Source organism: Adiantum capillus-veneris, chromosome 9 (assembly GCF_014529385.1).
Source record: "Adiantum capillus-veneris isolate H3 chromosome 9, ASM1452938v2, whole genome shotgun sequence".
NCBI classification, from domain to species: domain Eukaryota; kingdom Viridiplantae; phylum Streptophyta; class Polypodiopsida; order Polypodiales; family Pteridaceae; genus Adiantum; species Adiantum capillus-veneris.
In genome coordinates, this window is record NC_140939.1 from 96,541,653 (window position 1) to 96,613,741 (window position 72,089).

The following is a 72,089-nucleotide window of genomic DNA, read 5'->3' on the forward strand; positions in this document are numbered from 1 at the left end:
ACAAGAGCACGAAAAAGGGCTATAGAGCTGGGGGCTCGTGACTTTCAGTTAATTGGGAACCAACTCTATAAGCGAGGAAAGGACAATCAACTTAGAATCTGTGCAAGTGAAAGTGAATACCTGTTGATTCTAGAACACGCACATGGAGGCATAAGTGGAGGCCATTTTTCGGGCAATAAGACGGCAAAAATTGTCTTAACCGCAGGAATATGGTGGCCTACATTGCATATGGATGCTGACGAGTTTGTAAAGCATTGTGACGCATGTCAGCGCACCAAGGTGCCGATAAAGAGAGATGAAATGCCACTACGGCCAATGATCGGGCATTGATTTTGTGGGACCTATTTCACCCCCTGCATATCGCACCCATACCCAATATATCATTGTGGCTACGGACTATCTCACGAAATGGGTGGAAGCCAAGGCAACACAAAAAGCAGATTCATGAACCACTGCACAATTTTTGTATGAGAATGTCTTTGTACAATACAGTTTACCAATAGAAATTGTTAGTGATCGAGGAACACATTTTCTTAATGAAGTCATTGAATATCTGCTAGAGGAATTCATGGTCATACATAGAAAATCCGCTCCATATCATCCACAGGCAAATGGACAAGTTGAGGCCACAAATAAAACACTATGCACGGTTCTCACTAAAATTGTATCAGAATCTAGGACAGGCTGGGATCAGCAGCTACACTCAACACTATGGGCATACAGGGTAGCTTACAAAACATTGATAGGAACGACACCGTACAACATGGTGTTTGGCCTAAATGCTATATTACCCATAGAGTTTTTAATCCCAACTCTACGAGTAGAGAAACGCTGAGAATGGACAGGGCATGAGCTATCTTCAAGAATAGATGATTTTGAAAAGCTAGATGAACTTCGCTTGAGAGCTGTAGCTTCGATCTATGCTAAAAAGAGAAGACAAAAGGAGTTTTTTGACAAGCATGTGCGCACAAAAGAGTTCAAAAAGGTGATTATGTACTTGTTTATACCTTCAAGCAGCATGCCAAGAAACTTTAAAAGCGAGGGATGGGACCCTTTGTGATTAGTGACCTATCACAAAGCGGAGTTTTCAAGCTTGCTACATTAGCAAGTGAAGAAATGCCAAATTGGATTAGTGGGTGTTGATTGAAGAAATATCATTTACCACTAACACAGGATATGCTTCAACAAATCCATCAAGAAAAACAACGAATGAAGGATAAACAGAGGGTACGAGAAGAAGCTCAAGAAGAAGCAAAAGAACGCATTGCAAAAAGAAGACTTCTACGACAACAACAACAATGTGGATCACCGTTGAGAATCAATGCCATTCGACTAACGAATTTTGATGAAGACACAGTGGAGCCAATGATTGCAGTCAAAGTGGGTAGCAATCAAGTTGCATCGACGGCATTGCTTGATTCTGGAGCTCAATCAAATTTGATCTCTTACAGATTATACAAACAGCTCAAGCCCACAGGTCAACTTCATCTTACTCCACAAGTGCTGGAAAGTAGTACATCACATTCACTGAAAACATTGGACTGGACTATATTGCATGTACAAGTACATATTTACCCACACAAATTTTATGTGGTCGAGGATGAAAGCACACAACACCCCATGTTGTTGGGACAACCTTGGCAAAAAGAGTATAATGTGCAGATAGATTGGAATGAGAATGCAGTCAAAATTTAGCATGCACAAGAACAACAGGTGGTAGCCTTTGCTCAGCAACCCCTGAAGAATCAACTGCCAGCAATGCAATCACTGGATAAAGAGCCAAAAGGGAGGATTCCACTAAAGAACAACACGATACCCAGGGTAAACAAACAGGTAACTGCCAACATTGTTCACTACAAGTATAAAAAGTCACCGACCGCAGTGACAAGATCAGAAACAGTATGGGTGCGGAAGGATAGAAATGACACGGCAGACCAACCACAATACAACAGAAGAATTCAACCGAAACAGATAGTTCAACCAAAAACCAAGGGAATAAAAAAGATATGGATCCCAAAGAAAATGCTCGGCAACAACTCAAATACGACTCGGATCTGGATCCTGAAAACGAAGCAAAAGGAATTCCCTTCAGTACAAGCAAAAAGGAACTCCCTTCAGTACAAGCAACATCGAAAGGCAGACAACTGCATATGAAACCAACAAACCGACTTATGAGGATGCCCATCAGCAGCAAAACACTGACAACCGTGGAAGTAGCAATAAACCTACAAAAACTGTCAAGGCAAAGCTACAAATGGAAAGCAAAAGAGACAAGGTCTATGGCCAATTCCGCCATGAAAATTCTCTCCAAGGAGACCACTATGGCCATATCAACAGTAGCAGCAAAGCAAGCAACTTTTGCAAGAAATACAATCAAACAAAGAGCGGTAGAGTTACAACTTTTGCTTGCAAAGAAAATCTGCCCACCAAATAAACAACAAACAGAAAACCTCGACGGCGAATGCCAATAAGCATCTTGCTTATACCCTTCTCTTGCACATCATTAATTTTTCCATGCATTGACCGAGTATGCATAAAATAGGGCCACATTACACGGCCAAGCATTAGCACAAATTTTTTCAACCCATGCACGGCACATACTCCAAGCCGATACCTTGTCGTCCGGGAGGACTCCGGCTAGGAGGGGGGGAGGCATTCTCAGATGCGGACCCAATGGCAGAAAGAGAAAAAAAAGGACATGTTTTTCGACTATTTTTTAGGGTTGTTGTTTGATTGCGAAATTTTCTGGACTAACCCAAGTACATATGCCCTTATACAGCATGAATCTACAGGTATGTAGGGCCAAATGCCAAATCAAGCCCCTAGGTGTGTGTATATAAGTAAAAAGAGCCATTTTTCGAGCAAAATATTGGTAAAACGGAGAAATCCGGCCATAAAAATTGCATGTGAGTGTATATAATGTTTTGCGGTGATGTTTTTTATTTATTATGATTTTTGGAGATTTTTTGGGTTTGATTTGCTATTTTCCTTTCAATTTTGCTACTTTTCGGTAGAAATACAAAAGGCAGGTGAAAAATGGTCGTAATGAAAAAAAAAATATGGGGATGATCAGTGACTATAGGACAACCTATGGTACAGTGGGGGTGCAATTATGAGACTAGAGCGGAAAGAGTGATTTGGCCAGATTTTGATCGAAACGTCAAATTTCTTGTAAATTGGGCAAATGGAGTCCAAATCAAGAAATTTTTGAGCCTAAACCGCATCTCGCAAGAAGTTGGGAGCACATGGAAAATTTCATGAAAAGTGGTTCGGGGACCCCCATTATAAGAATTTTTCACTTCATTTTAAGCTCATTTCCACTATTGATCTTTGAGAGAGAGCTCCTGTCACCTAGAGCGAACGGAACTTCCAGCAGCTTCTACGACGCGCACGACTACCCGACGGGCTTCAGACATGAGAGGTAGGCTCACCACCTTGAGCTTTTCGCGCATGTTTGTCGTTTTGTCGTGAAAACTAGCGTAGGGTTCACACAGAAAGCGGGCAGTAGAGACCTACAAGTAGAAGTGGCCACCTAACGGCTAACCCAAGAGCAATGAGACTTCATCGGCAGCTTACCCTAGCATAGGAGACCAGTCTTGGATGCCCAAAGGCAGTAGAAAACCATCAGGAAAAACCCTATTTCCTAGATCCCCGCAAGAGGCCACCAAATGGAAAATCGGCGGAGAGGCACCCAAATGCTATCAAAATTCATGGGTAGGAGCATCTCGACATGATCGACAAGTCTATGTAGCCCACATGGCCAAAAGGTGACCCGAAGCGGCACTAAACTTCAGAAACGGCATCAGACACACAAAGCGTCAAATAGCTCTCGCGACAAAACCACATGTCCGTTTGCCACCAAACTTCACGAGCGGCTTTCCTAGACCATCAGCCACCAAGTCCTATGGTGGTAGACCATCACAAGTCATCGAAGACATGTAAACGCAACCACGGGTGCTTCTAGAGCGACAAATCGCCAAACGGAGCTCCGGTGAAGCCAAAGTCGACAAAAACCATACAGCAAGGATCCCCAAGGGATCGGGAAGCTATGGAGACCAACATCAAGAAATTTCATCGCCGAAAAGCACTCCAAAAGTCAGAAAACGGCTCGGAGGCTCTGAAATCCACACAGGGAGTTACTTTCTATCTATTTGACTTTTTTGTTGAAATAAGGCTTAAAAGGGACTCAGGGGGACTAAGGGCAGGCACAAGTAGCACCTTCAGTAAAAATTTCACCAGGAGACATCCTACGCGCGTACGATGTCTCAAGGCCATTTTTGGGCACAAAACCCAACATTTCTCATCACACACATTTTTTGAATAGCCTTTACATGCTAGCCACCAAGTTTCATCACATTTGGACAAAAACTGACCTCATATGTATGAAAAAAAACGCAAAGTCAGGGCATAGAGGCAATAATGGGCCAAAATGTTGAAATAGACATCCTACACGTAGGATGTCTAAATGACAATTTTGGCCTACAGAGAGTGTTTTTCAATTCCAGATCTATTCATATCACCTTCAAGAGCTCATATATCAAGTTTCAAGCCATTCTAATCATTTTTGACCCCAAACACCTCCAAGATACACTTTTTGAGCCCAAAAACACTACACATGGTCTTACCAACATCAATTCTTGTCCAAATCAAAATCCAAGGGCAGGTGCAGTACGTGTGCGGTATGTCTGGTGGTGTATGGACTTACACGGGAGCAGGACAGTCGGATGCACACGATCACAGCCAGCCAGTGGGCATCGGTTGAGAGCGGTTTTCTCTCGCCTTTTGTAGTCTTTAGACTAGGTTCTCTTGCTTAAAGGCACAGTCGCCTTTAAGTGGGAGGTTTTTGGGGTATAGGCGTTTGTGCCTTGCCCGACCGCCCAGAGTCTGGGCGCCCACTGACTTGTATACCTTATACATAGCATAAGTGTATAGGGGGCTGCTCACTCTTGGAGTCTCCCCACCCACATCGCATGTGTGTCTCCTTCTCTCTCTATCACTCTCCGTCTGTGGTGCTCCTCGATCCCCTTCAGGGGAAGCATTTTCTTCCTTGAAAACAAGAGTGGTGATACATTAATTTTTTCCACAGTCGCATCCTTCATGGATCCAGCTCTTTGCTTGACCGGAACACGGTTCAGTAGGAGGTTCAATGAAACCGAGAGTAGCATCTTGATTTTTCACATTGTTGTCCATTTGCAACCATCTTGTGTTATCGGCTTTGATCCAACATAACATGTAGACTCCATTTAGAACGCACATGAGTATGCTAAACGAGTTATCACAACTAAGATGTACCCAAAAGAGTACCTCTTCTCACTGTCCATGAAAGTAACTTATTGGCGTAACTCATCAGCCAAGTTTAAGTCCTTGACTTGTTATCTTCTCGTATCAATAAACAACCTCACCATAACCAGTGGTCAAGGTTGAGAACCTAAATTATACTTGAAGAGACTAAACCTAGTCACAAACTTGCTTTATCTGAGACTAGGCAAATTCCAACTAGAGCAATAAATGCATACTTATTGGATTGCTTGGTGTTAACGTACGCACTTTGTATATCCTTTAGCACAAGATTACACTTTGTAATTTGCCTAATCTGCCTGTCCCCTTGGATACTAACAGTAGCATAACTTTTGTAACCTACATATCCCCTTAGATACTAACAGTAGTGAGAACTGTGGGATTCCCCATGGTTTACAGACAGTCTTCCAAAAGACTGGTAAACAAAAATCACAATGTTGTACAACATTGCTAAGAATATAACAATGTCTTGAATAACCATCTTGGTTAATTTGAAAGATCCATAAGCACCCAAATCGAGCCATGACCTCTATTGGTGATTGGTAGATCCAAACATAATCTCATAGAGATACTACACATAGAGTGCAAAATGTTTCATAAGCAACAATGTTATGAATACGCATGCTGCTCCAAATCAGCCTTTTCTAAACACTAGGACCCATAACACCTAGTGTGCATGTATTTAGCAAAAACAGACATGAACCTGTATATCCATGATCATACTTCTCAATACCTATAGCGAATGTGATGCTCCTAGTACACATGAAAAAGGAGTGTAAATAGTTCTTAAAAGAAATGAAATACTTTCTACTGCAATCATTTGCAAGCCTTGCTACAAACAATAAAACATTTCCATTAACAGCACATACCCTTTCTATATGCATAAACAACCATCTGTTAATGTTGTTTAGTAACACTTGTAACCTTAACAGGTCGTTCTAAGTACCCGACAATTCCTGGCCATTGAAATTGTTCATGAGGATTTGACCAGCACCTAGGGACTTTGTCGTGACAACATAATTGGAATAGCCACTCCAGTGTCAGTCCCAGAGACTCATATTCTCCACATGTGGAATATGTCTCAGGTAAGGGAGTCTGAAAAAAGAACATCCTGCAAGTACTTGGGTGTGGAGGTAACTGTAAACACGCATGCGACATGCGTGAGAAAGAACCTCATTATCCATGCCCCACATTGGCTAAACCAAACTCCTTGAGTTCCTAGACCATGTTGTATCCCATGTGACAACATGTGCCAAATCAAATCCTACAAGTGGGTTCGTAACTGCGTAATGCAGAAAACTTATTTTGGACACTACAACCCAGATTGCTTGGCTTTTACATGACCTTGTCATTTATTAAGAAAAAAAATGGTTGACAACATAGTTTTTGCATCCTACATGGAAAAACAAACAAAAAGAAACAAAAACAAATCAAGTGCGTACCTGGAGGTTGAACATAGTGTTCACTTATTCGTAGTAGTGAAAGGCACTTGCCCAAATTTCCCGTCGCCAAAGGCCTGGGAGCACTAATTTGAAAATTAGTAAAATGAAAGTAATATTGCACATGTAACCTTGGGTATTGATGTTGCAATCCAAACCCCTCGGTAAAAATCGACATTATCAAACCCCTTGGTTAGACTTTTGTATGGAAACTGTTGAACTAGCAGCCAGTAGTATCTGAATTGAACTTTGAAAGTTGAAATTATCCACTAGACCTTGGCAGCTTATGGACTTCTTTCCTTGAAAGTGCAAGTGTGAAGATTCCAAGAATTGACCATCACACGTAATAAGTGATTTAGTAATCACAACCTGGGTCTTACTCCCAAACTGTATGTATATAGACACTCTCAGTGCTATAGATGAAATACGAGATTCATTGAAGGTGGAATCGTATTCACCAGCAGGTCTTTCCAAACCTAAAAAATCAGTAATCTTGGGTTTTTGTGAACAGCCGTGCTATATGAAATGATGGCTGTATCTATACACCTTAGTAGAGATAAGCCCTTACAAGTTTAAGACATTCAAAAATTCTTCTTGATCCTCACACTTAAGGCGTGTAGTGCTACAATCATGCACAAAAAATTGCTAATGGTAGGACGCTTGGGTGTCCATTATAAGCGATGGGTACTCCATCGAATATAATTGTTCAAGCTTGAAAGAAATCACTGATGGATTACAAATAGATGGCTCTTAGCCATTCCAAAATAGGTGGTGATAGACGGCTCTTAGCCCCATATTGACATAAAATCATGCCTAGTTTCACCTTTTCCGCATAGATGGTGGAGAGAGAGAGAGAGAGAGAGAGAGAGAGAGAGAGAGAGAGAGAGAGAGAGAGAGAGAGAGAGAGAGAATTTTGGGATGAGAAAAACTCCTTATGTGAATGTGTTGTATGCCCCTTGCATATGATCCAGTGCATACCATGTCTATGTCTTAGCTTATCCTAAAAGAGTACAACCGTGTACATGTACCACTCCCTTGTAGAGAGAGGTACCATAAGTCACATCTTGACCCACTTACCTTGTATGTGATAGTGATCAGGATGCATATGTATCGAACTTTGGCTGTGAATAAACATAAATACAAAATGTTTTAAAATATCAATAACTGAGCTCGTCCTTGACAAAGTAGCTAGTGCTATAGCGGAAGCGTATGCAATGATGAATGTTGTACGTCCATCATACTAGTATTCCATGCATACAAAGCAGAAAATAGAATAATAAGCTTGTGGATTCAATGACAGTCTCAACCATGTGAGACCTTGTTATACGTGTCTTGCACGATGACACGACTATGAATACATCATAGTGCACCGTTGCATTGTCGGGATGTGTGCGGTCTAGCTGGGAAGGTGTAGAACCTATGGCTGTGAGAGTTCGTGATGAGAGTCACAAACACTTTATGAAAAATCATTTATGGAGAATCACCAACCCTCTTCCTAAATATGGTTTTAACTCTAAGAGCGTTCGTGACAAAAATGTCACAAACCCTCTTTGCTATTGTGCTTGGAACGTGCTTGTTTTGGTAGTCAAGATTATGATGAAAGGACCATCAAATCACATCCAATTTTACTTTAAAAGAGAAATTAAGAACACTAAATGTTCAGCCATAAAACCCCAATGCTCATACAAGCACAATTCTCAATCAAAACCCAAACCTCTTTGGTGGTATCATGTAGCCTCGCCCCCAATTACATAGTCGTAGCATCAAACAATTGAAACGAATACACAAGCTTCCACCTTCACGGCGACCATTTTCTGAGTTTGCAGAGATTTAATAGCTTCTAAATTGAATCCCACACACCATTTTGATAAGGGGAAACCCTAATTCACTCCCTCACAAGCTCAGATACAAGATTGCAAAGGGGCGGGACTGCAGCACACATAGATTGGGCAACCATGGAAGCTATTGAACAGTAGAGCAAAATTTCTGGTTTTTTCTGTAAAAATCCCCCTTCTCTCTCTTCCCCACGGCAATATGAGCTGATGTGTCAATTTTTGGACCATTTTGCTACTTTGGACCAAAACTAGGCCATTTTCAGCTCATTTTTGACCCAAAAAATATCATTTTTGATGCGAAAAATCCCAAACGGAGTCAGAAAAATCCCTAAATTTGTGGGATCACTTGCATAGGCATAAAGAGCATATATAAGCATCATTTTTCATCAACATACCATTTTGGGTCACTCTCCATGCAATTCCGCAACGGCGCCTGTTAGCTGCTATTTTTGGCAATTTGTACCCGAATCAATCTTTGTAGGCGAGATGAGTGTGCCACCATGAAACACTTGGACTATGTACATTGTCAAAAAAAATTAAGCATCTTATCAAGATGCAAATGAGTCACATCCAGGGCCACGACTCCCCGGATAGGTATGTGCATGATAGCGACCGTAGTAGCCGCTTTAGCATATATCACGATATGTACATTATTGCTTTTCCTTCCATGCATCGAGAAGTGTCAAAAGTGAGGTGAATGTTTTTATTTCACACTATGTACGTGCCACGGCACGACATCCACCCCCTCTGAACCTGCACATCCTCCGGCATGTGCCAACATTTTCCCTATATAGGTTTAATCTTCATTAAGATCCACAAATATTTGGATGTCATTTTCATCTTCTGCAAAGTTTGGAAAATCATCCTCTGCTTCTTCATCCTCATCTGTAGCAATGTCATTAGGTTCTTCATCATCATCTTGTTGTGAATCAAAAGGATCATTATCATGTCTCCTCTTGAATATCTTGATTCTTTTGCCGCTATGGGAATTTTAAGCTCTGTTCCATCGAGCTCCCTCAAAGTATATGTAGCATTTCCATGCACATGTTTGACAACATAGGGACCAAACCACCTTTTTGCAAGTTTTCTTTGTGTGGTGTGTTGGTTGTCAAGGCTACTATCATACATTAGGACCCAATCGCCCTCTTCAATAGGCTTTGGTCGAAGCCTATGTCTTTTATCAAACCTATCTTTATTCTTTACTCTTGCATCCTTCAATCAAGCTTTAGCAATGTCTATGTCTTCCTGTCTTCTTTCCAATTGCCTTATGCACAAAGCAAGTAGATTTTCCCTACTTACACCATCTTCCCAAGGTAACATGTTCCAAGTAGGAACTACATCCTCAATTGGCATGACTGGCTTCTGACCATACATCAATTCAGTAGGCATGTAACCAGTCATTGAGCTATGAGTTGTACGATCAGCCCACAAAGCATATGGTAGCAACCTTGGCCACTCACGCGTTCTACTTTTGCATGCCTTAGCCAAAGCTTTGATAATAGGAGGATGTCCTCTTTCACTTTTCCCAGTTCCCTCTGGATTATAAGCACAAGTCAGGGCTAGCTTGATACCAATTCTTGTAAAGAAATCCCTTGCTTCATCTGCGTCTAACTCACCTCTATCAGCAACTATCTTTCCCCCACAGCCATAGCGGAAAATTACATCTTCAAGCAAAAATGTACAAACAGCTTCTGTATTTTTTGTCCTCAATGCACGCCCTTCCACTTGGTTTGTCAAGTCTTCTCGTGCAAGTACCAAGTATCTCATTTGCCAAAGTCCTAAAGGCATTGTGAGTAGATCAACAACCCATTTATAGTGCATGGCTAATGGGTATGTAGGATGCAATCCATCACGATGACGTACATTGGAATACTTTTGCATGTGACACAAGACTCCACAAAATCCGCTACATCCTTATACATGCCTTTCCACCAATATCTCTTTCACTTTGAAAAAAGTAGCCCATACACCTCGATGTCCAGCATATAGGCTTTCATGAAGCTCTTTCATAACTTTGAGTTGAGTAGGCTTATCACATACTACTCGTAGTGGAGTCCCATCTCTCCTTTTAGGATGTTTCCATAAGTAGCCATCCCTCAAGAAGAATCCATATGCTTTCTTTCTAATCCTTACTCACTCCAATCATCTTGCTTTTGTAAAGTACTTAGGTAGCGACCTATGAGCAACCATTCAACCTCATAGAACTCCTCTGAAAAGGATTTAGTGAAGATACAATGCATATATCATCACACTTTGCATGAGAAATTGTGTAGAATTTTGTGCCCACATCTTCTTCCTCGTCAATCATATCATCCTCATCTTCATACCTTGCCTTTGAAAGCATATCTGCCATTGCATTATCTTTTCCTACAATGTGATTCAATTTTGGGTTCAAGGACTTTATATAAGAAATCCACCTAAGCATAGCAATATCAAGAGTAGAGCAGCTTGCAATCATCCCCAGAAGTGGTAAGCAATCAGTCTCCACAACTACAGATGCTCCAATGAAGTACTCTTTGTCACACTTTAATGTTGTAACCACCCCCCATAACTCCCTTTTTACCTGTGGATATGCTCTTTGGCGAGAGCTTAGAACCCCGGTCCCAAACCTCACCACATACCTGTGTTTCTCTTCATCGTCTTGTCCTACTGCCCATCCAAGTCCCGTTGGACTAGAGTCCACTGTCACAATCACCGGTCTTCCACACTCATAGTCAATCTTCCTCAAAGTTGGTGAAGACAGCAACAATTGCTTCAACTTCCTCATAGCTTTTACATGTACATCATTCCATTGAAACCTTTGATTCTACCTTAGCAATTGATAAAGAGGATCTGCAACATGTGCATAATGTGGAATCCATATGAGATAGAAGACACATGCACCTAGAAACCTTCTCACCTCTGTGATATTTACTCATACTTCCTTCATCCTCTGTATTGCATCCACTTTAGTTGGACTTGCTAGCTGTAATTTCAGCTTGTGTATGCCCTTCACAAGTTCTTCAAGCATAGACCCATCATCCTTAGAAGCTATAATAGCAGGTTTTGGCTACTTCTCAGTAATAGAAGGAACTGGAGCCCCATTGTTCACCACCATCTTGTCTCTTCTGCGTTGTCTTTTTGCCAACAGGGAGACTTCATCCTGTACATCATTCCACCTTGTCTTCAAACCTTTCTCTGTATCTTTGTCTTCCAAGAGAAGCTCTAAATTTTCTTCAATTTCTTTGCCCACTACTTGTAGGAAAAGTTCTACCTTCTCCCTATCCAAGGAAGCTTGTTCAGATTGTGATAGTTGAGCATAGCGTCGCTCAAACTCTCTGAGAAGCTCTGTAGCAAAAATCCCTTCTTTAGGCTTTGCAACCCAATCTAAGAAAGTTCTTTTGGTCACCCTCTCAGAGTCCTCCATAAAGCAGTCTTCTTTTAGAGCAAGCTTAAATTCCTCCCAATTTCTTCCATGAGCATTTTGAATTGCCCTAATACGGTCTCTGATCTCTGGGACCATGTCTTCCTCACACACTCAGTTCAACTCCATTTCCTTCATATAATCTCGTAGATACTTTGTGATGTCCTTGCCATCAAACTAGTCAATTCTCTTCACAATGGACTGTAGTGCTTTTGTGGTTGAAATCTGGCTTCTTTCTGCTGCTTGTTGTTGCTGCATGTACATGGCAAATGCTTAAAACATCTGCATGACTGCAGGATCAAAATGCATCCCATGTGTCTCTTGATTTCCATCCATAGCTAACAAAGTGTCTAAATCAATTCACAAACTCCCACCCCAGCAACTTCGTGTCGGGTTCACCAGAAATGTCGGGATGTGTGCGGTCTAGCTGGGAAGGTGCGGAACCTATGGCTGTGAGAGTTCGTGATGAGAGTCACAAAAACTTTATGGAAAAGAGTTTATGGAGAATCACCAACCCTCTTCCTAAATATGGTTCTAACTCTAACAGCGTTCGTGACAAAAATGTCACAAACCCTCTTTGCTATTGTGCTTGGAATGTGCTTGTTTTGGTAGTCGAGATTATGATGTATGGACCATCAAATCACATCCAATTTTACTTTAAAAGAGCAATTAGGAACATTAAATGTTCAGCCATAAAACCTCAATGCTCATACAAGCACAATTCTCAATCAAAACCCAAACCTCTTTGGTGGTATCATGTAGCCTCGCCCCCAATTGCATAGTCGTAGCATCAAACATTTGAAACGAATACATAAGCTTCCACCTTCACGGTGATCATTTGCTGAGTTTGCAGAGATTTAAGAGCTTCTAAATTGAAGCCCACACACCATTTTGATAAGGGGAACCCTAATTCACTCCCTCACAGCTTAGATACAAGATTGCAAAGAGGCGGGACTGCAGCACACATAGATTGGGCAACCATGGAAGCTATTGAATAGTAGAGAAAAATTGCTGGTTTTTTTTTTTTAAGCCCCCTTCTCTCTCTTCCCCACGGCAATATGAGCTGATGTGTCAAATTTTGGGCCATTTTGCCACTTTGGACCAAAACTAGGCCATTTTCAACTCATTTTTAACCCAACTTAAAATGTCATTTTTTATACAAAAAATCCCAAACGGAGTCAAGAAAATCCCTAAATTTGTGAGATCACTTGCATAAGCATAAAAAGCATAGATAAGCATCATTTTTCATCAATATACCATTTTGGGTCACTTTCCATGCAATTCTGCAACGGCGCCTGTTAATTGCTATTTTTGGCAATTTTTGCCCGCATCAGTCTTTGTAGGCGAGATGAGTGTTCCACCATGAAACACTTGGACTATGTACATTGTCAAACCAAATTAAGCATCTTATCAAGTGAAAAAGCACGCAAATGAGCCACATCCAGGGCCACGACTCCCCGGATAGGTATGTACATGATAGCGACCACAGTAGCCGCTTTAGCATATATCATGATATGTACATTATTTCTTTTCCTTCCATGCATCGAGAAGTGTCAAAAGTGAGGTGAATTTTTTTATTTCACACTATGTACGTGCCACGGCACGACAACGTAAACCGTGAGCTTATATCTACATAGTGCCAAAGATATGTATCATTATCATTGATCTAAAGTCAAATTCAATCAATAATACTTTGGCACGTAAGAGAAGCCTTGCTTTACATAAATTCTAGCAAATCACTTTGCATTGCACTGTAAAGATAGATTTTTGAAATGGAAGGTAAATTGTAGACAAAACAAGCATAACTTGAAATTTACTAACCTTGTTGCCCCTCTAAGACGAGTGGGTATCGTGTGAATGTGGCTCCTAGCCATGTATACTGATACATTTAGAGATGTTGAATGTCTCTTGCATACCCTCTTGGCTTGGTTCATTGTGATCTATATTGAAGAAAACATGCAAACATGTTGCAAAGTTTCCCCAAGTTCGTATGTTGATGGCATATTCCAAACTTTGGGAACTACAATGCAATATATCTTAAGATGAAGCCTTGCTTCCTAGAAGGCCATTAGAAAGATGAGACATAACTCTCTTGAGTGCTTATAGCAAACCGATGCTTCTATTGACGCACAAATGTCAAAGAGAGTCGACCTTGTCGAGCTTGCATAGAAAAATGGCCTTGCCAAATCATGCATCGTGTTGAGAATCATGCGATTGCTCAATATTGAAAGAGATACCGGTTAAAAGCTAGCCATCAAATGTCAAACTCAATTTGTGTACCCACTGCTCTTGGCACTAGAAGGCATAGCATATCTGCTGATGGCAATGTGCTTCATGTATGGTTTTTGCCCGTATTGTGGCAAGCTATAAATGTTATGGAGTGACCATGCACCCAATGCATATACATAGGTATAGAGCCTTGCTCCTGAAAGCCTTGCTTTTCCATAGTTTTGAGTGGCTTGTCGCTTCCTCGACACTAGGCCAAAGATACAAGCTTCAAATGTTTTGACAACTATAAGACAATAGTTGTTTACATAAGCCGTGCTCGTGGGTAGCTGCATACAGAGTCTTACTCCATAGGCAAAACATGCTTTATGTACCTTGTGTCCAAACTCAAATTCAAGATAGGATTGATAGAAAAGTGTGTGTACCGTTCCCCAACCGTGTCAAGGAGAACAATTTTTGACAAACTAGCTTAATTTTATGAATAAAGTGTACCTGTACTCGTTACAATTCTCTTTGGAAATGCGTTGGATGCAGCATGCGGATACTTAGTTGAATGAAAACAACTAATCAGCCACGCCAAGCATCTTTGCTCTACATGTCACAGGCCTTGCCTGTATTTTCATGCTCCAGGCCTTGCTTGACCTGAAGGTCCTGTTGTTATTCAAGTACACAGCAAAATGCCTTGCATATCGTCGTGGTTCCGATTATGAAGCCTTGCTTCACATTTAATCTGTGTGCATCTTGCATGATGGCTCACAATTTCCATATTCTTGGATTACTCCTCGTGTGTGAATGCATAATCCTCTTGGGAGCTTTGAGAAAAATCCCCTTTGGTAGCTGGCTCGATGACAGCTACTGGTGACGAGGCGGTCCTTGCATGCGGCTCTTTGCTTGCTCTAATTCCCGATTTTGAGAAGAATATACGATGACCCCTTTGAATCAGTCAATACCCGCATGAAACTCAAACTGCTGAATAGAATCAAATTGACTCGAAATATCATAAAAATATGATGCCCTCAATCCGTAGCTGTTGATTGATGTTACCCTGTCTGCCTGGCTTCGATGGCCCAAGGCAAGCAGAAGAAGAATAAGAGAAGGGATTTTCTCCCATGGGCACCTGCCCTTAGCACCGTTAATTGCCCTAGGGCCCTTGTCCTTGGGTGTTCCAATGGGAAACGAGGGGGTCGACAACAGCAGACACCGATGGCGATAGTCGTGGAAGACGATACAGGCCTCTACAAGCCGCGAGAGAGAGAGACAGAGAAATGAAAGATGTATCCCTGCCCAACATGAGCTCATCGAACTCAAGATCTTCTGATTCAATGCTGGTCGATCTGCACCCTCCCTGGCTAAGTAGGCTTGCACGTGGCTCGGATCATCGTCTTGTTCGTTCTTGTTGGTAGCCACTCCCACACCCAACACAGTCGACTTTTCCATGACCTTAACTTCGCCCTCTTCATCTCCATAGAACCGCCATGCCCTTGCATGGGGGGGGGGGGGGGGGGGGGGGGAGAGAGAGAGAGAGAGAGAGAGAGAGAGAATCCATGCAAAGACTCGCCATCCACGCAAAGACTCGCACCCTTCTCCTTCCCCCCTCCATAGCTCTCCTCCCCTGAGCTCTGATACCAATGTGAGATAGAGGGGACTAGAACATACTAATCTCCACCCTGCCATTCTCTATATAGGCCCTTTGCCTGCTAAACATAGAGACCCCCTTGACTGCATGTCCGTCCTGGCCCTTGGCCATGCTCGTTCCTACCCTTGGCATGACAAATTATATAGTCACTATATATCATTTTTATTATGCAGATCTTATCTAAATAATGCTATGGTTGAGAACGAATGCTCAACTAGGGGGTGGGCAATGTTGGTGCAACCAAACTTGGTCCACCTATAAACAGGTCAAAAGCCGGTACGTAGAGGTTCCGAACCAGATAACAAGGTGCTTGGGCAGCTGCTTGATGTCGAATGGAGCAAGCATTATCACGATGTGTATGCCAAATATGGCTTTTATCAAACAAAAGGTGCTTTTCAAGCTCGACTGGTCAAGATACCTAGAAGTGTTAACGATGGAGCCATGATGTACGCATAATGGTTGCTCAAGCTTGACGAGCTCAAATTTTTCTATGTGCTTGAAGTTGAGTATGATGTATCTCATCCATCGGAGGCTATTGCAAGTTGGTGCAACTCAAAATATATGGCAGTTGTAATAATCTTGACGAGCGCTCAAGGCAGGCATGGACGCAAGTGTTGTGAAAGGAAGCTAAGGAGGGTTTTCTTAAAGTATAGGAGATTGGGGATAGAGGCTACACCATGGGTATGGAGGAGGTAAAGCTGGAGAAAGTTCTCTTGGCAAATATGAGGGTTGGAGTCCATGACGTGGGATAGGCAGCCAAGAAAATTATTTTTTAACCAAAGATTATGAAAAAAAAAAAAAAAACGAGCATCACTGCTTGAAATGGTGGCGTTTTTGAAGTCTGTTGCAGTTTGCATGGAAAGGCTCACAAATTGTGAGAAAAGCAGGTCTACACTATCTGTATTCCAGTTGGAGAGACGAGAGAGGAAGAAGAAGGTGAAGCGCCAAGTTTCTAAAAGGAGTTGGCGGCAATAGATAAGAGGAGCTCCATCGGGGATTCGGGGCCACTGAAAAGAGGTGTTGAAGGGTCGCCAAGGCCCGGCACGGTAGGACTTCATGGAACGAGCTGTGACAAGGACGCTGTTATGAAAAATGACAAGAGAAGCTGTCACTTATGCATGGAGGACGGGTATTGATCAATTGAAGTGAGGCTGCACTGTTGAGGAGGGCCAAGAGCAGCAGGTAGGAGATCTTTTTGATATTGCAGGAAGCTCCAGGAGTGTTTGCAATGATATATGTAGGTTGGGGTTTCCATATCAGAGGAAACGGGACGATCGTGGCTGGCAAGGGCAAGAGGACGAGGAGAGAACTCATCTCACTAGACGAAGCCGGAGAATCACCGTGAAGTTCCTGGGGAGGTCACTGTGGAAGGCCACAACCTAAAGGGCGTTACGCAAAAAGGGGGTCCGAGTGCTCTCAATTAGAGGATACCACACAGGGGGTAAAAAATATACAACAGCCATACGGAAAGATGACGATGATGCTTGTGGCAATTTGAAGGGCATAAGAGGCATGAAGCAGGGATAGATCGAAGCGAGAGTTGAAGCAAGGCCGCGATATTACAGGGGGCCGTGACTTGCAGAGAACAAGTTGGAGAGTCTTTGATTGAAACAGGTCGAGAGTAGAGCTGGTCACTAAGGAAGGTCCCTTGCAGAGGCTACAATGCAGAAAAATGATGGCTTGAAGGTCCGCCAATTGCATGTCAGGGCGCTAATTGGCACATGAGGAGGGCATCGTAGCCATGAAGTAAAAGGAGAACATCTTCTTCTTGATCACTTTCTCTCTCACTCTTGTGTCAGATTGGGTGTCGGGTGTGCAAATGATATGTGTACCGGCATCATGTGTGCCCTGGGAGAGTATTCGTATGTCAAAGATTTGGTAAGTTGAGCGTGTCCGACTCATAATGAATTGCTTATATACAGTATATAATGCTTTGAAGGGTCAAAGGGTGAGACAATTGATTGCATGCTAGGTGACCGGGTATAGGTGGCTGGGATGTTCGGGTCTCAGCACAAGCAATAGTTATTTGCAAATTGGGAGTCTGGGAGTGTGATTATTAGGGGATAGGGGTGCTATGGAATCACTGGGCAGTTGAGAGGCAATCATATTGTGTGCTGGGTGTTTTCCCTTCTCCCCCTTTCCATCTTGTGGTGCCCCCACTGAGGAGCACACTGATTGATGGAATGATGGCATGGATTGATCAGTTGGTTCCAGATGATGGGCTATTGTTCATAGGTGAAGTGGATACTAAATATTGGATATCAGATGTGGAACTATGCATGATGTCAATGCAAATAGTATCCAACAAAACTAAGCCGAGGATTGTGCAAGTGATGATGCGAGGGAAAGCCAAAGCTTGGTTTGAAGGGTTGGAAGTAGTCGATCGACAGTCATGGTAGATGGTTCAGGATCACTTTATACAGGACTTCAAGAAGAAGATTTCACCTTCAAATTTTGGATACAAAGCTCAAGGTATTGAAGTAGGATGTATATGAAGAACTTAGTGTGTTTCTAAACAGGTTTGAAGATATTTGGTGACAACTAGTGGTTGCTACTCAGTTGAAGAATGGAGATGCTTTCAAGTTGGAGAAGTTCATGGCATGTCTGCATTCAAAGATTTGAGAGAAGGTAGAGTATGATGATCCAAAGTGCTATGCCTATGCGATGGTCTTGTCAAAGATGAAGAGCAGGAAAGTGAAGTAAAATTTAGAGTTGGGGCTCCTCAATAATTCACAATATGTCCAAGACCCTGCAAAGAGAAGCTAAGGATAGCCCAAGCATGCGGAGATGCATCACATGTCATTAATCCCTAGGTAAGACTACCTATATGTTTTCCAAAAAATGAGCCTTATGTTTCCAATGCGTTCATGCAAGAGGTGGCTACTTCAACAAAGAGGTAAGGCTTAAAGAAGCAAGCCTTAAAGAAGTGTCAAGTATGGTTGTGCATGAAGGCCAGGTTGTAGCAGGTCTTAAAGATCCTAAAGTAAAGCAAGAGGTCAAGCTCGACATGAAAACAACGAAGCCAATTCAAGAAGCAGATGAAGGTATGGAAACCAAGATTGGAGATGGTGGCAAAGTGGTGGTCGTCGATGCACACAATGTAGATGCTTCAAAGGTTGGTGTACAGGCATGTTCAGTGTATAAAAAAGGTTTATGGATACAAGCTGACGAAGAACTATGCTATGCAAAGCTTCCTGAGTGGCTAAACTTTTGGCTTGCAGATGCAAAGGAGAGATTGAGTATGCATGCTTTACAGGTGGATGGCTATGGCTAATACCACCTATTTGATCCGGGTGGACTCCACACTATGCTTGGGGAAGCTCGAGGTTTTCCATTTTATTTCAGGGGATCGGATAGCCGCAAATTTCTCCCACTCTCTATCTCTATACTACTTATATAGTCACTATATATCATTATTATTATACAGATCTTATCTAAATAATGCTATAGTTGACAGTGAATGCTCAACTAGGGGGTGGGCAATGTTGGTGCAGCCAAACTTGGTTCGTCTATAAACAGGTCAAAAGCTGGTACATGGAGGTTTTGAACCAAATAGCAAGGTGCTTGGGCAACTGCTTGATGCAAAATGTAGCAGACATTTTCAAGATGTGTATGCGAAATGTGTCTTTTATTAGACCAAATGTGCTTTTCAAGCTGAACTTGTCAAGATACCTAGAAGTGTTAAAGATGGAGTCATGATATACACCAAATGGTTGCTCAAGCTCGGTGAGTTCAAAGTTTTTTATGTGCTTGAAGTTGAGTATGTTGTACAGCTCATCCATCGGGGGCTATTGCAAGTGGACGCAAGTCAAATTATATGGTGGTTGTAATAATCTTGACGAGCACTTGAGACATGCATGGATGCAAGTGTTGTGAAAGGAAGTTAAGAAGGGTTTCTAAAGTATAGGAGATTGGGGATAGAAGCTACACCGTGGGTCCATATGGAGGAGGTAAAGTTGGAGGAAGTTCTCTTGCCAAACATGAGGGTCGGAGTCCATGGCATGGGACATGTAGCCAAGAAAAAGCGTTTTTATTTAAATAAAGCTAGGATTATGAAAAAAAACGAGCACCACTGCTTGAAATGGTGGCGTTTTGAAGTCTAATGCAGTTTGCATAGGAAGTCTCGCCAGTTGTGAGAAAAGTAGACGCTATCTTTATGCCAGTTGGACGGTCAAGAGTGGAAAAAGAAGGTAATGTGTCTAGTGTCTGAAAGGAGTTGGAGGCAACCGATAAGAGAAGCTCCATCGGGGCCACTAAAAACAGGTATTGAAGGGTCTCCAAGGACCGGCAAGGTAGGATTTGCATGGCGACGAGCTTTGATAAGGACATTGTTATGAAAAATGACAAAAGAAGCTGCCAGTTGAACATGGAGGATGGGTATCCATTGGAATTGAGGCTGCGCTGTTGAGGGGGGCTAAGAGAAACACGTAGGGGAAACGGGAGGATCGAGTGGTTGGCAAGTGCAAGAGGACGAGGAGAGAACTTGTCTCACCAGAAGAAGTCGGAGAATTGTCGTGCAGTTGCAAGGGAGGCCATTGTGAAAAGCCGCAGTCTAAAGGGTGTTGTGTAGAAAGGGAGTCCGAGTGCTGTCACAACAAGTTTTAGACTTTTTCTCAACATGAGAAAAAGGGTACTTTTTCCACTTCTTTTTCTACTTCAAAGTGTGAAAAGCACGAGAAGTGTAAAAATGGTTTTGATAGAAAAAAAGAGATTTTTCATTTAAAATATTTATCATCTCAATGTAGTAATTTTATCAAAATCAAAATATTTGCACATATCATCATGTAAGAAGAAGTTCATATTTTTGCATACATGAATAATTTGTGTCAGTTTAGGTCTAAATTTTCTCATATTGAAATCACTAAATTTTAACAATGTTACGTATATTTTAATTTTAAAGGTGGCATTCTTGATTTCTTTTGCAATAAATTATTTTCACTTCAACACTATGATTTTTTTTGCACAATGTAGTTGCTTCTAAACCATTCAAATTTTGGCATTATACGATATATTCTCATCTTCTTGAGTAAGAAAATACATCCATGCCACTGTAAACTTTTCGTATGCTGAAAATTTTTCAATGCTTAAGACATTGAGAATTTTGTAGGGTAAGAGAAATTCTCACATCCTACCATAAGAAGCACTTTGCCTCTAGTGATAATAATTCTTACTTTGTAAAGATTTCACTTTTCCTAGAAAAATATTTAGCTTTTGAACCATACAAAATATTGCATTTAAATGATAGAAATTTTTGTGTCATGACAATAATTTTCACTCTCAAAAGTGAGAAAAGCTTGAGCTTTACTGTAAATTATTAGTATGATGTTATATTTTCACCTTTCTAGCAAGTATTCACTCTTAAATCATTAAAAAAAATGTACTATGACAAAGATTCTTGTCATTCAAAGTGCAAAAATCTTGGACTTCAATGTAGTGTTATTTTGGTAGGTTCTAACACAATTTATCTATTTAACCATCAAATATTTTTCATGATGACAAAAGTTTTTATCTCTTAAAGTGAGAAAGATTAAATTTTAATGTAGATTATTTTTATATTAAAGATTATCCACCTTTTGCAAACAAGATTGCTCTTATAAAATGATGAGAATTTTTGTATCATGTGAGAAATTCTCACCTTTTAAAGTCATAAAAGATTGAACTCCAATGTAGGTTATTCTCATATAGTAAAATTTTCACCATTTTTTAGCAAGACTAGCTACCTCTTGGACCATAAATCATGCTACCTCTTAAGCATCAATTAACTTGCTTACGTAGAATTTTTTGAAACACCTTAACGTACCACATGCAATCCTTCAAAATCAGTCTTTGCTCTTGTCTTATTCACGTAAATTATGCCTCGAGAAAAGAGTGCATTTGTTTAGTTATGAGAGAGAGAGAGAGAGAGAGAGAGAGAGAGAGAGAGAGAGATCACATTTAAGACATACTTAAAGACCTAGCACTCTAAACAAGGGATAGTGATAAAATTTTTGGCATCTCATAACAAATTGTTGGCCTCAAAAAATATATTTTACTATACATCAACAACCAAAATACTAAGGATATTTTCCAAAACAACCCAATGCAATAGTTGAGAGCTCCACCTTACAAAAAGTGATAGGTGGGAAGCTCTACTTTACAAAAAGTAATAGTTGTAGAGCTATATGTTTGCATGCTCGATACATATCTCAATAGTATTTGACATATAACAACGTTGGATTGTCATTATATGATGATACACATTTGCAATTGACGTTTCAAAAGAACTTTGCACTTACAAAAGCTCAAATTCATCTTGACCCATCTCCATTTCTTGATCCTCTCTAAGCTTCAACTTTTTGGTCCAAAGAGCTCAAGACACCAAAACATCCAATGCCTCTAACTCTTCACTTAATTTTTCAAAATCAAATGACTGTTTAGGAGTTGTCCGTTGCACACCCCTTAGAAAGTCATCAAGTTGTTTGTACATCAAGGCTACGTTGTTCTCCCCCACTAGCTTCATAGCAATAGATTCTTTTGTTGATTTTGGTAAGCTACAAGCCTAAATCATCACAAAAAACAAATGTGAATTGTCTAGAACAAAAACATCAAGTGTGAATTGTTTAGAACATAGTGTGTAAGGGAGTTGAAAAGAAACATAAGTATACATTACCAAGTACTCCCGCATGCTTATCCCAAGAAGTAAACTTTTGACTTTTAGATTTTTGAACCTGAAATAAAGATACAATAGACATCAACATTCTATTCAACTAAGTGCTACAACCTTCTAGAATCAAGAAATTTACTCGAGTGGAAGCATTCTCCTTAAATCTAGCTGGAACTTTTATGCTTCTCTTAGAGGTTTTGCTTGTTCTATCTATGCCCTGCAAAAACATTCCACTTGCTTCTACATATCTTGTGAAATAGGCATCACAACATATAGCTTAAGACATCACAAACCTGTACTGGTACCACATTCTCACTTTACACTTGATTATTAGAGATATCCCTAAGAGCCTACAAAACAGGTCAATGTGTGAAGCTCTTCATTACAACTATTCTACAAATAAATTGGAGCAATAAAAATATACCTTCTTTTTTGGAGGTACCTTTTTCTTTGTATGGGGTTTTCCCCTGTCAATACACATTGAATCCTTGAGTAGACAAAGGAACATTATATCTCTAAATTTGAGTTGTCTATAGCCCTTACCATCAATTATCTCATGCACACAACTTTTTCCCTCTTTGCTTGTGTGCTTCTTATAGTGGTATCATTATGGTCCTACACAACATAGTAGAGTTAAGTGATATATTAAAATTGGAATCCTTGGGATTAAGCAAGTATACCTTTTCCAGTATCTCATCTTCACTTTCCTCTTCGCTTTGTGATGGGTGGATGATTTGCAACCTATAAATCATCCTTTATTATTGCTAATGCATACCTACTTATCACATGAAAAAAGAAAATTGGATAGTATGAGCCTTACAAAGCCTTCAATCACTCCAATAGATGGGTCTTAAAAGGAGCCATCCAAGTTAAACATTTTCCATGTACACTGTAAGGATGAGAGAAATTTAAACAAAATAAACCATTTTGTACCCCATGTATCATAGAATAATCTACCTTGTTATTTTCTTCCACGGTACTATCCAAGTTATTGCACCGTTTTGCATTTAAATGAGAGTTACTTGCTACAAGCATGTGTTAAAGAAAAAGCCAAGTAGAAAGCATATATATACCACAAATTACTAATCAACTTGCAAGATAGAGGAGCCTTTTTAAGTACCTCTTCAAGTTGCTTGTTTGTTGGCTATGGATCCCCAAAACCAAGCAGTCCTTTGGACTTTTCCAACAAAAAATTTCTTTATTCTCAATGGAAGGAATATCGTTGATGCTTCAATACATGCAAACATATACCTGATCAAGAATCTTTGAGCAAGCAATCTTTTCTTTGTTAGAAGAAATGGATGCTTGAACATGTGAGGGTGAGCCATTTGCAATATTTGTAACCTAAACAATCAAAGAAGCAGAATTTGAAGGGTTTACAAAAAGATAAATACACAATCAACTCTTAACAAGAGTAGGCATACCTCTTCTTGCTGTCTTGAATGCTCAAAGTCACAAGCAAGAGATAGCCTTTTTTATTGAGTGTATGTGATCGAACCAGTAGGAGTATTCTCATCCTTTTAGAATAGAACATTGACATGTGAGAAAACACCAATGTTAATACGCAAAGGTATCTAATGAATTTACCTCTAATTGAGATTGAGACCACTTCTTTGTGTCTTCTATGGTTGAATTCACACTTGAATTTTGTTGCAAAGATAAGGGGCTTGTTTCTTTCCAAGGCTATAAGCAACTTGTAGTTAGCAAACATATTCAAAGACAAATAGTTGATCTTTACAAAGCAAAAATTGTTCATCGGTTGATCGAGGCTCAATCTTGATTAGAAACACAATTGGAACCTCTATTATTTGATTCTAAATTTGAAACATAAAAAGTGAGCTATCAAAAATCTTAAAAGTGAATGTCATTTAGATGTTTTACTAGAGGGGTACTTACAATATGCAATCTAGATCCTGGTAGAAGACTCTCAGGAATATAAAGACTCTTTGCATCATCTCTCAATGATTCAATCTCCACCTTCCGCCGCTCATAATCATGTTCACCATGTGACTTTGAAAAGACTATGCCTCTGCCAACTTCCTTTGTGTGCGAATCAAGGACGTGAATGAAGCAAAAATTGTTGTGGTGTACCTTTGGGAAACAATCCACATCTACATCTCACATTCTCTTCAGTTATATGATTGGATGCTCCCATGATTTTGACCTTTTCTTGCCCACTAGTAGGCACATAGCAAACCTCTTGTATATGATGTAGAGGGACGGAGAACTTTTCTATACCTTCAAATAAATCATCTGCTTCAAGGTCAACCATCTCAGTGCCTACTTCTTCATGGTTTCTATCTTCATCAACACTCTCCATGTGTAAGATATCTTCCACTGGGATGTGGTGGATTTTACCAAGCCCTTCAAACAATGGCCTTGATTTGAGTCTCATGTAACGCCTATGTTGGTTTATTTTTAGAAAGATTTGTCTCTCTATCATATAATTGGAATCCTTGGCTTCATTGCGGGCTCGAAAAGGAGATAGTGCTCTTCGCTTCCAATGAATGAACTTCTCCACTTGCTGCCTCATTTCCTTGTCCTTCTTGAAATCTGGTTGCATAAACTTGTCGATGGGAAACAATTCTAGCCCTTGTTCGGTCCACATGCAAATCCGTTCCATGTTCCTATTGTATGTGCGATGCTCCCAAGCATGATTTATACGAAGCAAACCTTTTTCCTTTGCACTCTTTGGGATTTGGACTACAAAATGAGATTCTGATTTAGCTTGGCAACTGAGTTCATTGTTGGAAAATTTTTCTTTATCTCTCCCAACGTATGTCAAGGACAAATGATCATGCTGCATGTGAGGTGGCACTTCTTGCGATGGAGTGGATGACAAAGTCTCTGCCTCGGCCAATTTTCTTTGCGCCCAACTATGCAAAGCAAGTTTTTGTCCACTAACCACTATTCCCAAGGCTCCCCATGAAACAAAAGAGGTGTACAAGAGACTTCTTCTGTCGATATTGTTCTTGCATATACTTTTCATATAGCAATCCATTCCCAAAATTCATTAACAAACGCTGCTACTTTTTCAGCATTCCATAAGAAGATGCTTTTCAAAGGCTCATTCTCCATGTTGATGTGATTGCTATTAACCATACAAAACAAAAGCACATCAAAAATTTCAGTAAATGGGCCCAATTTGTATCAATAAAAATGACCCTCTAGATAACCATGGTATTTTGTTGAATGATATTGGCTTATATTTGTGATTTCAATCATGTTTCAAATAATTCCTTGACTACAAACCATGCTTGATTTTGTACCTTTGTAAGCAATATGTAAAAATGATATTAAACAAGGGGGAGGGTCTTGTTTTATAAAACTCGTGCTAAAGGGAGAATTGTTATCCCAATATTTGGGTAATGCTAGTTCTAATGGGTGGAGCTAAGCAATGGAGCTTCACTTCACAATGAAAAAGTACCTTATAAGTGGAAACTGCACGGAGAGGCCGAGCTTCTTTGCAACTGCAGGAGCACGGTGGCTTGATGACGAAGTTGAAGCTTGGAACAAGCTGCACGAGCTACATAGTTCATCGAAGAAGTCAATGGGAAGAGGAAGGTGCAATGGAGAGGGTCAAGGGAAAGAGGAAGGTGCACAGAGGAGATAGCTTTGCCAATGGAGAAGAAGTCTATGGGAAAAGGAGGGTGCAATGGAAAAGCTTAAGGGACAAAGGAAGGTGCACAGAGGAGACGTTAGTTGGCGATGGTGTGAATAAATGAGCACATGAGGTGAAGGTAAGAAAAATGATGAATAATAATCAATTATGCATGGTACAACGTGCCCAAGATGTTTCAATTTAGGCCAATAACTAAATACACAATATAGTGCTTAATATTGCTTGGAGCTTTTTTTAAAAGTTGAGCAACGACGGTGCCGTCGTTGCTCAAACTCAAACGAAAGAAGAAAATGGACAAACTATAGCTTGGAAGAATCAAGCTCGCGTTTGAGGTAGACCTGTTGGAAGCAAGAGAGGCGATATAAGCTGCGGGAGCAACGTCAGGGCGAGGGTCCAACAACACGAATAGGGTATGTTTCGTATTTGGTTTGATTTTATTGCGCAAGGGTTATATGTACGAGTTGTGGCATGAGAGAGAGGGCAACATAACGAGCTGTGGCGTGAGAGAGAGGGAGAAAAACAAAATGAAATGAAATGTTATTTGAACGTCTTCAAAACGCCCTGCGTGAGAGAGAGGGAGAAAAATGAAATGAGCTAAAATGTTATGTTAACCTTTTCAAAAGGCCATAGTGACCTATAAGACCATTTTGAAGGCCAGAAAGTTACAATGTGGTTGATTGCCTTGACATACCATTTGTGGCAGTGCCCAACACCCCCTCTAAATCCACAGCCATAGAGCCTCGCAATGGGTGAATGCGCACCGATGACATCAGTGGGGATGAAATTTGTTTCTTTTTGGCACTGTCCATTTGGGGAAAATTTTGTCTTGGTTTCAAGCTTGGCTCCCTCATTCTCCCTTGCATTTCCCCTTCTTCCACTGCTTTCCATCCTGTCCCTATACCAAATAGCCTCTCAAAACAATAGATGACGGATAATTTTTATATACTTTAGGGTTTGTTTATTGCCGAGCAGATGATCGATGCTATGCCACATACTAAAGAGGAGGTTCAGTCTCATGTTCGGCCTCCTACTATGTCATTTGGGTCGATTTCTCTTATATCAAAAAACGGAGATTCCCCTTACCTACGCCAATGGAGGCCGATCACTGTCATGTCTTTGGTGTATAAGATACTGGCTTGGATGATTAGTGCGCATTTGAGATCTTTCTTGCTGGACCTCATTCATGCTTCTTACACAAGTTTCGTGCAGGATAATTGCATTATGAACAATATTTCACTTTCTATGAGGCAGTGGAGTGGGCACGATGATTGGGATAACGAGTGGCTATCATGCTTCTCGACTTGGAGAAGACATGTCGAGTGGTTTGTGGGTTTTTGGGAGGGCACTATGCAGAGGATGGATTTCTTGTTATATGGGATTACATGAGTTGTTTCTTTTATCATTTTGTTTCTAGTATTGTTACTATTAGAGGTTACATTGTGTGGCGGTTTCATCTTTCTCATTCTGTCCGACAAGGATTCCCCCTAGCCCCTTATTTGTTTATGTTCTTTGCTGAGGCATCTTGGTTCACACCCCCTGGATAGATGCATCCTTTTGGGGTGCTATTAATCGAGAATTTGAGATGGAGTTATCCCTTTCTCAAAGTTGGACGCATCTTAAAGGTCAAAAATTGGTGGTACTCGATGGGAACCATCGTCTCAAAGCTTGGATGTCACAAATCAACACTGGTAAGTCTTGTTTGTTTTCAAATATATTCATTGTACATCAATAAATATTGTAATACAAGTGTGAAAAAATTGTAGTTTGTCGTGATGATCCTTCAAAGTACGTGCGTGTTAAGTGCACCATGACGTATTTCTCTCCTGACAAAGAGTATTCAATGCTATGGACTCTAGGCTGCCTGAACAAGTAAAAGGTAATTCTTGCACTCATTATTCTTTCTCCTTTGTAAGAATCTCTTCTGATGTTCTTTTTTGCTTGACACTTTCATAGGTTGACATAAACTCATGTGAAGCGGTCACCTGCAAGTGATATCTTTCTCATTAGGAGGCTCAATCTTGGAAACGAGCAAAGCTGGAAGAAATTCTTCGACGAAGAGGCTCTACAAGAAATTGAAGTAGAAATACAAGAGGACAAAAGGGTGTATCCTTGGATCTGGTGGAAAATTCCCCTTGATTTGCTCATGCAGTTGATGTATTTGGTAGGTTACATATGCTTTGTACTCATCTGTCTCATCTACTTAAATTTTGTTTCACATATAGGGAGAATTTAAGGAATAGCTATCAAAAAGGCTTGCAAATCCAGCCTCTCTTATGAAGATCAAGGCTATAATGAAAAATACAAGAGCTCCATTGATGAGGTCGAGACTTATCTCAAGAATAAATACAAACGCAAATTGGTTGCAGTGGCAAATTCGGCACTAGGAGAGAGGTGGTTTAGCAAGCTATATGGTCTAGACTGGGAGAGTGAACACAATGTCACACTTGATAAGCTTCTCACAATCACGCAAACCCCACTTACAGCACAAAGGTAATCTGGAAGTTCTTTTGGGATGGTATGTTGAAGTTGCTAATCCTTTTATGTGCTTTGTATTTCTTGCAGGAAGGTTTGGGTACTAGATCGTATTCTAAGCAAAGATATTGGTAGGCTATGGGGTTTTGATGGAGGAGAAAAATAATGGTGCAACTATATAGCATACTACTCCTATTGGGAGTCAGTTGTGGAGCGAGCAATGGACCTTATAAAGGAGGTCAAGGAAGTGCCCTTTGATATTTGGAGCGACGCCATACGAGATTTCTTTGATTCTTGCCAAAAAGAGCACCTTCCTCACTGTATTAGTGAGATATCTGAATTGACTCCTCGAATGAAAGTACAAAAGATGCCCTATTTGGAAGCTACATCTCGGAGATTTGCATATAGGCAAGTATGCTTAGTTTCTTTGATACCTCATCGCATAGAAGATTCTCATGTGTAGATGATTTGCAAATCTATTGAAATCTACAGAGATAACTGAGATTCCAACCACACTTCTTGTTTAAAGGGATGCTGGGTGCTTGCTATAAGTCATCGTATCCTCCATCATGGCTCGATGCTTACAGGACCCTACCTGAAAATGTGCAAGATATTCCATTGTTTCTTGAATATTCAAAGGGAAAGTATCCAGATAGCGAGAAGGAAATATATGAAAGTAAGAATCTTGACATTTCTAATCTATTGGTTTCTCTAAGAATGACACTTTAATATCCTATCTCATCTTTCTTTATGACATGGCTTTTTTCTGCAAAAGAGTACAAAGTCACATCCATTGAGAAGAACTTGAAAGAGAATGCCATTAATGATGATGGCATGAAGAGTCCACGTGCAAAGCTACCAGCTAAACGTGGTAAGGGTTAATGTAGTTTTCTAAAGAGTCCATCCACACCAAAAAGCAAGAAGATACAAAGTCCTCAAGTTGGTAAAGAGGGAGACAAGTACAAAGAAAGTCAAAACCGTACAAAGGGAAGGTCCAAGATTTGTAAAAGGAAAAGAAGGACAATTGAAAATCTTTTTGCTTCGGCGACAAGTCAAGGGCTTGAAGGGGAGGGAAAGCTTGTTGATGAATCTTTTGTGCCATCTCATCTTCCTTTATGTATGGATCTATGTGAGTCTATAGAGGACATGTATGGAGATGCAAATGACTCACCTGTATGCTTGATTTTAAAGTTTCTCAACCATATAGAGAAGCTTGATAAGCTATGTACACTCATATGGGCAGACTTGCCTTCCGGATTGGCCCCTTTTGTAGAGAGTGACACAGTGCCTGAATGGAACAAATGGAAGATGACATATATCAGAGCATCAACTTTCATTACCGAGAAGTTCTTAGCACAGGATGGATACTTTTTGACTACAAGCACTGTAGAGAAGACTTCGACTATTGTGTCTTTTGTCATGTGAGAGAGCAAGCTCCAGACAATATACACTATGCTTTTGAAAACTGCCTCTCAAAATAAAAGACTTGTTTTTTGTGACATTGAAGATATAATTATGATTGCTTTCTTGTAGATGATTAAAGTTTTACCACTTTTTAGTCCTTACATAACTCTAAGCTTGTTGGTGTGCAGGTTTCTACTCTTGTCATTATTTTTTTTTCTTGGCTTGGAAATATGCGAACTTTAAAGAAGAATGTTGCTTTGGGTATTGTTCTAAAGGGATCTTTTGAGGTGTATTTTGACACGTTTGTCGAGCTACCTAGAGACAAACTTCATCTGGTTTCAAATGCAGATGGCTAACCATTAAGAGGCACTGCCGAAAGGCATCCAAATTTTTGCAAGTACGTTGTTTTATCAAAATTCTTTTTCAATAATTCTATTTGGAATTAGGTTTTAATTTTTTGAGTCTCTTTGGGGTTATGTAGGTTCTTGGTGTCAATGTGTACAGAGAAGGAGGATGTTGTCGTAGATTGCTTTACAAATGTGGGCAACATGGCATGAGTTTGTGAAGACATGGATCGTCATTGTATTAGCGTAGACATAGATTCAGAGTGCTATGAGCAAAGTATTTGTCTTATTGGAGACCAACTCCAACCTGAAGAAGGAGAGAGTGATTGAGTCATATTTTTGTTTTGATGTCATTATACCGGAAAAATTGAAGTGTATTTTCCATTTTGGTTTTTCGATCGTATTTGTAATCAAATTTGTATCTTGGATATTCAATTTTCAACTCTTTATGGTGTCTATCTTAGCTTTTGGATGATTTATGTATGCCATACTTTTAATAATTGTGTAGAAATATTTCTTGTCTTCTTCAATTAAGTCATTCTCTGTTTCTTTGATTTATTTTTATGTCTCAATTTGTATTGATTTATTCATGTGATCGTACAATTGACTTTTTTTTCATCAATTAGTTAATAAGGAAGTATTGTTGTTATGTGTAAGTTATAATGGAGGAACAAGAAGAACATCATGTGGGTACAAGCTATTTAGCACAATCCACAAGTAACAAAAGGGGCCATGATGATGTAGTGGATACAGAAGATGACATTGAACGTTGAATAATGTCCATGCAATCAAAATTAGACTAGTTTAGAGTGCCTCTACAATTGCAAGACGACCTAGTAAAAATGATATTTTCAACAAATACAGGAAAGGGAAAACGATCCAAAAGAAAAGAGAGAGAAAAGTCACTAATAGAAATACTTTTAGATCCTCAATTTCCAGATATAAACCCCAATATACCTCAAAATATAGACCAAGTATTTAGGCGATATAAGGAGAGAGGTCACATCACACCTCAAAAATGGAGAATATGCATGGGTTTGGAAGATCGCCAACACAAGCCGATTTTGTATCCTCCACATACAGAGGATGCATATATGGGTGATTTTTTAAGATGCATATGTGATTCCTCTTCTTCCACTTATGGGTTAAAGCGCAATGGGTTAAAGCGCAATTGTGAAGTATGTTGTGATTGATGCAATGAATGCGAGAAAGGAAGAAAACACATGGTTCAATTTGAGTACTTGCCTATCATAGCAGCTTCAAACACTTTCTCGGAGTGACACTTTTTGCCATGATCTTCTTTCGATGTTGCGTGCAAGAAGTGATTGGCTCCAATCGCAAGATCCAAACAGGAGCGTCAAAGATTTTTGGGATGGTGACAAAATCCAAATGTACAAGGATTTTTATAACCCTGCAAAGGAGTGGGAGCTTCCTATTAAATGCTCAAATGAATATTGTGGAATGTGCTCTAGGACATTCCCTCTTGCTTTGCAAAGTCCAGAGCTTGAAGGTGCATGGAAGGAGAGACAAAACAAGTACATCTTTCTTTGCTCTTTATGTAGAAATCGCATTGAGGCAGAAAGGAAGTTTGTGAAGGTTTATTACTGTATCATAATAGATTCTAAGTGTACCTTTTTATTAGACACATAATTAGCAAACTCACCATGATCTATAACTTTTTATAGGGAGATCCTTGAAACTATGCACTAATGTGTCATTGGGATGGGTTTCAAACAGCATCAACAAAGCCTAAGGATCGTGGAGTGATCAAAGTAGTGGTTCTAAATGGAGGTAAAGGTTCCATAATTGGGCCCCTTCCAGTTATCTTCTTGCCATTGAGCTTATTGAAGCTAGCAAAGAGGCATGGAGATGTTTTTCTGTATTTCCTAGAGCCATTAGTCAATGAGCTTGAAGTAGCCTTTGTGGAGGGATTCATTCTAAATTTCAACTATCCAACGTCTTGCATCTTTGAGAATGCAGAAAATGTTGGGAAAAATTGTACTCTTTGAGCAATCCTTATGTCATGGACCAGAGATCATCCCGCCCAGTGTAAGTTAGGATATTTAAAAGATGGAGGGACGAACCGATACAGAAGAGATGTAGCACCTATGAAAAAGATATCAGAGGGTGTTTGAATACCAAAGTATGTTTATACAGATAGCAAATACCTTGCAAGATATCCACCTGAGAAGAGGCATGTTGATGAGATGCTAGATGTTATACATAAATTGAAAAGGGAAAAGACTAAGACTAAATGCAATAAGGTTTTATGCCAGGCATTGACCAGACTTTAAAGGATGTTGGAATGATTTTGTTTGACATATCACATGTCTTTTATAACTACACTCGCATCCATGGATGGTCAAGAGAGAGCATCAATGCTGCTAGGCAACTATTTTCAGCATGGAGAATTATAGAAGAGGGTGAGAACGTCTCACCACTTAAGCATGTTGCAAGTATCTATTGGGTTGATTTATGCTGGTTTTGCAATGCAAAAAACAATAGACGTGTCTTTTATTTTCTTGTCAGCAAGTCCCTGTGTAATTTACTCTTACATGTTTTACTTGTAGGTTGTGGAGAAATACTTGTTGATATTATACGGCATGGTAGTCATGATGGAACTTGGTGCTACTGATTTGAGAAAAATATATTAGGAATTGTGGAGATACCAACCAACAATAGATTCAATGAGTTGGCATACACTAACTATCACAATCGAGTCTTGGTATCTATAATTATACAACAACTAGAGATTGAAAAGGATGGCATATCTCCTATCAAACGATACTCTCAAACGTACACAAGAACCTTCTACTACCACAAGGATTCTTGACAGAGAGCATGGATTTCACAATTTGTGAGGAATGGCATGCAAGATGCTTAGTACTATCCACCTCAAAAGATCTAGCAAAGGAGATCCATGAGAAGGCGCACAGACTACACCCAAATTTTTGTCTTGAGGTGGTTAGCAAAAAGGGTATTGCTCTCAGTCCTTTGAAGAAAAATATAAGGGTTTTGCACCCTTGGGAGTTCTCAAGCTTGAAAACCTATTGGGGTGGTGGTCATCTTCAACGAGAGACCATTTATTACACAAGAATCTACTTACATACTGAAATACATGAATATGGTGACAATGTGATTATCACTATAGATAACACTCCAAACCCAAGGCTTGAGTGCATGATGAGGGCCATATGCACAATTAAGGATTTTGTATCACTTGAGTACAATGGGAACATTCAACTCTTTGTAGTTGGAGAGTTTATGAATGGAGGTTGTGGAATAGAAGGTTTGCAAGCTCACAATGGGACATGGACGAAAATAATCTCTAATAGGAGATTTATGCATCGAAAATTGTGTCTGATCCCAACAAGTCGAATCTTGCATAAGTGTTTTTTCTTACCTTTGAAACCTACTAACAAACAAGTGATCTATGAAATGAGTGACATTATTTTTAGGAAGCGTTTGCTACAGCCCAGTTACCCAGGATGTGCTCGACCACAGATGGAAAAGGGGATGTAGTTTTAGCTGTAAGTCACTCTCCTGACATTGGTCCTTCCTCTAAAATTGTTGTGGTGATCGACGTTGACAAACAACAACATGCTGTCAAAATTGGAAGCTTAAAGAAGGAACCATTCAGCGAGTATTGGGAGCTTCAAAATGAAGACAACTCTTGGCACGATTGGAACATATGTTTAAAAGTGTTGCAAGGATGGTCTCCAGTGTCTAATGTTGGACGGGAGGATGGTGTTTTTACTTGTTGTCTTCCAGGAGAGGAAATGGTTTCTTTTGAAGAGGATTTATAAAGAGATTTGGATGATGAGTTGTACCTTTTTGTAGAACGTTGTAAGCTTATTTGGATATACATGGTAGAACTCAATCAAGAGTTTTGTATTCGGCTTAATCTTATAAATATGGTCCTTTGTATTGCAATATTTCATTTGCATTTATGTCCATCTTCATTTTCATGCAATCTCATGTTATTAAGTGTATTCAAAATGATAGAAAATTGTGTGAAAACATAACGAATTCAAAAAAAATCAATTCTTTGTTTTTTTATCAAAATCTGTGATACATCATTTCAAGCTTTGCATCCCTACTATTTGTGAAGCTGGTTCTCTAGCTTGATTTTCTTTTCATCTTTAAAATTTGTCTGTCAAAAGTGCACCTTTGAGAGTGGCCTTGTAATAGCTAAAACATATCTTATAATAAATTTAGCATGTTTTACAAGCTAAAAATTTTAAGGTTTCACTCTTACTACTGATTCTACACTTCTAAAATAGGTGTCATGTTCTTCGTACTTAGCATTTAACTTTAAAAGGTAAAGAGATGTCAATTTCTAGTTCATCATTTTCCTTGCACCTCCACACAAAGGCCACATTCACTGACAATATTATTGTAGATGCTTAAGCCATATTACTCCATCTCTACTTTTCCACCACACCCCCCATGAATTTCAACTTGGTTATTTATTGGCACTCTCAATGTAGAGCTATCTTTTTTGAGGAAACCTCTGAGCTGGTTGTGAGCTAAGCTAATCAATATTCATCAAGATCAGTCCCCCCCTCCTCACGTCCCCACCTCTCTCCCTCTCTCTCTCTCTCTCTCTCTCTCTCTCTCTCTCTCTCTCTCTCTTTGTGGATCCCACACCCACCCCCAATATTTATGTTTTCTAAAAAGGGCTTCCTTTTACTGTCAATATTTTATTGGTAGCAAAGTTTTCTATATGGATCTTAATGCTTTTGTAAAAATGACAAATTTACCATAAAAATCTATCTTCATAGAAATATTTATCAATTAGAACTATGGTGTAAAAGATATGCACTAGAACTACATGTAAGAATGTTTTTCATTGTGAAAATTTTGCACTAAGTAACTTGGAACAACAATGTGCAAATAATTCATTATAGTAACTTGAAAGTAGAAATAATTCTCATGTATGAAATAGAGTATAATACCCAAAGATTCTTATTTTTTTACTTACAATTGTGATGCATTTTTTTATTACTATGAAATGAGGGCGTGACAATAATAAACATGTGAAAAATAGAAAATTCACACCATAAATTGTACTTTGATAGTGAGAAAAGTGTTATTCACACTTTAAAGTGTGAATGTCAGAATTAACACCATGTTTGAGGTGAGAAAAAGTCTAAAACTTGTTGTGTGTTGATTAGAGGACGCCACACAAAGGGTAGAAAATATATAGCAACAACATGGAAAGATGATGACGATGCTTGTGGCAATTTGAAGGGCATTAGAGGCATGAATCAGGGATAGAGCAAAGTAAGAGTTGAAGCAAGGTTGCCATATAAGAGGGGGCCATGACCTGCAGAGAACGAGCTGGAGAGCCTTTGATTGACACAAGCCGAGAGTAGAGGTGGTCACTAAGGAAGGTCCCTTGGGGGCTACAGTGCAGAAAAATGCTAGCTTGAAGGCCCACCAATTGCATGGGAAAAAAAGGGTGCTAATTGGCACATGAGGAGGGCATCTCAGCCATGAAGTAAAAGGAGAACATCTTCTTTTCAATCTACATCATTGTACACACCTTCTTAAATGATTTTTTTACATAAGGCTTGACAACACTATTCTCAAATCTATGGCTGCTTTTTCTCTCACTCTCGTGTTCGATTGGTTGTCGGGTATGTAAATGATATGTGTACAGGCATCATGTGTGCAAGAGAGTATATGCTACCTTGTGAGAGAGTATCCGTCTGTCAAAGATTTGGTAAGTGTTTGAGTGTGTCCAACTCATATTGAATTGCTTATATAGTATATATAATGCTTTGAAGGGTCAAAGGCCGAGACAATTGATTGCATGTTGGGTGGCTGGGTATGGGCAATCGGGGATGTTCAAATCTGAGCAAAGGAAATAGTTGTTTGTGGATTGAGAGTCTAGGAGAGATTATTAGGGGATAGGAGTGTTGTGGAATCATTGGGCTATAGAGAGGTAGTCATATTGTGTGCTTGGTGTTTTTCCATTTCCCCCTTTCCAACTTGTGGTGCCCCCCCTAAGGAGAACCATTTTTGCTCAAATGATGGCATGGTTTGATCAATTGGTTCCAAATTATGGGCTAGTGTTTACAAGTGAAGTGGATGTTGAAGATTGGATATCAAATGTGGAGCTATGCATGATATTGATGCAAATAGTATCTGACAAAGCTAAGTTAGTGATGCAAGGAAAATCCAAAGCCTCGATTGAAGGGTTGGAAGTGACCGATCAACAGTCATGGCAGATGGTTCGGGATCGCTTTATCCAGGACTTCAGGAAATAGATTTCACCTACAAATTTGGATACAAAGCTCAAAGTATTGAAGCAAGATGTATATGAAAAAGTTAGTGTGTTTGTAGATAGGTTTGAAGATATTTGGTGACAACAACTAGTGGCTGCTACTCAGTTGAAGAATGGAGATGCTTTCAAGATGGAGAAGCTCATGGCATATCTACATCCAAAGATTTGAGAGAAGGTAGAGTATGAGGATCTAAAGTGCTATGCCTTTGCGGTGGTGCTATCAAAGATGAAGAGCAGGAAAGTGAAGTGAAAGTTAGAGTTGGGGATCCTCAATCATGCACAATATGTCCCAAGAATGTGCAAAGAGAAGCTAAGGATAGCTCAAGCAGGCGGAGGTGCATCACATGTCATTTATCCCTCGGTAAGACTACCTATATGGTTTCCAAAAAATGAGCCTTATGTTTCTCATGTGTTCATGCAAGAGGGTGGCTAATTCAACAAAGAGGCAAGCCTTAAAGAAGTGCCAAGTATGGTTGTGCATGAAGGCTAGGTTGTAGCAGGTCTTATAGATCCTAAAGTAAAGCAAGAGGTCAAGCTCGACATAAAAATGATGGATCCAATTCAAGAAGCAGATCAAGGTATGGAAATCAAGATTGGAGATGGCGGCAAAGTGGTGGTCAAAGCAGTATAGGTAGAAGATAGCAAGGGGGTTGGGAAACTCTATCCTACCGACCATGTTAAACAACCGCAATGCATTCTAGAAGCACTCGTTGATCATTAAGAAGGAGCACTGACATCAAGCTTTGTGGAAACAAGTGGAGAAGTCCAAGCGACATGGATAGGAGAGAAGGATACTAGTCCTATGCTGCTCAATCTGGATGGCATCAACCTACCAGGAAACGAGGTAGAGAAGGTTCAAGACTTTGTGATTGAGCAATCTAGCTTGCTCTGAGTTAAAGAGGGTGAAGATATAGCATCCAGGTCTATGATGGTCAAAGTTGTGTATGGCGAGTCAAGTACGGAGAGCATGTAACCTAAACCTGGTGGTATTCATGGAGAATAGACAAGCTTGGTTATGCATAACTGCATTCCAAAACAAAGTGCAAAAGGTATGTTCTATGTTGTTGACAATCATGCTATTGAAGGTAGCTGTACAAGCAACTTTACACTGAGTGTAAGGCGGTGTGGATGTGGATAATACTATGGAGAGCTCTCTAGCCAATGGTTGGATGATTTCACACAATGCAGATGCTTCAAAGGTTGGTGTACAGGCGTGTTTGGTATATGCAAATGGTTTATGGATACAAGTTCATGAAGAACTGTGTTATGCACAGCTATGCAAGTGGCTTACCTTTTGACTTGTAGGTGCAAAGGAGGGATTGAGTATGCATGTTTTACAGGTGGATGGCTATTGCCAATACCATCTATTTGATCTAGGTGGAGTCCACATTATGCTTGGGGAAGCTCAAGGATTTTGATTTGATCTAGAGGAAGTGGATAGCTGCTAATTTCTATCAGCAAAACTAAAGACAAGAAATATTGTAAAGTTGTTTGACTTGAGATGTGTGCCTAGCTTGGAAGACCTTGGGCTTGAAACATGGAAGACCTCATAGATGTTGGCCTACCTTTGAAGACCTTGGAATTCAATTTTAGGAGTGGAAACCCCTTTTCTATTTTGAGTATAATTGATACTTCCTACTTGATTTGTTCTTTGTATGGGTTGTTTTGAGTGGACAATGGATGGCTTATTTGGAATTAACACTTTCTTTAGAGATTGTCTAAATATGCTTGAAAATTGCATTCCTTGTTTTGGGTTAGGCTAACAACTCTTAGAATATGCCTATGCTCTTAGTAGTTGAGAGGATGACTGATCTGGCTTGATTGCTCTGCTATAATTGAAAATACCAAAACTCAGCCTATAATCTTGTTGACTATGTGATGTCAGGCACCTATTTCGAGGCTTTAGAAAAGCATGATTTGTATTTTTTAAATGAATTTTTTATTGGTATGATTGAGTTCTTATCTCTTGTCTAGATGCTACGTGGCTACCTTGGTCTAATTTTATTTTATTTTATTGTATCTTACTAGTTGGTCTTGAACTTGAGCTCACTAGGATTTTGTAAACTCAATTTGTGACTTGATGAAAGTGTTTACTATTTTTACCCTATTCCTTTAGAGCTGCCTTGCTCTCATCTTTCTTGAAATTCAATTGGTGTAACCTGTTGACTCAATAGATTTAGGTCTACAAAACTCTCTCTCTCTCTCTCTCTCTCTCTCTCTCTCTCTCTCTCTCTCTCTCTCTCTCTCTCTCTCTCTCTCACACACACACACACACACACACACACACACACGTTATTGTCCTATATTTCTTCTAATTCAAGTATTGGATGGGAAAACCTCATTTTGGTTATTTTCTAAATGGATTCACAATAGGTAACTCCCTATTTGAGTATTGTAATTGGAGGAGTTCCAATGTCCGAACAATCCGATTACCGAGCAAGACCACTAGTTATCTTGACATGGATTAGAAGAGCAAAGCAAATACTATGAAGGATGTAGCATAACAAAAATATTTGATTATACAATAAAGCAAACCATTATCCTATCCAATCCTTTACTCATAGGAAAAAGACTGCAGCATTCGCCATCCTTAATCTACTAGAGTATGTAGTATTTCACTTAAAGAAGTGACATACTTACCCAAATAGAGTATGTTAGCATTTTATTTTCTTCTAATCCTTGACTTTGTTCAATGTAGAACATGACTTAATTTGGAACTAAAGAAAACAACACAATTTCTCAAAATAACATGCTAGCCCTTCTTCTTCATCCATGCACTAAAGTCTATCAAATATATCCCAGTAGGAAATTTACAATATCACAAGCAAAACTATCACATGACAAAGAGAAATAACAAAATAATAATTTTCTCAAGGAAAACAATTTACATTGTTTGATGTATAAGATCACAAGACTTCTCGTCAAATAGAAGATATACTACAGTAAAAAATATGCTAGCAACTTTAAGCATCATTACAATATTGCATAGATAGTGTAGCTAGGCACTACCAACCAAGACACAAAAGTAAGGTGTCACACACACCCTAGTTCCTCCCAATGCTTGGTACAGTTCAACCTTTGTCAAAGCAGCCTAATGTACAAATTCATGAGGTGACAAGTCAAGCCCAAGAATCTGAAAGAAAAAATAATAGAGGTGCTTGCATGGAACATAGGTTAGCCGTTTTCTTTCCCTATGTTGGAAATCTTTGCAAGTGCACCTTGAAAAATCGGAAAGAGTCACCGAATAAGTCTCTCCACCGAGTTCTGTGCTAACATAGAAAACATGGGACTTATTGCAAACCACAATCACTTCCTTAATTAAGATGTCTTGCATCATTCTACCAACTTCTATCCTATCATGGAAAGCCTTTGTGAGTTTAGACCTCCATTTGACAATCTTTCCATTTTGATACTTTGGGCAAAAACTAGTTGGCACACGGACAGTAGTAGACATTCCTTGGGGCATTTATAAAACTCTATTTCCTCCTTGAATGACAAAGCCATTTCTCTAAAGCATTGCAGCCTCTTCAAAAAGCAAGTTTATGCCTTGTGCCATCATCCACACACCTGGAGCCAGTCTTGGAGGCCCGACAATAATCTCATCAATGTTCCAAGGGTGAGTGTTGCTAGTATTTCAAAACCAAACAAAAAACTCTCTACAAAGCCCCCTGGACGTACACCACATGGAGGATATTTCCTTCATCCCTTAAAACATGGAGCAACAACACCTCGCTTGACATTTGCAGTCACAAAATCATTAATGAATAGACCACATCTTCTTCCTTGGCTTGTTACCTTACCAAAACAAGTCATTTTCCTCCCCAGCTCTATCCTTCGTATAGCCCATATGATCTTGGGAATACTCTAATCCAGCCAATTAGCCTCCTGGTTTGCACCCACTCTAGGTGCCATGGGATTTTGTCCAACCTGCGTAGTAACTGTGACAAACTCAGGTCTATGACTATCCTCTTCCAAAATTCTCTGCAGGTGTTTCCAAAGAGTGCAATTGGACTTTGTAGAATTGATGACATTCATGATCTAGCAAAAAAACATCCTCTCCCAAACAATTTTTAACAGATTCTAGTTTGATTTATGCGTCCGAAAGAGTAAGTGGACATAGTGTAAATGCATTGTCATTTAGCTCAAAATGTTGCCTCAGTAACGTGAGTTTGAGGCCGAGATTTGGACAGTAGATGATGATATGTCAGCTCATCTTTCACAACTAGAATAGCTATAAATGCTTAAATGCTTTTGTTGTTGGAATGGCTTTGAACCCAAAGATCTTTTGTTGCTACTTATGTTCATAATATTGTACATATTTTTATTTTAAAAAAGAAAGCAAACTTGTGAATCATTTAATTGAATTAAGGGGCCTTCCTAATTTATGAAAGATATTGGGCCTTACAAATCGTGATTCATGTTAGAACAATAATGAAGGTGGCATGGAAAATTATTTGAAGTGGCCGTCTAAAAATTAATTAGAAAGCATCATTGAGCGTCAAAAAACTTTCCCAAAACCTTTTTATTTAGAGAAAACATTTTCAAAAATATTTAGTCAAAGCAAATTTTTGGAAATTCTTTACTTAATTTAATATTCTTGAAGATTATTATAGGTAATGATCTCAAGGAAAAATTACCAAAATACCCCTTTAAATCGTGGAATTCCCAAAATACCCCTCAAATTACAAAAATTCCCAAAATACCCTTGTATCTATTTTCATTGGATTGTTCAAGATTTTCAAATCTTTATTCCTTTTTGACAATTGAGATCCGCTTTTGAGTGCTTTGCACGTAATTTGTCACAAATTACCTAGCAAAAGAGGTGATTATGTCTAAAAATAATGAACCAATTCATCTCCAAAACCTATATAACCAACTCAAATTCTACTTTAATTAGCATCTTGTAAACAATCAATCTTCTTATGAAAATCTACAACTATTTTTATTTTTGGAAATATCGAATCTCACAAACAGGGGTATTTTGGGATTTTTGGAGAATTTGAAGGGCATTTTGGGAATTCATGATAAAATATTGGGGAATTTCCAAAAATTAGAGGGGTATTTTTGTATTTTTCTCTAATCTCAATGTTCGAAAGTATTCTAAAAACGAGGGCTGAAATGAACTGGAGTTGAGCGCTGAGTAGACCTGTGAGTTTACTTGAAGACCTGTGTGTTCCTTTGCGACAATGCCCTGCAAAAGTCGACCCCCAGTCGAACTGCAAAATCTGCAAAATCTTTTGTATCTGAAAGTGGTCTGAGAACCCTCTAAATCTATCTGCGGCGCCGCGGATGGATTTGGGGGGTGCTATTGTTGTCAAACAAGGTTGCGAAACGCTGTGAGCATGCATATTTGCTTGCTGATTAACGATATCAAATCCAGCAAATTTCATTATTTTAAGTACACAGCTATTTTGTGTACTGTTTACTCAGTAGAATTCTGAAAAGCAAGTGAATTTTTTCATATCTTATGCTTTTCAATAGGTGGTTGATAGACCCCCTAAATCTATCCACGGCGTCGCAGATAGATTTGGAATCATTTCTCATGGAGAGTGTTGAGAGAACGTGACTCTACCACCTCGGCATGGGTATTGACTGCGACTAGGATGCAGGTGGTTAGGGCCTGCATGCTGTTGCTGCTTGTAATGTGGAGCAGCGGCCACACTAGCTGGCCGGTTGCGAAGGTGACTTCTTGCGCCAGCACGCTGCAGCTAGAAAACGCATGCAGCAAGTATGTGGTGGGTGCCAATCCTCCCATGCCTACCGCCTCCAGTAGTTGTTGCACCTTTCTCAAGTCCTCCAGTGCTTCCTGTCTCTGCAACTTTATCCCCGCCAACTTCAAAAGTATCATCTCCCAAAAGGTAACCTCCAGCTTCTGCTCCGTTTGCAAGCTCGCCTTTTCCTGCTAACTAGCACTACAACAAAAAAAGGTGTTATCGACGTATATAGCAACGCTTAACGTCGCTATATGCGTCCCTGTGAAACTGTCACAAAGAGCGTTGATATAAGTGTGGAAAGGGTTTATTGGCGACGCAGATAGCGACGCGTATATAGACGCATTTATAGACGCAGATAGCGACGCGGATATCGACGACCATAACAGAAAAAAAAATTCTTGGGCAGAGGGCAGGTAGCCTGGCCTGTGCCCAGTGAAAAGATGGACACAGCCACCACAGCCAGACTTCCTGCCCTCTACCCAAGAAAGCGAGCAGCACCACAATCAACCGTGCTCCCGCAGAAATTTCGACAGAGTTCCGTTCATTTTTACATAAACTTTTCAAAAAAAACCATATCATGTATATGCCTCCTACATGCTATCCATGTAGGATCTCACATGAGATTTAAGGCCAATGACCATAACGAACCATAACCATAACTTAAAAGCATAACCATAACGAACCATAACCATAACTTAAAAGCATAACCATAACCGACCATAACTACTTTGATCAAAATCATAATGCAGATAACCATAACCATAAACAAAATTAACAATAACCATAAGCATAACCAGAAAGTTAAACATAACCATAAACAAAACCTGAACCATAACCATGTCTATACAAGAATAGGAGAAATAACCATGTCTATACAATGACAATGACAATAACCATAACCATAAGGAAAACAATAATTGTATGAACAATAATCATAACCATATATATATGTCTATACAAAAAAGAGACACAGAAGCGTGTCGTGTCTCACAAAGCATATATATGAAATCCGATCCACTGATGACTAGGCGTCACAACCTGCACATAGGACAACTCACAAAATTAGTATTGATATTACTTCACATATACTTACTTAATTAAATCAACTCACACATATTAACGTCTCACCTCAAGCGATCAGTGAGACTATAAGGCCTCCCAGTCTACAGGCTCTCCTGAAGCATCCAGATCATTCAATACTTCATAGATACCTCTGCAATATCCATCTAACTCCTCCTGACGTGTCGGGGCTCGATGCATCGCAAGATTCTGCGTTTATACAAAAATCAAAGTAATAAGAATACATGATTCATCGCGTTTTAAAAAACGCCATAGTTAAGATTGGATTAGAAACTCACAAACTCATAGCGAAAGGTGTCGAAGCCTCCGTTGCCAAGATGAGATGTCTCCCTGGTCATCTGTCGTATCTGCGCGGCTTCACGCTGCTGTCTGAACCGCGTGTCCGCTGTCCGCTCATCCTCCCTGATCTGTAGCCACGTCTCGGTGGGATGCCCGAAGGCTTTGGCAAGCCGGTCCTGAAAGCCTTCCGAGCTGCATCTCGTCGATGTTTCATGGTGTCCCATGCAACACCCTTGATCCACCTCCTCGGAACAACGTTTGAACCCCGGAGCAGGCTGGTACTCTCTCAGGATGGTCTCCACTATGTAAGTGACTTTGTCCTTTTCTTGCTCACCCCAAGACGTCAGAATGCTGGTCAAAAACTGTAGCTCCGCGAGCTAGCGAATCCGTTGTCTCATCTCAGTCCCGAGTCTATCCATGTCAATAGAACCATCTACCCGTACAGTATAGAGCTTGGAGGCACTAGGATCGTGTGTCCCCCAAGGTGTGCGAGGTGTGCCAAGAGGTGTGTTGAGAGGTGTGTCTGGGTAGGACGGGGGTCGTGAGCGAGGAGGGGTCGAAGCATCTGTGGACCCTCCTCCACAGCAACCACCACCTCCACCTGACAATCGCTGAGATCGGCGAGTGCGCCTGTGCTGCGGAGATGAGGACGTACCCGCCTCTGCCCCACCCCTAGGTGTCAAAGCGACCGTGATGGGAGAAGCAGGCATCGTACCCATAGGCGTCCCCCCCCCCCATAAGTGTCCCCCCCCTAGGCGTCGGACCCTCGGGTGTGAAGCCCAGAGGCGTAGTACCCGTGCTTCTGCCTACCCAGTAATGAGAAGCCTCTGCCATCTGAGCAGGCGTCATCCGTGTAATGAAGCCCATGAATGCATCTGCACTCATAGAAGCGGGATCTGGAAACTGGTCTGCCATACTAAAGTCCTGCACAAAGAAAGTAAAATAAAGCGTCAGAACATAGTTGTTTAAATTAACTTTAAGCTTAATTTTAAATCAACGTCTTCACACAAACACTTACAGGCCTAGGCCTCGACGAGTGAGGCATCATCAATAAGATCTATCACAGTATCATCGTCTATCTCTAATTGCAAATATAACTCTGTCCCAACTCGTTCTGGCACATTGTCTTCATCCATTGCATCTTCATCTACAAGTGTCAATTCTGGCTCGTCTGCGTCATCCCTCGTATATTTGTCAGCTTCCTCTGCCATACCTTCGTCCATCTCATCTAATGTCACAGTAGATTGGACGTCGTCTGACTGACTTTCCTCCAGGAGATCTTGCCCTTCAAATACTTGTTTATTTCTTGGAGCAACCTGAACCACAAACCACCATTGTCGCTCTCGAGGGTCCGGTACAAACACCACTTGCTTGCAATGTTCGGGGAGAGCAAATGTGTCGCTTGCATCTGTCCAAACCTTTGTAGAATCTATTTGCACAAGTTTGTTTCCATCTCTGCGTATCGTTGCATTGCGACCAGAAGTAATCACCTTGAACCACTTCACATCCAACAAAAACATCTCAAACCGCCTGAAGCTTACTTTCAGGATATCTGACACCAGACCACAGTAATCAAGGTTGCTAGTGCTCTCATTCGTGTCTCTGGCACTGGCTCTGCTCTTTTGCATGAAACTAACCATTACCCCACTGCCAAACGTGTTTCTTCTGCTGTCAATTTGTTGTGTTATGAAATGCTTTCCATGCGACCACAGTGCCATGTATGTATGATACTTCCAGTCACATCCAATAGCCAGCTCTTCCTCTTCTAGAGATATGGGTTCTCCGATCTGTCGAGTTGCTCTCACTGTCTTGTCCAACCATGCCATTGTAGGGAATTCAGGTAGAGGAGCGAGATAGTCTAGCAAGGGTAAACCTCTAGTCGTTCGGCTTTGCCTGAAATCCTATCGCTCCCTATTGCGTCTCTCTTTCTCTTCTTCGTACCTTTCAAGCCATTTTTGCATCGGCGCTGAATTTAGTATACAGAAATTCGTGATCTTTTCTCGCATGGCGTCGTTCATTTTCTTCGGCACCCCTTGCCCTTGCGGCTCCTCTCCCACCAGTCTTGCATCCTCCTCATCGCTCCATAGTCGAGGCATTTCTGGGTCATAAACGGATAGAAACTGAAATCTTGTATATGCAGGTCCGCACTTCCTCTGTTAAACACCCGTTGATCGTAATTGGAAGAATGAATTGCAAGAACTTTATGCCACTCGTGCGATTTCAGTCCTGACAGTTGATCGTCATGGGTGAATGTTGTCTTGAGACATCGCATATATCATGTTGGCGTTCTGAACTCTGAAATCACCCTTTTAACTTGTCGCTCTTCGTTTTTTAGCAATACCCATGGCGCTCTTGGAAGTTTTGTTTGGCCAGCTGCATTGGTGAAAGGCCGTAGCTCTGGCATCTTTCCAACTGACTGCAAATCATCTCGTGAAGCTCGATTGTCTTTCATTCCCATGATTGTCTTCCAGAGGAGCTCTCCCACATTCTTGAATATATGCATTGGATCCAGCAAATGGTTAATTAGTAGATCACCCCAGTATGGCAACGTATGGAGAATGGACAAACGTTTCATTCCTAGAATAGGTTGCCCCTCATGTTGCTCCCATCGGCGACACCACTCTTGTACATGCATAGGACAACATTCGACACGACCAAGCTGACCTTCGTGCAAGTGATGGCCATCTGGAAGATAACGGTGGTGGCCTTGATAAATTGTCTTTCAAAGAGAGGCATAATAGCGCACATCCAAAGACTGCCCACAAATTGGACATGCATTGTATCCCGAAGTTGTTAGCCCTGCATATATTAAAGCATGAATTAGGCCAAGGCAAAGTGCTTGTGAATAGCGAGAATTTTGTAAATCAAGAACCATTACCAAAAGCTTCTCGATCCGTATCCTGGCCAATCATGCATAGTCCACATAAGAAGTCCGTGGATCCTTGCATGTTGTTGTCCTACTGGTTCAACCGCATCTGCTATGTCGATCCCATGCCATAACTCCTGGAGCTCGTCAACTAGTGGAGCTAGATAAACATCCATGTTTTTTGCCTTGAACTTACCATGTACAATCAAGCTTAATATCAAATGACCCTTCTTGCCACGGCGGGAGGTTGTAATTGACAAGGCACACAGGCCAAGTGCTCCATGACGAGCTTCTCAAGCCAAATGGATTGACTCCATCCATTGCCATGCCGAAACACAAATTGTGTGGTTTACTCTTAAAATGTGGCCAGGTATCTTAAATGTGCCTCCAGGCCTTTGAATCAGCAGGCACCCTAAATGTTGCATCAGTGGATCTATTCGTAGAATGCCACCGCATCGACTTTGCAATGGAACCACAACAAAACATGCTTTTTATCCTAGGAATAATAGGGAAATGCCGCAACACTTTAGCTGGCACTGTCTCACCAACTGCATCTTGTTTGTAGCGCATTGCTCCATACTTAGGACACGACAGACAATCTGCGAATTCATTGAGAAAAAGAATGCAATCATTTGGACATACATGAATCTTGTTGTAGTCCAAGCCAACTGAGGTCAATAGTTGCTTTGCGTCTGGCCTGGAGGGGGACATTTCATTGCCAGCCGGGAGAAGTTGCTCCCGCAACAACCTGTTTAAGCCACATTAAATTAAAAAGCTCTCCAAGCACGTCACCGTTGCAATCGGAAAATCTCTTTTGTAAATTACGTACCTAAACAAAGCAGTGACGCTTGCATCTGACCACCTGTACACTGACTGAAGATTCAAAAACGCCAGACAAGTACGAAGCGTCGATATTTTGGCGCCTTCATAAATTGGTTGACGTGCCAACTTCCTCAACATGTCTTCAGGAGATAGGTGCACGGCTTCTGATGTTGCTTCGTTAGCATTCTCCTCGCTTGTTTGGAAGAAAGCATCCAGCATCTCCTCCATGCCGTCGTCTTCTGTCTGTAAGTCCTTTTCTGCTTCCATCCTTGGCTCTATATTGGTCGGACCTTCACGCATAATCCTTTTTCTCTCTCTCTCTCAAATGTAGGTGCTATGTCGCGAAAATCAATGCCCGTTCCGTAGGAGTCGTATCGTAGATTCTGTACGGTTTCTTTAGCAAACTCTCCGTACTTGTGCACATGCTCATTACATATCCTACGCTTGCGCAGGATTTGATACTTGCAGAGCATGCACGAGCATGCAATCTTTTCCTCCATGGTAGTTGATGACGTTGCCATCTACACTGATTATGAATGTTGTTTTAATATATATACTCCTCACAATGTAAACTACCTCGCATTCTCTAGTCTTGCCCAATCTCCGTACACCTCGGTCCAGAGGTGTACAGAGATCAGGACCACCGAGTCAAAATCTCGTCTTTATTGGTCAAATCCTATATGGGTAGACACATACGTGCACTCCCAGGTGTACATGGCAATGCGTGCTTGGCACCTGTTTGAGCGCATTGTCTGTTGGATTGTACGTTACTTGTGGAAACTGCCATGGTACGCCTTTGTGGATCCATATTTGGTTTTATTTGGAAGTCCCAGCCATTTCTGAGACTTGGTCTGGAAGATAGTCATTTCTGAGACTTGACTATACGCGATTTGCATTAGCCTTCGTGTGAGGGTCGATAGCGTGAGGTTTTTATTGAGCTGGGGGATTCCCAAATGTGGAGATCCTTTCGGTGTTACAGGTAGCTGGAGCACCCTTTTCGTGACCTCGCCATAGGCTATGTACTAGTGAGTCCTATTTGATGCTCGGGTTCTATTGTTGACAGTTTATGCATACATATACAGTCTATATTTTGGGTTCACAGTGCTCTACTTCTGGGGAAACTCTGTCAAAATTTTTCCAAGTTATGATGGCTGGTTTTTGGTCTTTTGAGCCATTTATGTTGTTATGCTGCTGAAATTTTGGCAAATTAGAGGATAAGACAGGTGTGCTCTCTTGGGAGCTTCTTGGTTGGCTTTAATGGATGATCAAAATAGCCCTCAATTCACTCCTTTTCATTTAACTCAGAGAATCCAGATAAATGTTCATGTGTCCAGGAAGATTTTTTTCCAGCAGCGCATAGTCTTTATGTTCGGGCCAAGAAGATTACGAGAGATCCTGGAATGTCCTTTGCCTGTTGTAATTCCAATGATTAACTATGAAAACTCATTTGATGTGCATGTGTTTGTCCTTATCTAAAGCTGAGCTCCATTGAAGTTTCTGGGGATTGGGTAGTAAAAGTTTTGGGTTCTTGCACATGTGTTCAAAGCGGTTCTCAAAGCATTGTAACTTGGGTAGCCATGGCTTTCTCTTATCCGGAGTTTCATGGAAGAAGTGATGAAGATGTGGAAGACTTTTTGGAAAAGATGGAGGTTGCCTGCATTAGGAACCAAATTCATGACCCGGCACAGATGTTACGCCTTCTCCAAATCTGTTTGAAGAGTGATGCACGAGTTTGGTCCAAAGCATTTGAACAGGAGTTGCGTGTGGCTAATCCACGTGTAAGATTGAGTTGGGACAATCTAAGGCATGGATTAGAAGTGGAGTTTGTGAAGGTAGAAGATCTTGACAAAGTGTGGCAAGAAGTACAGGCTTTAGTGCAAAAGGAAGGTGAGCCGATAGATACGTACATACGTAAGTTTTCATTGGCATGGGAGAGGATGTGCAAGGCCTTAGCACCACAGGTACCCGCGCCTGACATGATGAAGAAGGACAGGTTCTTGGATGGTCTTTGGGAGAATATACGTTGGAGAGTGGAGCTAAAGAAGCCTAGGACATATGAAGATGCATTGGAGGTAGCAAGGAACAAAGAGTGGAAGTTGAGGAAAATGAGCCAGCTAGGGGTGGAGTCTTTGCCCATGAGGTCTGAATTTCAGCCTATGGGCTCTTTACAAGGTCGCATGCCAGGGGTTCATCATGAACCAGCGGTTTCTGTTACTCCTCAGGTTATGCTAGCAGTGGTCACTACAGCAGTGCAAGATGATGGGCTAAGGCAAGACATGAGGCAAGTGGTAGATTTAATGAAGAATCTCGGCCTAAACATGCTAGGTCAAGTGGGAAATAATCGAGGTCGAGGGAGGTATTCAAATCAGCCAGGAGGTGAAGAAAGACCTAGGAATGGTGCTGGACAAAACAACGGTAGGTTCTGGAGGCAGACGCCCACATGTTACAATTGTGGAGAGTTGGGTCACATCAGCCCGCAATGTGATAAGCCACCAAGGATAGGGGGAGACATGTATCCATTGCCAAGGCAGGTGCTAACTAGGTCAAATGATTATGGCATCGAAATTAAGGGAGACGAAGGAACCAGTGGACTGACCCAGGAGGAAAAGGGAAAGACAAAAGTGCTAAGTGTAGTCACCTTAGAGAAGGCATCAAAGCTAGAGGATACATTAGTGATGCCTATTGGGAAGAGGACCACAGAGGATAAGGAAGGAAGAAGTGCCCCACATCCTAGTAAGAAGAAAGGAAAGAGCCATGAAGGCGAGGATTTCAAGGCCAAGAGGAAAAGGAGAGCTCGTCGAAAGTTTCATATTTCAGATTTTCCACTAGGGGATGGGCAATTAAGCTATGACTTGAAGGAGGATCTAACGAGCAGGAAGGCAGATGTTACTGTTGGGCAGCTTATAGAGATGGTGCCTAAGCTAAAGCGACAGTGGAAGAGGATGGTTAACCCAATGGAGAAAGAGCCAGAGAGAGGTTCAGTAAAGGTGTTGGCAATGGATGAGCTACCAGACATTTGTCCAATAGTAGATGTGTGGCATAAAAGGAAAAATTTGGGACAAGGTTATGTGGATGGCGGAGCCCAAATATGCGTCATAACACACTCATGCGTTGAGAAGATGGGTCTCACAGTGGCTGGGGTGTCAGGGTTTCGGATCAGATTGGCAAACCATCAAAAAGTAAAATGCTTGGGTGTTGTAAAGAGCTTAGAAGTGGAGGCATATGATGCAAAGGCAGTGGTTGATTTTCATGTGATGCCAGCAAGATTGGGAGCATATCCTATTATACTGGGCAGACCATAGTTACGTGCAGTGGGAGATGTTCAAGATTGGCGACATGGTACGATTAGCCTCTATGGAAAGACAGGTACCGAGAAGCTTTATAATATGGACACAAGGAAACGATTAGAGGATCTTTATGAAGATGAGGATGAGTCTAGTGATAAAGACTCTTCCACGGTGACAGATGAGGACAGTGATAGCACTACCAGCAGTGATGAGGATGCTGATGTTGCATTTCTTTTGATGGACAAAGAAATCCAGGAGTTTGGTTTAGTTGCATTTGCGAATGAGGTTGAAGATGAAAGTGAAGGGCCTTATGAAGTGATTGAAGGGCTGATGCAAACCAAGGTTGAGTTGTCAAAGAAGCAAGAATTGATGACACAAATGATCAATGGAGACCTCTTAGCTATGGAGAAGGATATATATTTGCACATGCTGGCTAGTTTTCCTGATTTGTTCATTACTTCATATGAAGAGATCAAAGGGTTCAAGGGCGAAGAGATGCATATAGAGTTGAAAGAAGGTGCTAAGCCAGTGCGGCAAAGGCTAAGAAGGATGGGTCAAGAGCAAATGGAAGCCTTGCGAGAAGAGGTGGACAAGTTATTGAAGGCAGGGTTCATAGTCCCTGTGGAGACCACAGAATGGGTGAGTCTTGTTGTAGTCAGTCCAAAGAAGGATGGGAAGTGGAGAATTTGTGTAGATTTTAAACCCTTAAATGCAGCCACTAAGAAGAACCTATATCCTCTTCCATTCATTGATCAGATCTTGGATTCAGTGGCAGGTTATGAGAGGTACAGTGTGTGTGATGGTTTTTCAAGCTATTTTCAATTGAAGATTGCTCTTAAAGACCGCACAAAGACAACTTTTATTACGCCATGGGGCTGCTATTGCTGCACAGTATTGCCATTTGGGTTGTCAAATGAACCATCTTTCTATCAAGAGAGAGCAAATTGGGTATTGGAACCATTCATTGGTAGTTGTGTTAAAGCTTTCATGGATGACTTCTGTGTCTACAGCAGTAGGGTTGAACATCATGAGAAGCTGCAGATGGTATTGGCTCGATATAATGAATGTGGAGGACAACTAAATCCAAAGAAATGTCATCTAGCACAGCCAAGGGTGAAGTTATTGGGCCATATGGTGTCAGAAAATGGAATTGAAGCTGATCCAGACAAGGTTAAGTCTATTATTCTTCTTCCATCACCTACGAGTACAAAGCAATTGGCAACCTTCATACACAAAGTGAAGTACATGGCACGGTTTATTCCATTGTCTTCGCATCTTCTTTATCCATTACAACAAGTGGCAAAGCATGATCCATTGCAATGGGATGACAAGTGTGAAGAAGTGTTTCAAGAGGTGAAAGAGGTGTTAGGGGGGCTGTCAGCCATGCAAGCTCCTGATTGGGAGAAGGTTTTATGTAAATCCATCAGTGGGGGATGATGCCATTGGATCCATGCTATTGCAAAAGGGGAAGGGCAGCCATTATATGAGGCCAGTGTATTGTGCAAGTCGAGTGAAGTTGGTAGCAGAGAGAAAGTTCTCGGAAGTAGAGCTAGTGATGGCTAGTGTAATATTTGCTTGTCGACGATTTCGTCATTACTTGCTACCACGACCTTTTGTTTTCTTGATGAGTTATGCCTTTTTGCCACAGTTAATTAATGGCACTAACATGTCAAATGTGGTGAAGAAATGGGTAATTGAGCTGCAAGAGTTTGAGTTCTCTTTTCTAGTGGAAGATAGTACAAGGGCTACCCTAGCTGATTTGTTGACCTACAAGGGGAATCCCCTTATTGTTAAGGAAGAGGTGGTGAGAAAGGTAGTTGAAGAAGTGCCACTGATCAGCAATGCACATGTGTTGTTCTTTGATGGTTCATACAGAAAGAGCCATGATGCAGCTTCAGGGGGTATAGCACTTTATGATCCAGAGGGGAAGCTAGTATGCAAGAGAGGGTTCAAGTTGGATGGGCATAGTAACAATGAGGCTGAATATGCTACGTTGGAAGCTGGATTACACATTTGTTTTAAGCATGGGGTTAGAAGGTTGAGCATAAAAGGTGATGCCTTGTTAGTGGTGAAGCAAGTGTTGGGTGTGTGGAAGAGCAAGAACAGCTCATTGAAGGAAATGTGTTTCAGAATTAAAGGCCTGTTAAAAAAGTTTGAAGCATGGAGCATCAGACACATTGAACGTGCTCTAAATGGGGAGGCACATGAAGTAGCTCAAGGCATGATTGGGGAGCTATTTGTGTTGAGGACCACTTTACCTCTTTATCATGGCCGGGAAAGTTTGGCTCAAGAAGAGGAGTTTTTGCTAACAGGAATCATTCCAAAGGAGATTCATAAGTCTAAGAAGTATGGCTTTGTGCGTAGAGCATACAGGTACAAATTGATTGGTGATGTCTTATACATGAAAGGGGCTGATATTGTGTTGAGACGTGTACCTTGGCGGGAGGAGCTTTACAGAGTGTTGAAAGAGAATCATGAAGGCGCATGTGGTGGCCATTTTGCTCTAAAGATCACCTTGCATAAGATTTTGCAAGAGGGGTATGTATGGCCTAGTTTGCACAAGGATGTTCACCATTGGTGTAGGTCTTGCAATAGGTGTCAAGCATTTGGGAAGAGAGTGTTGAAGCCAGAGCTACGAAAAACCATTATGGCGTTTGATGTGTTTGAAAAGTGGGGGATTGATGCAATAGGCCCGTTACCTATCACAAGCAGGGGCAAAAGCTATATCTTGATGGCATTGGACTATCTCTCTAGATGGGCAGAGGCTATAGCAGTAAAACAGATCACTGCAAAGGATGTGGCAAAATTTGTGTATGATGAAATATGTTGCAAGTTTGGGGTGCCATTAGAGCTACTTTCAGATAAGGGGCCAGGATTTAGAGCTAAACTGCTAGACTTCTTATGCACAAAGATGAAGATTAGGCACCAACATACCACTCCTTATTACCCGCAGTGTAATGGCTTAAATGAAAGATTCAATGGTGAGTTGGTACAAATTCTTTCTAAAGTGACAGAGCACCAAGGAAAGAATTGGGATTTGGAATTGCCTAGTGCATTATGGGCTTACCGTACTTCGGTGAAGACAGGTACAGGGTTTACTCCATTTCATTTGGTGTATGGAAAGGAAGCACTATTGCCTGTGGAGGTAGAGTTGCCTGCGGTCAAGATGTTGGAGAAGTTGCTTGGGCCGCCTAGTGATGCATTCAAAGAGAGGCTCTTGCAGTTACAAGGGGTCCAGTTGGATAGGATGAGCGCATTGGAGCATTATGGGCAGATGCAGGATAAGCTTTGGCAAAGATAAATGAAAAGGTCAAAAGTAAGGGTATCAAGAAACATGACTTGGTTTTGCGCTACAACAGTAAGCTGGACAACACCTTCCAAAAGAAGTTTCAAATTAAGTGGGAAGGCCCTTTCAAGGTAGTGGAGTGTTTTCCAAATGGCACATATCAGCTGGCTAACCTGGATGGTGTTCTACATAAGTCAAGGGTAAATGGATTGCGTCTTAAATTGTATCATGCTAGATTGATGATGGTGGAGCAAGATGAGCTGTTTGTGGATCAAGCAGTGTTGGTGAGGGATGAGGAGACCTGTGATGCGGCGAGTCTCATATCTCTCTTTGCTGCTGCTGATCATGAATGATCTAGCAGGCTAGGGGATGGGCAAATTATGTCAGGAGTTTTTTGGAGCAAGGGATTGTGCATATGTACATATACATGCATGGTGCATCAAATAAAGAATTGCCCATTTTTCAGAGCCAGGTGGTTACGTGGGGCCCACATGTGTACAGGTAGGACAGGGTGTACATAGTGCATCGATTTTCACTATTATCAGTACCAGTGTGTTTTTTCTACAATAATGAGGAGTTGGTAGCGCTTAAAACTTCTCGAGGAAGCTATCCGCGGGCCAACGACATGAGGTAAGCAGGTGCGTCAGATGGCATCTAGTGGCGTCAGGAGGCCGAACGGGGTCAATACTTGCACGTGGATGAATACGGACACAACGTGGGTGTTTTCTTGTGAGAGTTATGCAGAAAGGTCATCATTAGGACCACTTTTTGGGGCCACTTCACGTGGTTGCGAGACGCATTATTGAAAAGAAATGAGTTCCAGGTGTGCGCATGGATGCAGCAGGGTGACAACTATGCACTGCGAGGTCAATTTTTGGCCTGTTCGAGGTCTGTTTGAGGTCATCTAAAAGGCCAAGGGTGCCCAACTAATAAAGCTAAGTGTGGGAACTGAAAAAACTGAGAGAATACCAGAAAAAACGTGGAGAAGAGAGGAGAAACAGCCGCAGGTGTGTTTTTGGGGTTTTTGGAGCCTGTTTTGGCCATAAACTGCATCCGAGGTCGGATTTGAGCACTTTGACATTGTAGACTGGGGTTTTGGGCCGTTCCGAACACGATGGCGCTGTCCATTTTGCCAAATTACTCACAGATTTTCTGTTGTTTTTCTGTGTAATCTTCTCCGGTGAGTGAAGCCTCTGCTTAACTTTGTGGTTGTATCTGGTGTATTTCCTCAATATTGTGTAAACTATTTGCCCCATTGGTGTTGGGCTGAGCTTCATTGAGTCTAAACAACAGCAATTTGCCTCCTTTGAGTTGAATTGAGAGTGTGTGTGTGAGTGTGTGGAGTGGGCAAGTGGATAGTCTCTCTCCTCTCACTCAGTCTGTGTGTTTCCTGTCTCGGCCAGGTGTGTTGTGTAAGTCGAGTGGTGCCCCATAGTGTGTGTGTGTGTGTGTGTGTATCTTCCCAAGAGTGTGTGTCGGGTCGTTATAGAGGCGCTGTGTGTGTTTTCATCCCACTCACAGCGTGGAAAACTTTACCTTTCTACGCTAATATCCACAGCCATATTGACGCACATATCGACGGAGTGTAAGAACATCGATATGGACGTGGAAAGGCACGGGCGTCGATAAATTTGGGTTATGTTGTAGTGTAGTGTACGTTTGCATCCTCTCTCTCTCTCTCTGTCTCTCTGTCTCTCTCTCTCTCTCTCTCTCTCTCTCTCTCTCTCTCTCTCTCTCTCTCTCTCTCTCTCTCTCTCTCTCTCTCTCTCTCTCTCTCTCACTCTCATAAAAATTGGTAGAGTGACACCATACTGACTCAACGACTCGATAGTAGCTACTTCTTGAAGATGATCCTATGATAAAGATTGTTTTAGGGAAAGTGCGTATTGTTGCTTTTGCAGATCCCACCATCACCCATTTTTTTGTATTTATCTTGATCCACATATCTATTGCTTATACCAAATGCAACAGGTTGGTTCCATGTCACCTAAATTGAGTACATTTGGACAAGTGCCAGATGTCTCATGTTGCATCCGTTGAAATATCTCTAGACCTTCCTTGGATAGCCCTTTGCTTAGAACATCCACCTAAAAGTGCAATTGAAGGGGTTAACGCATCACTAGGCATAACATATTTTTTCAATAGCCCTTGAACAATAATCTGATCATGTAGTCCAAAACATTCCCAAGCTTGGTGTCCTTATCAAATAGCCTCTAATCAGTAATCTGATCTTGAAATTGTTTGCTCATATCAATGCCCAGTTTCTTAAAACTATACCATAGTTGACAGACATGTCAACTAGTCCAAGGATGCCTTTGCATTGCATTTGATGAAAACAATCAAAATTTAGTTGGGCTTGGTCATTTTTAGCAAATCCTTCAATCAAGTTAAACCACAATCTTCAGGAATTTTACCATCTTCTTTTAGGCTCATCCACTATTTATAAGCTTAGGGCCTAAGGTCAGATTTTCTTTGAGCATCTGGTACTTAGGAGCATTTGAAATCCTATGCAAGTCTTTCCATTTATGGAAGAAGGTGTAAACAAAGTCTTTGTTTTTGTCTTTTGGTCCGTGTGGAACCACCTCGGCACGGGTATTGACTGCGACTGCCAGGTCTGCCAAAGTGAAGGAAAATAGTTGTCGTAGTGACTGAGACTACGAGGCTTTCCATAGTGTAGATTCTAGAAGAATATTTACTGAGTTGAAGCCCCCTACAGGTTGAGCACATGGGCCCAGCCTTTTGTTGAAGATCACAGCCCCTACAATAAAACTGCCATCATTCTACTATGGCAATTGCAGAAACTAGCACAAAATGTCCCACCAATTTCACCAAACCTTCTTATAATGGGACGTAACCCCTCCTCCCTACTTCATTCTCATGTCAATGCATACATATGTAACTTGATTGCATCTTATTTCCACATTAAAGAGTGGTTCCAAATCCTTATTGAGTGGGCAATCCGGTGAGGACATGCTGACATCCTTAGACTCATGTTGTGTACCCTCCCAAGCATTTTGAGATTGTTTACAACCTTTACTAGCAGGGCCGTCTTTGACCTTCCTCTCGTCCTGTTTGTCCATAATCAAATCCATCTAGGTTTTGAATCGACTACTTAGGGTGGTCCAGGAAAACAGTAGGATTTGCAGCAGGCTGGTTTTGCAATCACAACATGTACGAACAATGAACTCAGATCAACCTCATGCCAGCTTTGAATACAAGGTCTTTGGATACTACAGGGATGGATGATCTGAATGTGAATACAATGTCTTTTTCTATAGATGTAACTCCCTTACATGTTGCTGCCATATGCGGTAACCTAGAAGTGGTGTTACAGAGCTCATCGCTGGAGGCTATCATTCAAGTTTTGCTAAATCAATGCAGATCAAGTGAGATGATCAACATCGCAGTGTCCTAGACCATGATGGGCTTCACCAATTCATTTGATCAAGTGAAGTGGAATTTTGGCTTTGCACATGGCACGCCATTCAAGGGCGGAGTTGAGAATTTACCATTCGCCTGCAAAATCTGCAATGGAAGTAATGTGAGGCTCACTAATGCTCTACCATGTATGAGCTCACTAATGCTTTGCTAGGTGTGTAACAAGGTAGCAGGTGTGGGGGGAATGATGGTACCAGAGACTCCCCTAAATCTATCCGCAGCACTACGTATAGACACGGAGGCCTTTTTGATGTAATAGGGATGGGAGCAATGGATCGTGAGGGTATTGTGAAACCAAATCAAATTTTGTGAGGGTGTGAGTGATATAAAATTCAATCTAGGACTCAACCCCTCTAAATCTATCCGTGGTGCCACAGATGGAATTGGAGCAATTTTTGTTGGCAAAGTTTTTGTCATGCTTTGTATTCGTGATGCATTTGGTCACAACCATGCAATACAAATGCAAGCATGCCAACAAGAGAATAGAGCCCCCTGATTTCACAATTGATATGTATTTTGTTCTACCAATTGTAAATTTGATTTTCTTAATTGGTTATAGATTTTTATTACACCTCATAAAAATTTGTTGGTTTTCTTTAGGAGATACTCCCTGATGGGTTGAAAGGTTATGTGGAGGTGTTTATATGCATGCGCATCGTCCAATTATTACTTATGCACCATGATTCGTATGCCTACATAGAGAGCTACGCAAAGAGACTTGAGGTAATATTTTTTTGCGACTTGCTTTAGGCGATATGCAATAAGATTTCACTATGTGATACTCTTATTTTTATTTACATGTAGTGCAAAATTTCTACTCTATTTTTGGTTCATAGGAGGGGCGTCTATCCACCATGTTTCATTATGGAGAGCATGCCAATGTTTCACTTATTGGGCATGAGGCCAATAGGTTCACTAATAAAGCATTACCTCCTCAATGATTCTCAAGCTTTATCTCCATAGGGAGAGGCATGGCATGGTGCATTGCAGATGATCCATGGACTATTGGCATGCTTTGTGGAGAGGTTGTGTAGGCCAAAGGATATATGTTTGGAATCTGGGTGTGGGACTACTCATTTTCTTGTTGCTTGTTTAGTTACAAGGTGCACTTGTGCTTCCATTAATAGTGATGAAGATCTGATTGCATCATGTGTGTGACCTCTACTTCACTCAAAAATTTGAGACAAAGAGGAGCCTTCTACCTCCATAGATGTGGATGATGAGGGAAACAAATTTTTAGGTGGTAACCCATTTGATTTGGTTACACAAGTAACAAAGTAACAGCACAACTTACACATAAAAGCCATTTATTAATTTTTATTTGAATCAATTGTTTAAATGTTGCATTAGAGCAGCAATATACATATGCCTACGATAAATACAAATATATATACACACATAAATTATATTTAAATGTATACAAGTATGTATGAACTTATTTCTTGAATTGATTTGCTCGGTTTTAATTCGCTCGGATAACTTCGCTCGATGATTTGGTAAGACTCTGTAATTGCTTGACTAGTTGATATGGTCTCTTCAACAAATGCTAAGGAACAACATATTATAGAAATAAAATTGATTCACATCATTTGGATTTCTAAACTTCTAAATATTATTCTCTTGGTGTTGTTAATGATGGGAATTGCATTGGGCAATTATGACTTTGATTTCAACAATGCTAGTGTGTCTTTGCTAGCATATAAACTGGTTGACATTTTCTTATGGACATAAAATATTTGATATAACATTAATGAAGATTCAAACAAGTTGTGCATGCTTGGTAAATGGATGTACAACTTAGCTCCATGATGAAAGAGTAGTTGTGAAGTCTCTTTGGATTATCTTGATATTATTCTAAAAGTGTGTAATGATGGCTTAATACATTGCCTCGTGGTATTTTTCAAGAAAATACCATAGAACATTTATGAAGCTAAAAAATGACTCATTATAATACAAGGACTACCTCTTAGTAGCCTTCTCAAATAAGACATTTGAATTTTTTCTAAAAACACATTTTCTTGACATAAAATTTTTGAAATAATAAGATACTAAAAGATTAACTGATTTTTGAAATATTTTAAACATTTCTTTTACAAGGGTGATGTTATTTTTATGGAAACTCTAAATAATTTAAGAAAATCGCTTTACGTTTAGAACTTTTAGGATGGTAGCTAATCCAGTAATTTCTAAGTGCAATATGGATTATAAGTGATTGTCATTTGATGCCTGCAAAACATATCCAAGGCTAACAAATCTGCTATTTTGTTTATATAGATGCAGGTGAGAATTCTATCTTTGCTTAAATAGAATTAAGTATGTTGTTGTCCAACCTCAAAGATGACAACCTTTTTCATGTATATACTCATTCTTTATATGATATATGGAATGTGGCTTCATTCTAACCATATTGTACATAAATGATTTGAATGTAGAAAATTTTGTGTGCAAATACCTTCATGTTGTGTGAAGCAAGTTGTCTTTTGAACATAGTGTTCTATGTATAAGTATTATCTTTAAGTGCAACAACACACACACACACACACACACACACACCCCAACCACAAAGCCTTCCTAGATGACTCGGTAGGCTGGGTGCTAACTTTGGCTTATTTCTTGTCTTTAGTCTATGACACAATCATTGTTGGTAATTCTTTTTAGGTAGATAAGTGCTAGGTGATATGTATATGAGTGGACATGGTTCATATTTACAGCCAGTTTGGTCCTTTAACTTAGCTCGTTCCAAGAAATACAAGCTACCATTTCTACTATCTCTTTTGAATCTTGATTTATTTTCTTCTTTTCAAGGAAAGACTACCTCTAAGTAGACCGATTGAATAAGGTTCTTTTACACTGACATATACTAGCTTACAAAGCCTTAAAACTCCTACTAGAGTATAATGATCACAAATGCATTATTTGATATTGCTTATTTATTTAATAATTCTTTTTTAAGAAGTATTGCTTTGATGGTTTTTTGAGAACTTGACTTACATTTTACTATCATCTCTACTATTAAAGTATAACAATTAGCTTGGTTTCTATGCTCTCATGGACTTGATGAGGCAGTAGACTCACACTTAGTAGGCCCATACTCAATGGATCTAGTGCTTAAACATTGAGTGTGTGTGTGTGCGCACTCGCGCACAGTTTTTTTTTTGTATAATTATGATTTAATTTACAAGTAGTAAACATCAAAACGACGAAAACCCAAAGTAAAAAAATACAACAAGCGGAGTGTTGTGATGCTCCAATAGCTAGAAACAATCAAAGAAAATCATGTAAGCTTCAAGAGAGATATCCCCACATCATAAGCATAATGCAAGGCTTGTCCAAGCAAAAACTTGAAGTAAGGGAAAGGATCAATTTGTAATGCATGAAACATCCGAGAGTTGCGGAAGTGCGCTATTGTCATATGGTTCTTATCCTTAGATCTTATTTTTTTACTTTGGCTCCTCTCTTGTCTAGATGCTACGTGGCTCTAATTTGTGATTTTTGCATAAGGTTTATTGGCCTACTTGGTTATCTCCATTGTATTTCAATGGTTATACATTGGTCTAATTTTACCCTTTTTATTCTATCTTACTAGTTGGTTTTTCCCTTGAGCTCACTAGGATTTGTAATCTCAATTTTACTTGATCAAAGTGTTTAATATTTTTTCCCTATTCCTTTAAAGTTGCGATGCTCTCATTTTTCTTGAAACTCGGTTTTTGTAACCTATTGACTCAATAGATTTAGGTTTACAAAAGTCTCTCTCTCTCTCTCTCTCTCTCTCTCTCTCTCTCTCTCTCTCTCTCTCTCTCTCTCTCTCTCTCTCTCTCTCACACACACACACACACACACACACACACATATTACTGCCTTATATTTCTTCTAATTCAAGTATTGGATGGGAAAACCCCATTCTGGTAATTTCCCAAATGGATTTCACACACACACACACATTACTGCCTTATATTTCTTCTAATTCAAGTATTGGATGGGAAAACCTCATTTTGGTTATTTCCCATGGCTGAGAATTGAGACATGGGATAGCATGGTTGGCCACTTTTGCATTGGAATTTTCTTTAGAGATTACAAACTCAAATAAAAGGCTTTCCTAGCTAAAAATGTTAGAGGAAAGAGAATTAAGAAGAAAAACACATATATATCAGGTGCACTAGACCATCCCATTTTATATGCACCAAAAAAGTCTATTGACTTTCCACCTCTATGGTCTTTTCATTTCCTAAACTCACCCTTCACTTGCACTTGAGATGTGTTGAAAGGATTTTTATATTTTCGAGATTGCGGAGACCTAATTGGAAATTGCATTAGTTTTTTTTTGTTAGGCTAAAAACTCTTGGAATATGACAATGCTCTCTAGTAGTTGAGAGGATGACTAATCTAGCTTGATTGCTCTCTTGTAATTGGAAATTCCAAATACTCAGCATATTATCTTCTTGTTGACTATGTGATGTTAAGCACCTATTTGAGACTTCAGTAGCGTATGATTCACATTTTTTTAATGAAATTTTTTATTTCTCATCTCACATAGTTCTGATCTCTATATTGTCAGGCCTTAGAAGTAAGGGCCAGGACACACATGTGGTGTAGGGGAGCCTATATTTAGCAGGCCAAGGGCCTATATTAGGCATGGTTGGGTGGAGAGTTGCATGTGTTAGTCCCCAATATCTCATATTGGTGGAATCACTATGGATGATGCTTTCTGTGCTAAGTGAACTCCAAGCAGGTAATCTCTTGTTCAAAACATCAAAGAAAAACTAGTATTACATTCTTTTGAGTGTTAGGAATCTTTCTCTTTTGTTCATAGAGAGATATGATTATTTCAAGATAATTGTGAGCAAGATACCAACATGAAAGGATGTGTTTTTTAATTTATAGCAATGATTGTGGATATAGAAGTGGTATTTCTAGGGGTATGAGCCAGCTATTGCCACATTACTCCATAAGTGTTGATGGTCATTGATTGATTTCTTCACAATTGTACTTTGAAGGGAAGAAGTCCTCAACCTACCAAGGTATAGTGGATAAATTCAACTTCACAAGTTGATTACAATCATATTAGAGACGATAGAGCGTGTTGGTCACCATTAACTGCTAGTTCACATAGTTAAATATTTGTTTTTTTTTGCAAATATTTCATTTAGTTTTTAACATGTTAAAGACATACTGAGTCTTTTTAGGCTGGTTTGTTTTTGTAATGTACCTTTCAAGTTGTATCTTTTAGGTTTGAATAATGCACTTGACTATGCTATGATTAGGTTTTCTTGAAAGAAAAATTCAAAAATCACATCAAAATTGACTGTTACGGCAAAAACAGCCAAAACAGGGATTCAAACACAATATTGGGTAGATCTTGAGATTTTGGGATTTGAATTCAAAAAGGAGTGAGATTTGACTTCTATAGGGCATAGAGACAGTGGACTTTATGTTCAACCTCCAAGTATATATGTGATTTGGTCTCAATTCATTTTTAATATGCTTTGATCGAGTTTTCCACGTAGGATGTATATACTAGAATGCTTTCATCCATTTCTCTCTTCAAACACATGAAAAGGTCATGTAGGAGCAAAGAATTTTGGGACAGTAGTGTAGCATATACATTTCTGCACCCTGCAAATATGGACCTACATGATAGGTTTTGTTTTGGTCACAAGGGATACAACATGGCCTAGGAACTCATTGGGTTCGGTTTAGCCAATGTGGAGCAAGAGTTATGAGGGTCCCTCTCACTCATGTTGTTGAGGTTGCAATTACCTCCACACACAAGCACATATTGTACTTGAAGGATGAAAATTTTCTGGACATCCTTATCTGAGACATATTCCACACGTGGAGAATATGAGTCTCTAAGACTCACATTGGCGCTTGTTATTTCAATTACGTGTCATTCAAAAGTCCCTAGGTGCTGGTCGAATCCATTTATTAGACCATTTTAACACGTCATATCAGGAACAATTTCAATGGCAATAAATTATCAGATAATTAGTAGGATTTGTTAACTTTACAAGAATTGTTAAACAACTTTAATAGATGGTTGTTTACACATTTTGCAAAGCTATGTTTTGTTAATGAACATGTTTTATTTGGTACCTAGATGTGATTGATGTTCACACTCTATTATGATTTAAATATGTTAGCATGGTTTTTATGTGATTGAAATGGAAAGTATTTAATTCTTTCCTTGAGGTTGCTATGAGCATACCATCTCCCAAGCATTGGCAATGATAGTCATGAAAATGTAGGTTTGCATCAAATTGATATGTTTACGTCAATGCATAGAGCTCTTACCTGCGGTTGCAAACACAACAGACAACACTGCAATGTGATAATTGGGAAGGGAGTAAGAAGCGCGAGAAAGAGAGAAGTGAGCGTCGTTAGCTCACGTTGTGTTTCTATTATCCAAAACTTGAAAATACCTTACCAAAATTGGCCTTCATACCTTACCAAGGTTTCTTTGGTCAAAAACTAATAATTTGGGAGCTCTAACTAAGGATAAGTTGCTACAATCTGGAAGCTTATAGCCCCGGCTAATCGATTACAATATCCATCTGGAAAATAGGAGTTACAATATTCCCCATTTATCAAAAGAATAAGTGTTTTTACAATAAAAGTTTCCAAAAAATGTTACATGGGTTAGCTTGTTGTTAACATTCCCGCCCTCCTCGACTGTGTCGTCCCTTGACATAGTTTCATGGAAGTAGTCTTCGGGTTGACGGCTCATGAGGTGGTCTTTAAGTGCATGTAGAGCTTTTTCATATCTAATGCGTCTTTCTTTGTCAGGGACCTGCAAAAACTGAATACTAACTTTGTTTTTAAGTTCAATGGGAGAATAGCCAACAAACCTTAATGTCAAATTGTTGATCACTGGCCCAAAAATATATGTTCGCCATGTGAAGAATCCTGTGTAAAAAGCCTCTTCGAAGTATGTTCACACACATCACTACAACATGTATATGGTAACGAATTCCCCCTGGAGTGATGCAGTGAACGAGAGCTTGCACATGAGTAAAGGGAAGTGCCATGCCCTAAGGATATGATCTGTCCACAAAGGGGAGTAAGCCCAAAGCTTTTCGGAAAGCTTCGAACTTCTCACGAAACAATGCCTTTGTAAAAAGTTCTGCAAGGTTGTCCTGTGTTGGCACATAAGCCAAGTTGATCTCTCTTGTTGAGAGCCTCTTCCTGACATAGTGGTAATGCATCTCAATGTGCTTTGTGCGAGCATGAAAAAGTGGGTTCCTCGCAACTGCCAATGTGCTCTGACTGTCATTGTAGATAGTGTTGGTAGTGTCCTGTCCAACACCCAGATCAACCATAAGGCATCTGAGCCATACACACTCAACCGCAGTTGTGAAGACTACCATGTACTCAACCTCACAACTCAAAATGGCCACAATAGGTTTCTTCTTGCTCAACCATGATATACATAAATTGCCAAGCATGAAACAAAAACCACTTGTGGACACTCACGTGTCAAAACAACCAGTCCAATCTGAGTCTGAAAAAGCATGTAAGTCTAGCGGCAATAATCTCCCCTTGGGATAAAACAAGCCAAGATGTAAAGTGCCACTCAAGTAGCAAAAAATCCTCTTGACAACCTGCCAATGCTTAGACCTTGGGCTATGCATAAATCTGTTGACCTGTGAGACTGCAAACTGAATATCCGGCCTCGTGTTGCATACATAAATGAGGCAACCAACAACAGTTTGGTAAAGAGCGACATCAGCAGGATCACCAGCATCATGTAGACTCAACTTCAAACCTGCTTCCATGGGAGTGGCAATAGGTTTGCAATCCTCAAGTCCAAATTTACATAGCAATGTCTCTATGTAACTTTTCTGACACAAGGCAATACCACCATCACACTGCTCAAACTATATGCCCAAGTAATGATGCAACAGCTCCAAATCTTTCATCTTGAAAGTAGCATTCAAATCAGCCTTAAATTCAGCAATGTGTGCCTCATTGTGGGACCAGTGATCACCAAATCATCCACATAAAGAACAACAATGAGAAGTACATCACCCTCACGCTTGACGTACAATGTGCTTTCTGTTGGACTGTTACGAAATCCTCGTTTAACCAAATGAGTGTGAGCTTTCTCATACCAAGCACGAGGAGATTGCTTCACCCCATACAAAGCCTTCTTACATCTACACACTTTTTCCTCTTGTCCTTTCTTGACAAAACCGCAAGGTTGCGTTACATAGACTTCCTCAAAAATGTCAATATAAAAGAAAGCAGTAACAATATTGGATTGATGTACATCCCAACCAAAATGAGCTGCCAATGCACATACAAAAAAAACAGTAGTCATACGGCACGTGGGAGCAAAAGTTTCTTCGTAATCTATGCCTTTTTTCTGTGCATAGCCTTTTGCAAACAACAAGTCGAGCCTTATGGAGATCGACTTCACCATCTGGCTTGCGTTTCAACTTGTAAATCCACTTTGTACTAATGGCCTTTTTGCCAAGAGGCAAATCACATAAATTCCATGTGTCATTTTCTATAAGTGCATCATATTCAAATTGCATGGCAGCCATCCAATTTTCTGAATTTTGTGCTTCATCAAAAGACAGAGGTTCCTCAACATCATGTAAGCTAGACACACCAAAGCATAACAATCTAATGCATAAGAGGCATGGCAAGAACCTGAACGAGTATGACTACACAAAGGTGCATCCAATTTACTAGCATGCAAAGTGTGCGCCAGCCATTTTGGCATACCTCTTATAGCCTGATCATTTCAGCCCTTTCCTCATCATGTACATCATGTACATCTGCATCAGTAATAGGCTGATCTGTAATATTTTTAAAAACCCCCATAAGCTGTACATTTTACTCATTGGAATTTACATTCGTACTTTGACCACTGAAAAGAGGCAACAAAGTGTCAGAAATGTCATGTGACCTTACATTACTATCTCTAGTACATGACAACAAAGGCTGAACAAAATCTTCCATAAACACAACATCACTGAGACCAAAATACACTTTGTTTGTGGATGGTACAACCTATAACCTTTGCTTTCAGCACTATAACCAACAAATATACATTTGACAGCCTTATCATCCAATTTTATGCGCTACACTTGTGGCACTAAACCATAAGCCAAACAACCAAAAACACACATGTGCTCAAAAGATGGTTTTCTATCAAGCCATGCTTCATATGGAGTCACAGACTGCAACACTTTTGTGGGACACATGTTGAGTACATAAGTAGCACACATAACAGCCTCAAGCCGAAACAAAAGTGGTAAAGCTTGACTCTTCACCATCCATCTTGCCATTTCCGTAAGAGACATGTTTTTCCTCTCAGCAACACCATTTTGTTGAGGCATAGGTGTTTTATCCCATGACTAGCCAGAAATGCATTAAATTCATGAGACATATACTCCCCCCCTCGATTAGAATGGAGGGTGCCTAGAGTACATTTCAAGACATATTCACCCATAGCAAGAAATCGCTTGAAGCACATGAACACTTCGGACTTACATTTCAACGGATTTACCCATGCATGCCTGGAGTAGTCATCAATGAAAGTCATGAAGTACAAGTAATTTCCCAAGGGAGGAGTTTGCATAGGCCCACAAACATCACTATGCACAAGTTGCAATCTGCATGTAGCAAAAACTGACCCATCCTTTGGAAACTTCGCACGCTACATTTTACCCAAAATACAAACTTCACAAACATGTTTGACACGTGCTTCAAGAGGCGACAAAGAAGTAACCATATCAAATTTTTGCAAACGTAGCAAGCGAGCAAAATTCAGATGCCAAAACGTGCCACAGTTTTGCATCTGAAACAGCCCTTGAATCTGCAACTGCATTTGCAAAATTTTGTCCACACTTGTCATACAAAGTGACCTTATACAACCCACGATACAAAAGGCCAAATGCAACAATTTCATCACCAAAACACTGAGATCATGACCTGTATATTCGTCATCCACAAGTTTGACTACAAGTCTAAGTCTAGCAAGTGCAGATACAGACAAAAGATTCTTCTTGATCCCAGGTACATAAAGTGCATCAACAAGTGTGAAAGAACTGCCATTTACAGTAGTAAGCACAATCTTTTCAACTCCCTGAATCGGATAAGAGGCATTGTTGGCACAAGTGACTGAATTGCCATGAGGGACAGACTCGAGAGAGATGAACAATTCACGATGTGAGGTAATGTGCTTTGTAGCACCACTGTTGAAATACCACATATGTGAATCTGCAGCAACTGACAAGCATGCATCATGGACAGCAGGATTGTAAGTGCACTTTGCATTAAAAGCCCATTCTACATCAACAACAGTATCACAAACTCCTTTCACAGAAGACTCAACAATGGCAGCATTTGTAGTGGAGCCAGCATCTGCAGTGGAACCACCCTCTTTCTTCTTAGCCTCTTTGGCCTTCAACTTAGGACACTACTTGATCAAGTGATCATTAGCTTTACAGTAATGGCAACACGTCTTCTTTTTGCCCTTATCATCAAAATTTCCAGATGAATTGCTACCAGCAGAAGCATTAGGAACAGGTGATTTTCCACTCGCAGGAGAACCATGAGAAGTGGTTGTTGTTACCACCCTTTCTTTGAGAAGCAATAAAAGCCTGTTCAACTGCACGCTGTCTAGTCCTGTTTTTTTATGGAAAGTGACTCTCACAATGCATCAAACCTGACAACTTCAGGATTTCCTTGGGTCATAAGTCTCCAAGTACTAGCAAAAGTTTGGTAAGAATCTGGTAAGGCATCAAGAACAGTTTGCACAACGGAACTGTCTGAAATGACTTCACCTGTAGAAATAAGTTGCTCATTGATATCCTTGACACCCAGCAAGGAAAGTGTCCATATCATCTTCCTCATGCATAATCTTTGACTCCAGCTCTTCACGCAGCAATGCAATTTTTGCCTCATTGCGACTTGCATAAAGACCAGCCAGAATATCCCAAGCTTGTTTGCAAATTTCGTTGAATGAATGTGAGGAGTAATGGTGTGCTTTACAGACAACGCAATCAATGCATGAGCATGTGCATCCTTTACATCCCAACGAGCTTGTTCTACCGTAGGCAAAACAACTCTAATAGTAGCAATCCTTGTAGCAAGACCTGCCACATCCTCAACATCGCCTACATTCTCAGAACCAGGACGTACATCAATGCCCTGCACAATATTCCAGATGCCCTTTGACACAAGAACATGTTGCATCATGTAAGCCCACATAGGGTAATTGTCCCCATCCAGTCTATCCTCAGTAGCAAACATCTTGAACACATCTATGTTGTTGTCAGCCATGCAAAATGCATGCACTTGATGTGAAAACTTGCCGAAATGAGGAGAAACTGAGTGAGACTAGCACGTGATATAGTACAACCCGCAGTAGATTGTATAGGACCTGTTATGCACAATTGGCGGTGAAGAAAATTCTACACAAAATGACAAATTGACTGTGCAGACTTGGCTGTAATGAAAACGGAGGGCGAAATGAGCCCGAATCAAAAATCTGAGCAAACTTAGCTTTACGAGGTGACCCGAAATTTTTTTTGATGTGCAAATGCTCGCTAAAGCTCACTAAAATTGGAGAAAGTGAGCAGGCCTGTGTTGGAGCAGCTCGCGACTAAGCCCGGGAGGATGCAACCTGCTATGATACCAATTGTTGGAACTAGGGTTGTAGGAAAACACATACAGCTTGGAGAAGATGAAGGAAGCTCAAGGCACACAACAGAGAGTGTATTACTTAGTGTGCAATGGAAAGATAGATAGCCCTAGAGTGATGGGTGTATATACAACGCACAGGGGGGAAAAACCTCCTAAAGAGGGGAAAATGCCCCTGCGGTCCTGTGTGTTCACACACATCACTACCACATGTATATGGTAACAATTCAGGTATATATGATTCATATGTGCAATCCCTTTCTAAGATACATTCTTTGCCCTTATTTCCTCTTCAAACTCTTTGTCATGGTGGTCATCAATGCGAGTGGCATACTCTTCATTAGGATCCAGGTAAACCTGAGCTCCATGGACATTAGTCTTATAAAAGGTGAGTATGTGCTTATATCGCACTATCGTTCCGGTTCCTGAATAGTCGAATAGGAAGACATTTTAGATGTTGAGTCTGAATCGCACTATTGTTCTGGTTCTTGAATGAGTCAATAGGAAGACATTTCAGATGTTGAGTCTGAATAAGTGTTTGAGACTTCTTCAAAGATAGTGCCCAAATGATCACCTTTATTCACACTCTCTTCGGTGGATACCCTACTAGTGGTCTCTCCAAATATGCCTTGATTTGCTAGTATACGACCAGATCTTAGGTTCATATAGACTTGTGAAGCCCTGGATAGAGTACTTACCATCGGATTGACTTGCTATCCATTTCTTCCACTTAGCTTGAATGCAACTCTTGTCAAGCTTTCAATTCCTTGCCTGCAACCTGATTCCTATATCAATTTTAATCAAGTTAGCTATTCTTTCACAAGGACCGTACAATTTTTTTCTAACTATTGTGATTGGTCTATGTATATCAATTCAATCTGAGCTAAGTGAGTAGGCAATGGAGACTTCGAGATTCTACACTTACAAAGTGCCAAAGGACTAATTTGCAACCTGAAAATTGAGTGAAAATGCACTGATTTGGATTCGATGGAACCCAAAATTGATAAGTGGCCTTGTATTATGTTCTTCTAACATTGTACAAGCTCAAAAGTCCAAAATTATGTCTCTCGATCTCAGCAGTAAATAATCGTAATTATTTACTTTTCTCAATTTTTACACTTTTTAGGCTTGTTTTGTCAGGTAATCACCTTGTTGTGGTCTCTTGACAAGTTTCATTGAATTTAAACAAGATTTGTCCAAAGTTCTCAACTGTTTAGTGTCCGCAGACTCAGTTTTCAAGAATCTGTCTCAAGTCTCACTTTTGTGATCCAAATTTCACCAAATTTGATTTGTGGAGTCTACTTGATATGCTTGACCTTATGATCTACTCAATTGTGCAAAAATTTTCAATTCTAGATCATATGTAAATAATTGCGATTATTTACTTCTGGTTTTTTTGCAACTTTTTGCCAAAATGTTGATACTAGCTGGTAAAGCAACTCAAAAAAAATTTGTTGATACTAGTTGGTAAAGCTGGTAAAGCTATTTTTTGTCCTCAGACTGACTTTACAAATCTGGCCACAATTTTCACTTTATAGATTCAAATCTTACCAAATTTGGTATGAGTGCTCAATATAACATGATAAAACTATTGGTATACAGGGTTGATCAAAAAAATTGAAAAATAGGATAAAAGTAAATAATTGTAATTATTTACTTTTGACAAATTTAAGCATCTTTTTGGTCATTTGAGCATATACACATGTTTAACACTTCAATCTAAGCCTTTGAGTCAAGTTTCACTAAATTTGAGCAAGATTTACCAAAGCAAACTCAAGTTTTCGACAGTGAGTACAGATTTTAATTTTTATCAAGGTTTTGGTCTGTTTTGTGATCCAAATTCTATGAGCCTTTACAAAAGATGTTTGCAATCATGCATAGAGTCTCTGGTATCAACCTTGGTCAATTTTGAGCTAAAAGTAAATAAGCATGATTATTTACTTTTGGATGAACACTTTTTGTAATTTTTTCAATGGACAGTCTTTTTATGACCTGTTTTAAGCCTCAAAGTCAAGTCAAAACTTTATTTGGCTTAAAATCTCAAGAAAAAGTAAATAATCTAAGTTTTTGCAAACTCTTGAAAATTTACTTCAATTGCATCCTTAAGCTTACCCACTGGTTTATACAACGTTTAGAGCATAATTTCCAGCCGGATTCAGTAGTTGATAGTCTTTTGGTGTTGTTTCAAGCCGTAGACTTGAAATTCTGCAACTTCACAAAAACAACTCACAATTGATTCTTTTGTAGTGAGCAATGTTCTGAGAGCCCACCTTGGATTCTACTTACCCTACTCCTAGGTTCGATTGCAATCTAGGGGGGTTCACTATGTGTAAAACTACCATATCACGTGCATTCAAGACATGTTTGTAAAACCCCTTATCTGTGAATTTTGTTAAGAATATCATGTACCCTTTTCTTTTAAAATTTGTAAAAAAAAATTTTAAGTTGAAAAAATAATGCCCTTATGTACATATGTTTCTGTAAGTTTCAAGAACTTGAAATACCCTTCTGTTGAACTCACGTGATAGGTTACATTTTTATTAGGTGACCTCCCTGGGATTGCAATGGGGTTGTGAAAAGTGTCCACAAACACTTGTTTTCTTGTTTTTTATGGTTTCTTGAGCCTTGATCTTAAGACTTGTTTTGTCCATCAATCATTATCAAAATCCTAATCTAATCCTACAATCCTACAAGGTACTTAGCCAGTACAATCTACTTCCAAGCCACCTCTACATAGCAAAAGACGACAATCTTAAGCTATGCAATTTTTAAGACAAAGTTTTAACTCTAGGTGATAGTTAAAGGACAAGTACACAAGATGCTCTTGTTTTCCCTAGTTTAGGTCTATTCGTCCCTGACAGCGGCGCCAAATGTGGGACGGGTTTCTACCCTCACTCCTATCTTATTACACACATAGCAAGAACCACGAACATACTCGTCAATCCATGAGACAAAGCTAACTTGATTAGTACATAGAGGCTACAAGAGGGTGTCAACATCTTGGAAAACAATAGACAACTCGCATCTAACACAAGCTACACTCAAATAACC

At 40.2% G+C, this 72,089-nt stretch overlaps 2 pseudogenes; one reads left to right on the plus strand and one right to left on the minus strand.

Annotated features, from left to right (window-relative positions):
- Positions 1-22,186: 22,186 nt before the first annotated feature.
- LOC147450849 (uncharacterized) lies at positions 22,187-25,558 on the minus strand (annotated as a pseudogene).
- A 2,126-nt stretch (positions 25,559-27,684) lies between these two features.
- LOC147450850 (uncharacterized) lies at positions 27,685-28,740 on the plus strand (annotated as a pseudogene).
- The last annotated feature ends 43,349 nt before the right edge of the window (positions 28,741-72,089 follow it).